At 34.9% G+C, this 72089-nt stretch overlaps 3 protein-coding genes and 1 pseudogene across 8 annotated transcripts; 2 read left to right on the top strand and 2 right to left on the bottom strand.

Moving 5' to 3' along the window:
- Window positions 1-2275: 2275 nt before the first annotated feature.
- On the bottom strand, window positions 2276-13824 carry LOC122281438 (dolichyl-diphosphooligosaccharide--protein glycosyltransferase subunit DAD1). Its single transcript, XM_043092908.1, has 5 exons — window positions 13610-13824; window positions 13483-13530; window positions 4367-4454; window positions 2805-2848; window positions 2276-2648 (listed from the first exon to the last, which is right to left on the bottom strand). The coding sequence occupies exons 1-5, from the start codon at window positions 13691-13693 to the stop codon at window positions 2565-2567; spliced, it is 348 nt and encodes a 115-aa protein (XP_042948842.1). The 5' UTR covers window positions 13694-13824; the 3' UTR covers window positions 2276-2564.
- A 6652-nt stretch (window positions 13825-20476) lies between these two features.
- On the top strand, window positions 20477-29888 carry LOC122282386 (annotated as a pseudogene).
- A 4486-nt stretch (window positions 29889-34374) lies between these two features.
- On the top strand, window positions 34375-47752 carry LOC122280918 (inactive poly [ADP-ribose] polymerase RCD1-like). 6 transcript variants are annotated; one of them, XM_043092049.1, is made up of 8 exons: window positions 34375-34568; window positions 36594-36709; window positions 37803-39061; window positions 40815-41056; window positions 41451-41551; window positions 43938-44123; window positions 44249-44344; window positions 47374-47752. In XM_043092049.1, exons 3-8 carry the CDS (start codon window positions 37920-37922, stop codon window positions 47422-47424), a joined length of 1818 nt encoding a protein of 605 aa, XP_042947983.1. In that variant the 5' UTR covers window positions 34375-34568; window positions 36594-36709; window positions 37803-37919; the 3' UTR covers window positions 47425-47752. The 6 variants fall into 6 exon arrangements, with proteins under 6 accessions (XP_042947983.1, XP_042947985.1, XP_042947979.1 ...); XM_043092051.1 differs by having other exon boundaries at window positions 37790-39061; XM_043092045.1 differs by having other exon boundaries at window positions 34375-34572.
- A 14989-nt stretch (window positions 47753-62741) lies between these two features.
- On the bottom strand, window positions 62742-69991 carry LOC122282690 (probable inactive shikimate kinase like 2, chloroplastic). The gene is made up of 8 exons (XM_043094670.1): window positions 69689-69991; window positions 67839-68029; window positions 67544-67738; window positions 66995-67056; window positions 65797-65863; window positions 65578-65696; window positions 63453-63626; window positions 62742-63010 (listed from the first exon to the last, which is right to left on the bottom strand). Exons 1-8 carry the CDS (start codon window positions 69923-69925, stop codon window positions 62901-62903), a joined length of 1155 nt encoding a protein of 384 aa, XP_042950604.1. The 5' UTR covers window positions 69926-69991; the 3' UTR covers window positions 62742-62900.
- Between the last annotated feature and the right edge of the window lie 2098 nt (window positions 69992-72089).

The following is a 72089-nucleotide window of genomic DNA, read 5'->3' as shown; positions in this document are numbered from 1 at the left end:
AGAGCATGGAATGGTCATCATAGGAAAAGAAACTCGGTGATAGGGGTCCGGTGGCATGGAGACGACGTACGATAGCGTTATGATGGAGAATTTGTGGAGAACTATTTGAAAGTGAGTCTTGTGGGGAGATGGGGAGAAGGGGGCTGCCCGGGAAGGGGGGTGGGAGCCCATGGGATGGTCGTCGGCTTGAGATGGGGTTGACGCAGGTGACGGCGCTGCAAGTGGCAGTGCGCAGTGACTAGACTACTTGAGGGAGGAGATTAAATGAGTTGAGGGGACACGCGACACACTGATAATGTGTCATATCAATATGTAGGATCCTTTTTTTAATATTATTATTATTTTAAAATTTGAAAAAATTGAATTATTTTATTATATTTTGTATAAAAGTTTAAAAAAGTTATAATGATTATATGAGATAAAATGAGATAATTTTGTGACCAAACTAGCTCAAAAAATTTAGGATATCTGAATAAAATTTTAAGAAAAAATCAAAAGTTTACATTTATTTCCTTCATTATTAAATTATTATAAGAGTTATCATCTAATTGGCCAAAATCCATAAGGTATACATATACAACAAATGTATCGATTTTTCCTCTCTCATTTGGTTACACAATTTAGATTATATAAGAAGAGATATTTTGTTAAAAATTAAATAAAATATTATTATAATATAATTTTTTAATATTACTTGTATTTTAAAATTTAAAAAAGTTAAATTGTTTATTATATTTTATGTGATAATTTATGAAATTTACAATGATTATATAAGATGAGATTAGATAGTTTGTTTAGATTTGAGTATCCAAACCAACCCTAAAATAAATAAATTTTAGATAATATTTATTATTTACATAACTTTTTAAATAATAATAAATGATTAATAAATATGGTATTAAACACTGAAGGTGATGAGTAGTTCAAGACATCATTTCAAATCATGTGATCGATTAAAAGAGAAGATCAATGTTATATACAGTCATAAAATATATAAACGCTGTAGAATCTTTTTGAAAAAAGTAGAATCTATTATTAAAAAAATTAATTTTTTTCATATAAATAATATATTTATTCATTTTTTTTAAAACGATTATGCAACACTTACATACTCTATAATTGTAAATATAATTTCTCTAAATAAAAAAAGTGATTTACACGATTCCATGAAACAAATCTATCTTATCAATTCAAATACGGTGATACATAATAAAATCTGAAACATGCAAACTAGCTCACATTTCATTATAGGCATAAATATAGTAGATATGGGTCAATTGCAACCATCATACAAGTCCTTGTCCCGTGGAGGGTCCGTGCATTATTAGATTAGTCCAAATACTTGATGCCAATAAAGAAAAACCTATCATACAAGTCTAATTTTTTTAAAAGCAAAATATAAAATGTCTAGTTGGAACCTTTGAATTTTCATCTTCTCCTCACTTCTCTATGAAATTTCTAGATCTCCTACCAAGTTGAAATTTTATCATCCTAGATAAAATACCACAAGGGGAGAGAGAGAGAGAGAAGCTAGATGGAAAGATCAATCAAGTCCAATTTTGCAGAGAGAGAGAGAGAGAGGCTAGATGGGAAGATCAATCAAGTCCAATTTTGCATAGAGAGAGAGAGAGAGAGAGAGAGGAAGAACCGGGGGGGGGGGGGGGATCAATCAAGTCCAATTTTGCATAAGGAATAAAAAGTCTTACATGAATCTATTTGCAAGATCAATCAAATAACTTTATCATCAATGTGCGGCTCCAATTCTTTGCCCTTTCTGATACGAAACATGGATGAAGCGTATTCAGAATATCCTTTCAATATCAATCAAATCACTCAACAGAAAAAACGATTCCTTAACTAATGTTTTATTTTTTTATTTTTTATCAAAATAAGATTTACAAATTATTTTACATACAAACATATTTTGCAAATACTTTTAAACATAAATTTTATGTGAGTTTGAAAATAAATTTTAAACATAAATACAAAGGAAAGAAGGGGTTTTTTCTTTTTTAAAGTAGAAGGAAATACTTAGGCCACTGGTGGCTCCCGCTGGGGCCACCGCTGGCCATTTATTTTTTTTTTTTGCTTTTTCTTAATGATTAAGAAATTTTATTTTAATATTATTATAAATTTTTTATATTTTTTTAAATATTTAAAAGTATTAAAAATGATTTGAAAAAATAAATAAAAATAAAAATAATTTTTTTTACCCATCGTCCAAAGCAGAAAAGGCAAGTGCTACAGAAAAACGGAAGCCCTCGAAATACACAAATTAAGCCTGACAAACCAAGGATGGCACTGACAAAAAGAAACCGAAGATGCACAGTAAGGACAAAATATTGATGTTTGTTTCTAGAGAGATGGGCCTGGGAGGGCCTGCAGAGTTGTCTGTGATAATTTCTTTTCCTTTCTTCTTGTTCTATCTCATAAGTAGTATGCTCCAGAGTCCAGAGTTACAAACCATGGAAAATTTGCTGCCACTGGATGGTAACTGCTTTATGGGTGTGTCCTAGTTAATAAGTTCAAGGAAACAAAATTACAGAACTACCAAAGGTGGCAATTTATCCGAGGAAATTCATAATAACCAAATGGAGCACCAAATTGCAGAGAACAAAATCAGCAAAAGCACGCTCTGGGGCTAAATCCTACAAGTTCAAAAAAGAAAGGTTGCATTAAAAATTACTGTACCAATAACGAAGCACTCTAAATTTAGATTCAAAATTGCTTGCATTCAAGTTTCCTTTCCTGCACATCTAAGAGGTACACAACAGGAAAAACTATCTAGGAGGGAAAAAGTTTACCTTGAATTCCTTGTTTTCCTTGTTCACTTGGATGCGGAGGCAAACTGCATTTGCAGTCAAGGAATTTAATCAGCATTGGAATCGTGCACTTTTGGGGAAGAGAAATTATTTGCAGTTATAAAATGCACAAACATCACACAATTTTTTTTAGAAAAATGAGTAGATACAAAACTTACTACTTTAAAAAAATTAATTTTTTAATAATAAATTCTATTTTTTTAAAAAAAAAATTACACAACATTTTTACACTTCACGATTCTAAATAATATTCCTTGGTAGAAAACTCATGCAGCAGTGAGGGCGGGAATTTCCAGCCACTTGTGAGGTGTTTCTTAAACTGCCATTTGTCCACTACCACTCAAACGTCACATTAGTCAAATTTCTACCATTTTACATTTTTAACTGAAACAGTTCTCTATATTTATTTGAAGTGCGTTGCCCAATTCCTATGACTTCAGTTTCTGAATCTTTATAGTTCTTATTCCAACCATCTCCTTCCACCCATAAATTGCTCTATTTGAATATTTAACCTTGGTGATTAGCAAATTCTAACGAAAACATCAAATTTCTTGCAACCCTTCCAATAATAAAAGATGAGGACTGCAAACCTACATAAAATATCAATTCAGTCTGTTAAAAACCATCCAACAGTCTTTCTCATTTAAATCCTCATTGCCGTGGTTTTTTACAATAAGGAGGACCGTTTATTGAGAAAATCAACGAATTGAGATATTGATCAAACCAATAAAGTTTCAGTTCCTTCATCCAGGCATTTAGTTTTTGTTATTGGCACCGGGTGTCCTAGAACAAAGTCTAGACTAAGTCCGGGAGTGCACAGGCCCTCAATAAAAAGTTTTCCGTGAGTGAACCTCAAGTAATTTAAAGGGAAGTTCCCCAAATCCAATGGCCCATAGAAATTGTTTGCATCCAAGAGGATTAGTTCCATATTTTTTTGCTCTAGACAAGACATCTCTAAAAAGGTTTTTTTATTGGTAAACAAGATTTTATTGATCATTAGAATATGAAAGAGCCCAGTATATGGGACATATACAAGTGCATCGCCTATGCATGGATATCTTAGAAGGTCATTACTTTTTTTTTCTAATCTAGAAGGTCATTACTTATTAGCATTGGCTTAGCCTTTTTCCATAGAGAACTTCGTACCCATGTTCTTAAGAGTGGTTTTTTTTTTTTTTTTTAAAGTAAAATTATGTTTTTAAGAGTGAATTACCAGACCAATTCTTTCTTTATATATAAGTAAAAATTAATTCTAGAACTATTCCTTTTATTGTAAGTATCAAATCAACAAACTATGCAGATTGGATGTCATGAAATATAAATGAGCACAAAAGGGGAGCAGGCTTGGGAAAAAGTAAAGTTGAAATATTTCAATGACACTAATTCACACTACTTAAAATTATATGGGGGCATGGCAGTTTCAAAAGAAGATGAATCATGGTTCACCAGGGAGGTCTAGATGCCTGGATTGCAAGAAATTTCTTCCCTCACTTTATGTGATCCACCCCTTACAAAATAAAAAGTAAACTAAATATTGTGCTTACCAGCGAGGACTGCTGTTCCTATGCAAGAAAGTAGGCCGGAAAGAAATGAGTTGAATGGGAATGATCCAACAACAGCCATGTAAACCACCTGGTTAGCAGCAAATAGAGGTAAAATGTCAGAACTGGACCGTGTTAAATTTAGAACCAGTTAAAATCATCTCTGTCCTATCATTCACTCCAGCAGAAAGAATAAGGAGTAAATGGGGAATACAAAACGAATCTCAAATTGGCAACATTCCCAGTTGAGATTGATTTTCAAGGACCAAAACCTTCCACAATCAATGTTAATTTTTGGAGGCAGATTCTTTCTGGTAGACTTTGACTATGAAAAAAAAGGCTTCCCCAGCCACAAGTAACAGCAGTTATAGACAAAGATATTGCTGATCAATAAGAGAGCAGCAAATCTAAAAGACTATAATCTTCCACGACAATATAAAACATTATCTAGTTACTCATAATAATTACTTAAATTATGGCAGTCATATCTCTTTTTCCCAACATCAGGCAAGGCTCAATGGTGGACCTTGTGCAGAATTTTATCTCTTTCCAGCTTCAGCAAGAAAAAACGTTTCTTGAGGAATTGTGGAGGAACTATTTCAAACCCATCTAGAAATGGAATGCCAAACAAATAAGATTTATTTTTAAAACAAAAAAAAAAATAGAAGGAAAAAGTGAAAAGTGGAAACAAAGCTGACTACTATTCTAACATTTATGTTGCTCAGCTGCTGGGTAACAATAAAGAAAGTATTATGAAAACTAAAATCATTGGAAAAACGTTCACTAAGAAGATGTGCCCAAGCCTAAACCTCGAAAGAAGCATCATAACTAAGGTGCTAGTACATGTAAAATAGCAATGCAGACATGGTAGAGGATAGACTGAGTTTATATTGGGTAGAGAGGGAGAATTTAAATTTTAAACTAGGCAAGCAACAAATATTGAAGATTTAGAAACAAGCAAAAAATTCAAAAAAGCTAATTTTCCACAGGAGAAAGATAGCAATTTTCAAAACTAAAAAGGTTTTGTGAAAAAGGAGGTAAGATAATTATCTGAGAATCAATTTCACCTCACCACACAAGAAGATGTCAGGTCGGGTTCAAACACCCTGAATGCAACTAAGATAAGGAGTTTATTGTTAGAAAATTGAACAAGGTTTCTTTGGGTGCACCTCAGGGGTGTGGCGGGCACAGTTTCTGTCAACTGCATATCAAACTTGGCAAGGGCCAGGGCCCACAAGAAAAGCCTATTTCATATCAATATATAGTTATATTGCTTGGTAAGCAAAGATGGAGATTAGTATACATAAGTGTTTGCAGACCATGGAAATCATGTTATTGACTGCTATTATCTTTGATCAATTCAACCTCGTGGTTTTGTTTTCAAGAGTTGCTTCCACACTCTTTAATCTCCTTCCTTCTGGATAATTCCATGACAGCCACCGATCAAAATTAAGTCTTAGGCCTGATTTGAATAGCAAAATCCTCCTAACTCGTCCCATCTCACCTCATCTCAACATCCAAACAACACAAACACAAACACTTTTCAATTTCAAATATTTAGCTTTTTCATCTAATCATTACCTAATTATTATAACTTTCTAACATTTAACATTAACATTTACTCGTGGGGGAAGTGCTTTTCTCTCCGTACACTTTCTCTCCTGTGATGGTTAGTGCTTTTCAGTTTCTTTAGTTGGGGTAGTTAACGACGGTTCTCACGGCGGTGCTTAGTTTAGGTTCTTGCTTTACGTTATGCAGTGGTGTAAGGAGGTTGTGATTGATTCAAAATGCTTTTCTCTCGTAAAGGAGGGGGGCAGGGTGGTTATCACAGAAAAAACTTGGAGGATGGTGGCACAGATAGCTCTGGGTCCATTAGCGGTGCAGTGGTTGGCAAAGGCCATGGCGGTCTGTTCAAAGGAAGAACAAAAGGAATTTTATACCTCAAAAAGGGAAGGCAGCAGTAGTTTCATTGCTCAACGGTGTTCAAATTCGAGAGGTCGTTATCTGGCAGTGGTAGAGTATGGAGTTGGTGGGAGGAGGAACTTCATATTCATACCAGAGGAAGAGAGAAGTGGGTGGATTAAGATGGGGGAGGTGCTGTGGGATTTTGTTGATGAAAGGAGAAAAGTGCAAACTGAGGACAGTAGGAAGAAGACGATAGGCAAGCAGTGGTTGGTGCAGTCACAGCCTTTGTCCTACAAGGAGGCACTGATGGTGGAGCAGCCGAAGGAGCAGCGTACTGAAAATGAAGAAGGTATGGCGTTGGGTCATGTCCCTGACAGAGAGACGTGCCTGGTCCAGGGGCAGAGTAGTAGCAGACAGCTAGGTGGCGTGTCTGATGGGGAAACGTTGAAGTTGTTGTGGGAAGCAAAAACGCAGATTTTAGACTTACATAGGAAAATAGAGTGCTTATTAAAGAAAGAAATGGGGCAGGCTTATTTTGGGCCGGATCTGGGCCTGGAGGGGGAGAAAGCTAGGGCCACGAGGCCTTTTCATCTGGGCAGAAAGGGGCCCACGGGTAAAGGCCCGCTCAGGAAGCCGTATGACCCGGCCTCATCTCACGATCCGATACCTCAAAAAACCTGGAGGATTCGAAACCTGAGACCCGACCCATATACATCGGCAGAACAGAAGTCTACGTCGACCCAAACTCAGGCCGAACAGATAACGACGGCGAAAGTTTTGCCGGCATCACAGACATCGCCGGCGAGAAGGGTGGAGCAGATTTTACCGCATCGTGTGGAGGAAAAAGAGGAGATTCAGCCTCCGACGGTTCTTTTCCCAGATATTTACGCACAGAACTTACCTATAGGTAGTATGGTGGAGTATTTCGCTCAAACGGAGTTGCATGGCTCAGAGGGAGAACACCTGGACCTTCTCGTAGAACACGGATTCGAACGGGATGAAGAGAACTTGGAGGAAATCGAAAAACAGCATATCCCGAGAGCTTTACCACTTGCTGTTGGGGGACAGAACAGTTCGGAGATCCTAAGGGAGGATCCTACGGCTCAAAGTGATGAAATAATAATGGTTCCTGACTCTCAAGAATTAAATCAGCCGATGACCTTAAGGGAGATTCCTAGTATTTCATCTGAAACCACCTCAGAGGGAGTGGAGATAATGAACACAATGGTGGAATGGGAAGGCCATAATCAGTGTGAAGGGCAGGGGGACAAGAGTCCATTTCCTTTAGACTGTCTTCTACCAAATGAGTGTGAGATGTCGGATTGGGTATTCAACAAGGTTAAAGACATTCAACAGATAGTGGGTATGAAGTGTGTAGGCTATGAAGAACAGTTTTTGGCCCTTCTCACGGCCATAGAGGTGGGCCATTCGCATTCTAAAATTAAAGGAGCCAAGAAACGAAGGGAGCTTAAGAGATTGGATTGGTCCTTGAACGAGGGTAGTTCAAGCCGTGATAGGGTCAAAGGGAAGGGTACGTTTGTTTCTTTATGAAGCCAAAAATAGTCTCGTGGAATGTTCGGGGGCTAAATGAGAATAATAAGTGCTCTCGCATAAAAAACTTGCTACGAGAATGGCGGGTGGATATTGTATGTCTACAAGAGACCAAGTTGAAACTGGTAACCAGAAAAATAGTGAGAAGTGTATGGCATTGCCCATACGTGGACTGGGTTTATTTGGCTTCGAATGGGGCTTCGGGGGGTATTCTTGTGATGTGGGACAAAAGGGTGATGATGAAGAGGAGTTCATAGGGGAATATACGGTGGCCGTCTCTCTTAAGATGGTGGAAGATAACTTTTTGTGGGCTTTTGCAGGAATTTATGGACCGAATGTTGATACCATCAGACATCAACTTTGGGAAGAAATTGCGGGGGTACACAGCTGGTGGGATCTCCCGTGGTGCATAGGAGGGGACTTTAACATCACAAGGTTCCCAAGTGAAAGATCAGGGGATAGTCGTATACGTCCAGCCATGACAGAGTTTTCTGATTGCATCTTTGAGTTGAATTTGGTGGATTTACCACTTATCGGTGGCCCATTTACTTGGTCCAATAGTCAGACATGGTCACGGTTGGATAGATTCTTAATATCGCCAAAATGGGAATGTCAGTATCCAGAGGTTTGTCAAAGAAGATTGCCGCGTCTATGCTCAGATCACTTTCCAATTCTACTGGATGGCGGAGGCATTCAAAGTGGGCGTAGGTACTTCAAGTTTGAAAACATGTGGCTTAAAAGTGAGGGTTTTGTGGATAGGGTAAGGAGCTGGTGGTCCTTGTATCAGTTTAATGGCACTCCCTCTCATATACTTGCAGGCAAACTAAAGGCTTTAAAGGAAGATCTAAAACTGTGGAATTCCCAATCTTTTGGGGATCTAGGGGAGCAAAAGAAAGTCATGATGGGAGAATTGCAGGTTCTTGATAGGATCAATGAAGGTCGAGCTCTCACCGTAGAGGAAAGATCAAGAAAGGCAGAATTGACTTCAGAGCTGGAAAGGGTATTATCTTGTGAAGAGATCTCTTGGCGACAAAAATCAAGAGCTTTGTGGTTGAAAGAAGGGGATAGAAGTACGAAATTTTTCCATAGAGTGGCAAACTCTCATAGGAGGAATAATACCATTGAGATGCTGAATATAAATGGTAGAGAGGGTACTGAGGCCCCTGTGATACGGGAACACGTGCTGAATTTCTATGAACAATTATTTACAGAAAGGGAGGGATGGAGGCCTAGAGTGGATGGTCTTGTTTTTTATTCCATTGAGCTGCAGACAGCAGCAAGGTTGGAAAGAGCGTTTGAGGAAGAGGAGATATACGAAGTGATCAGACGAATGGGGAAAGACAAAGCGCCAGGACCAGACGGTTTTTCGATGGGGTTCTTCTACACTTGTTGGGAGGTGATAAAAGAGGATTTGTTGAATGTCTTCCAGGAATTATTCTCGTCTGGGAAATTTCAGAAAAGTTTGAATACGACTTTTATTGCATTAATTCCGAAGAAGACCGAGGCTGCGGAAGTGAAGGATTATAGGCCCGTTAGCCTCATTAACGGGGTCTATAAAATTATTTCAAAGGTATTAGCAAACAGGTTGGGAGAGTCCATTGGTAAGATAATCTCAAAGCCACAAAATGCCTTTGTTAGGGGTCGTCAAATTCTGGATTTGGTTTTAATAGCCAATGAATGCTTGGATAGTAGATTAAAATCCGGTATGGCAGGGATTATTTGTAAATTAGACATGGAAAAGGCATATGATCATGTAAATTGGGACTTTCTTATCTATCTATTGAGGAGGTGTGGATTTGGGGAAAAATGGTGTAGGTGGATTAGATGGTGCATTTCAACAGCAAGATTCTCAATTTTGATTAATGGCAGTCCAGAAGGTTTTTTTAACAGCTCGAGAGGTCTAAGACAAGGGGATCCGCTATCCCCACTCCTCTTTGTTATCATCATGGAAGCCCTGAGTAGGATATTAATGGCTCTAGTTAACAATGGTTTGTTGGCTGGTTTTTCTGTGGGTGATCTGAATAGGGGCATTATCTCAATCTCTCATTTACTTTTTGCTGATGATACTTTAATTTTCTGTGAGGCTGATCAAGAACAACTTAGAACTCTGAAAGCGTTGCTGTTATGCTTTGAAGCAGCATCAGGTTTGAGAGTAAATTTTGATAAATTAGAATTAGTACCAGTTGGGAATGTGAGTAGATCTCGACAGTTGGCTAACACGTTGGGGTGTAAGGTAGCCACTCTTCCTATGACATATTTGGGTTTACCGTTGGGGGCGGCTTCACGAGCCATAGCTATATGGGATACAGTTATTGAGAAAATAGAGAGAAGATTGGCTGGATGGAAGAGACTGTACTTGTCGAAAGGAGGCCGGGTGACCTTGATAAAGAGGACTCTTTCTAACTTACCCACTTATTTTCTGTCTTTGTTTACAATTCCAGCTTCGGTGGTGGCAAGGATTGAAAAACTGTATCGCGATTTCCTTTGGAGTGGTTTGGGGGATGAATTCAAGTTTCACCTAATCAAATGGGACACGGTTTGCAGACCAATTTCTTCAGGAGGATTGGGGATAAAGAACTTGAGAAAATTCAATCGGGCTCTTCTAGGGAAATGGTTTTGGAGATATAATATGGAGCCGGAAGCTTTATGGAAAGTAGTAGTTCACAGTAAATATGGCAGCCTATGGGGGGATGGTGTACTAGAGAGGGGAATGGATCGTATGGAGTGGGGATTTGGAAGCAAATAAGAAGGGGATGGAATCTGTTTGCCAACCATACTAAACTTTTGGTGGGGGAAGGCACACGTGTAAGTTTTTGGAGGGACATTTGGTGTGGGGAGGAGGCATTGAAGGACGCTTTTCCTTGTGTATATCAAGTGGCTTGTGACCAAGAAGCTTCGGTCGCGGACCTTTTGGTTCGCTCAGGGGACCATGTTCATTGGAACGTCACTTTTTATAGAGCAGCACATGATTGGGAAGTAAACAGTTTTACAGATTTTTTCAACCTAGTGTACTCTATGAAGCCGAATGGATTGCATGAAGATAAGCTGTGGTGGAAATATACGGGAAAGGGCATTTTCTCGGTTCGCTCTTATTATAAGGCCCTTACAGCTATACCGAATGCTCCGTTTCCATGGAGAAGATTGTGGAGGAATAGAGCACCGCCCAAATCACTGTTCTTCATTTGGACAGCAGCCCTGGGTAAGATTCTGACTACCGATAATCTGTGGAAGCAGCGGGTAATCATTACTGATTGGTGTTGTATGTGTAAGAGAGCTGATGAGTCAGTGAATCATCTCCTGCTACATTGTGAGACAGCTAGAGCCGTGTGGTGTGAAGTATTCCGTCGTGTAGGGTTAAACTGGGTGATGCCGAAGTCAGTAGTTGAATTACTAGCCAGTTGGGCGATGCCGGGGGGAGATCTACATATCAAAGCTGTGTGGAAGATGGTACCTATCTGCATTATGTGGTGCATTTGGCAAGAGCGAAATGAACGAACTTTTGAAGACAAGGAGAGGACAACGGAGGAGCTTTGTATCTTTTTTTTCAGCACTTTATTTCTGTGGTCGCTAGCTATAGACTTTAATGGCCTAAATGTACATGAGTTTCTAGTGACTACTGTAGCTACCTAGATAGGTCTTACCTCTTGTATACCATCTTGTGTACTTGGGCTATGCCTATTATTATTAATACTACTGTTTACTTATCAAAAAAAAAATTATAACCTTCTCAAACTTCCATACAAAACACAAAAAACAATTCAACTTTTTCAAATAAAAAATATATATATATTAAAAAATAATATTTTCATAATGTTTTAACTCTATAATATTTTTATTCAACTTTTTCTCTCTTTTCCAAAAACTCTATAAAAATATTAACTCAAACCATTTTACTACTATTCACAGATAATCTCATCTCATCTCTTCTCACTATCCAAACCAGGCCTTACCCTTATAGTCCTTCATGATATCAAGAGTATATCCAATCCTATACAAAATCCAAGGACAATTGAAGTGAGTGACCCCAACTTCATACTTTTGAAGTAGCATGGTTAGTCTTCAAAGATGGAACCAGAACTTCTTATTCCCTGAGGGGGAGGGAATGGGTTTGAGACATGGAACTCATTATTCATTTCGATTGTAAAAATGAAGTAGGGATAGTGGCTTGGATAAAAATGTTTTGTCTTTTGAGATGAAAGATGTCACGGGAAGGGTTGTTACAAAAGATATGCAATTTTTCTTTACAACTTGCAAAACTTAAACAAAATTAACAGTCACTAAAGTGAACATAAAATATATCTTTGTATAAGCCGATTGAATCCGAACCTCTAAAAATCATAAACAAAATCAACCCACATGTATGGTGTTTCAACATCACTGCATTAAGTAATAATCAGAACAAAACAACTCAACAGAATTGAAATTCACTTGAGAATTTTAAGAGACATAATTGGGAGGACTGTTCCATAGTCTACACTAGACCGATTCTTTTAATTTTTTTATACATATAAAAATAAATATTGTATGTTAAATATGTTGGATTTTTTAGCAATGTATCAACTATATAAAGATGAATTATAATTTTGATAGGGCCAAACTAATTTTTTCAATTATCGATATTTTTATACTTTAAATAAAAACCATAGCCCCCCTGGGTTTCCATCGCTATTAATCATGGTGAAATCCCCATGGTAAATTGTCGGCCTGGCAAGGGTGATGCTCAAAGTGTTGGCTTCTCACCATATTAACCAACCCAACATTGAAGAACTAGGTTAAGATGAGTCCAACATTGTTTGAAGCATCTGGCACATCTTCAAACTCACAATCACAATATAAGCATTTTTGCTTGATAAACCTTGGAAATTTCAATTGAGCTTTAAGCTTCCCAAAAGTGATCTGTAGCCTTGCACAAAGGAGGATTCGAAAGTTGGAGTATTCAAATTAGTACTCTAGTCAATCGAACGAAGGCTTGATAATCTCAACAAAGCGAAGAGAACGAAGGCTTGATAATCTCAACAAAGCGAAGAGAACGAAGGCTTGATAATCTCAACAAAGCGAAGATGAAGGATCAAAAGATGATTAAGAGGCTTCAAGTATCTATAAAAATGCAGTTATGAATAATAAAACATCTTTGTACATTTGTAGGAATGTCCTGATGGAGAAAGTGGTGTAGATTAAAATTATCCACCAATCCATAATCACTACCCGTGCAGATTTTTCCGTACGGAATGATTGTCAGAAAAAATGAGACTACTGCATAGAGCTCAATACAGACAAGGCGGGCCAATACCCACGCCTTCGACAAATCATTCTTTGTACAAGAGTGGAATACCACTGATCTTATTTTAGCCGACCAATTTCTCAAAAAATAATAAAGAACAAAGAAAGATAGATCTTGTCCTGGTTTCGAAAAAGAGAATAATAGGTCATGATCTTGCGACTGATACGTTATCCGATCTCAGATCCAGTAAAATTTTCACTAGCTTAAACAAAATCAAAAATAATAACCATAACGACCAAAACATAAGTCGCAAACTTATGTCCTTTTCCTGAATTTTAACAGGAATGCGTCAAACTCAACAGTTCGCAACTACTGGCGCATTGACCTTGGAGATAGAAAACAATTTCATACACATACATGGATATATTGAATCGTAGAGTACCTGGATCAGAGCAGTGAATACGGCGAAACCCACATAGAGATCGATTATCTGCGGAAGAACACAATCCGGGTTAAAATCTTAACTTTCAGAAAGATAAAGTGAGCGATCGAGCGAGTGAGAGAGAGACTTTGAGATTAGTGGGGGTGGACGCATAAGCAGAACGGAGAGAGTGGAAAAGGGCTTGGGCGTCCTTGCTCGTCGACTTCGCCATCGCAAAACCCTTCTCCTCCCTGTGCTCTACTGCTAAAAATTCGAACAGATGGAAACCAAAACAGTCTGCTGACCCGTTTCAGGGGTCGTCGGTCGTCCAGCAAGTCACGAGGCTAATATGGTCATTCAAAGAATCTGATGAGCCTAGCATATAGTTGTTCAGTGTAAAGAAAATGAATGAAATGGAGATTATTTATCATTTAATTTAAAATTTTATCATTATAATTTTTTTTAATTTTTATATAAAATATAATAAATAATTTTAATTTTTTCAAACCTCAATTTAATTTTTTTAAATTTAAAATAACAATAATATTAAAAAATAATATTTTATTCAATTTTCATATAAAATTATCTCATCTCATCTTTAAATCCAAACAAATCTTTAATGGCTAAGAGTATTGGCATTGGCTTCATCAGAAGCCCAACCAAATGCATAAAAAGATGAATCTATGTAAATTAAAGCTGCATTAGTCTCGGCAAATGAAATAATGGAGAGTTTTGAGTTACAGAATTTTTAAATTTTTCTTCAAATTCGAAAGGCTACTATATACTTATCAGTCGATTATTTTATTATATTTTAATGACCAACTAATGTCCTTTTATTTTTCCTCTCTCATCAGGTGGTGGTATTGCTTCTGTTACTGGTGATTCTTCTACTACGGGCACCGATGCTGCCAAAGCAAACACGTCCGGGGCAGCGAGACTCAGTACAAACAAATTGGAATTGCTATGGTTGCATTCTTTACGAGGAAAGGAACTTGACTGAGAAATATAATTCCTAGCTTGATTTCCATTGGTCGTGTGCTTTCACAGTATTAATTGGCTTCTTTAATCTCCTTGTTCCATGTTTATTCTACTTTTCTTTTTCTTTTTTTAGTTTTTTTCATACCTTTTATGTAATTTGTGTGAATGTTATTGGGCATAATGATGACTTTTTTTTAATTTTTACATATATATTTTGATCTACAATATAATTTTAGAACAAGTACTCCTTTTTCAACGCTTCGAATTAAGAAATATTGGTATAATATAATTGCTGGATGAACAAATTGTATATGTGTTTGTTGGTTCCTTAAATTATTATATATTTGATTGTTAGGTAGAATAAGGGTTAGCAAAATGTGTTTGTTGGTAATTAGGTTGAGAAAAAAAATTAATTGGAAATCAATAATTTAAATATCAAATTAAATTATTAATATACATATGAGTAATTCTACTCTTAAGCCGGTCTGATCACATACACCACACACTGATGATGTGGTAGACCCGATCTATTAAAAAAAATGGTTTAGCCTAAGTTGAGTTGTGCTTTCCCTCCTCCCCTCTCCTTCTTCCATTCTTCTAGAGATTTTCTTCTCCCTTTGCCGAAGATCATGTTCCCTCAGCGCTAACCCCTCCCTCTGCCGAATCCGTCTCCCCCTTCCCAAAACCGAATCCCTCTATACCGTCAATACCCCTCATGAAAAGTCCTAAGAGGACTAAAAAATCCCCCTTGAAATCCCTCCCTCCATCCCTCTGCCGAATCCCTCTCCCTGTCGACAGCCCTCAAGAAAATCTCTTAGAGATCTAAGAAAATCTCCAAGCTTTTATTTCGAACATCTATAAATCATGAAAAAAACTATCTCTTGATCTGTGACTTGAGAACTTAAAATAAGAGAATGGGACTGCATAGGACCCTCATCTTATTTTTTGTTTTTGTTGGTTAAGGAATTTGAGAGTCATAATCTAACTCCAGAGTTGTTCTCTGTGGAGATCAGAGAAAATCAACGAAAGCGTTTCAGTTGAAATGGGTCTGGAGTTCATCGTTGGCATCTTTGGAGTCCTGATTCTCGCTCATGTTGCTTATTCGATAGATGACATCCTATGCAAAATTTCTTTTTCAGTTTCCTTTAAAGTGGAAGATGACATCCTGATGGAATCGTAGGATTTTGTTTTTTGAGAAATCTTTTTACTGAAATTTTTTAGAGAGAGAGATTGCCATAGAGAGAATCATAGTGTAAAAAGATGATCTGAAACATGACAACAGAAGAATGTTTTTTGAGAAATCTTTTTACTGAAAATTTTTAGAGAGAGAGATTGCCATATAGAGAGAATCATAGTGTAAAAAGATGATTTGAAACACAGGAGTAGGAGAACGAAGTTGTTGGCGGTGAAAGGCTATGGCAGACGATGGTAGGAGAACGTCTTTTTCTCATAAATTTGAATAGGAAACTTGATCTGGAGAAAGAGCAATTTAGAGAGTAAGATGCAGTAAAGTATAAGAAAAAAAAACAAATCCACATCATCGATGTGTGGTGTGTGGGTGAAACAAGGGGCTTATGAGTAGACTTACTCTATACATATAGTTAGTTTAATTGCAAAATATGAAAAAAAAAATATTATTATTAAAAAAATAATATTATATTATTAGTTTGATGAATCTAATGGCTAATTCAATATGAGATTATGGATAGGAGGATTTTAGATTTATGGAAAACTTGTACTATTCATCAAATTTTGAAGATGGCTTTGATGAAGCCAATATGGATATTCTAAGAGCCTAATAGCCTAATAGCACACAGTTTCTTTCCAAATGGACAACATGGGTTCGAAACCCCCTCCCGCGTTGTATCAAAAAAACAAAAATAAGCCCTTAATGTTTTGAAATAAGGTAATGGAAAGTAAATAGTCTTATTTAGAAGCATATGAAAAAATAAATATAAATGATATTTTGTACCCACGTTACTATTTTGACATCTTTTATATGTATTTAATTTATAAATTCTACTTTATTGATATGAACTTTCAAATATCAAATTCATTAGGGTTAATTGCAAAATCAATATTTGAGTTTTTCTTGCTTTTGCAATTTAAGAATTTGCCCAATTTTTGCAAAATTAATGTTTGACTTTTAAGAAACTCATAATTAGATACTTACGTTAATCTTCTATCATAAAATTAACGGGTGTTTCTCAGTCAAGAGTGTCTATTACCACTGCAAACAGAGGCAAGATTAGAAAAATGGAGAAACTTCAACATAGGGATAGCATAGAGAATTATCAAAGCAAATATGACAAATATAAACTACAAATGATGTCAAAATGCTTTCTAAGAAAGGGGCACTTATAGTGGATACCTCTTCACCTTCTCTTGGGAGTTATGAAGTGGCTTCATGAGACTTGATGGTTGGCCCTTAATGACCAGCCAAATGTTACACTTAGAAGGGTTATGTATAGCCCTTCCCATTTTGAATAAGACACTCTTTTAAGAAATTCATAATTAGATACTTACGTCAATCTTCTATCATAAAATTAGCGGGTGTTTCTCAATCAAGAGTGTCTATTACCAATGCAAACAAAGGCAAGATTAGAAAAATGGAGAAACTTCAACATAGGGATAGCATAGAGAATTATCAAAGCAAATATGGCAAATACAAACTACAAATGATGTCAAAATGCTTTGTAAGAAAGGGGCACCCATAGTGGGTACCTCCTCACATTCTCTTGGGGGTTATGAAGTAGCTTAAAAGCCACTTCATGAGACTTGATGGCTGGCCCTTAATGGCCAGCCGGAGGTTACACTTACAAGGGTTATATATAGCCCTTTCCCATTTTGGATAAGACACTTTTTTGAATCAACAAGGTATCTCTCTCTCAAATGATTCTCTCTAGCCCTGACATCTAGGTTGTGGAATATGTGGGTGTTGTTCTGGTATATTATCACGTAGTATATTTCACAATCGACGAGATGATTTCAAACGATTAACGACGCTGAAAAATCTATGGAACAACCGCATTAGATTAAAGATATTTCCAACGAGATAATATCACATTTGCTATATATTCTGATATAGTTTTTCTAACATTGGTATAAGAGCAAGATCGGTTGTTTCCAATTTAAATTATGCTAGCATTGTTTGTTTGATAAAATCTGTTTAAAATGCACTGCATGTTGAGAATTTTTTTCCCAAGTGCATGAAGTGATTCTAACCATACCATCGTGAGAGGTGGTTCGGACTGGTTCATGGTACAATGCGCACCGATGCCACGCTTCCCAGATGGGCACAGTGGGATCTCACTGCCCATGCCACTCGCTACGAGTAGCACAAGCCACACAAAACGCCGCACGTTGTGCTGCGCGATGAGCACCAAGATCCACGCCATCTAGGTGTAATGTCGAGCACCATTTGGGTGCTACCAGGTGCTGAGTCCACCACCACAACGCTATGCTGTCCAAGTTTCTGCTAGCGTGATGTGCGTTGATGGCTGATGGTCTGTGCAAGCTTGCATGGCTGTCCCAGGCAACCCACATGCAAGAGGTGCAGAGCGCACCAGTGAGAGGCGAAGAGAGGACGCACCGCCATGGTGCTGCGAGCACCCTGTGGTGCAGTCGGTAGCGTGGTGCTGCGCTCACCACCTGCGCACTGCAGTGGTGCTGCACAGCGCACTGGTGCCGCGCCTTGCACTGCGCACACCACCTACGCAGCACAGAGGCGCTACGCGCACCACTGCTCCCCACGGAGAAGCCGCCAAGTTGCTACAGCGCACTTGTTGCGGCTCGCACCAGGTGCTGCGCACACCGGCAGCAGCTACGCCGCGCACATGGTGCAGACGCACCCGGTGCAGCGCACCAGTAAGCGGCTCACCAGGAGCCCTGCTTGAAGGTGCACGCAGCTGCACGGTGCAGCGAGCACCAGTAGTGCCTCGCGCTAGGCCATTTGCAATGCAGTGGTACTCTGGCCGCTACAGTGAGCATGGTGCTCGGGATGGTGAGCTGTAGGGGACCTTGAATGGTGGCAGAAGCAACTGTAAGAAGAAGAAAGAAAAATTTTTTTTGACAGGTTGCTGGAGGAAGAAGATGAAGGTGGCGGAAGATGAAAAAAAAGAAGAAAAAAGAACATTTGAGTTATGCGATGTTGCCTTACGTGTGAGGAAGAAGATAATGTGTTTAAAATTTTGGCTTAGGCCGAATTTTTTTTTCTTTCTTTTTAAATGAGATGGGCTATTCGTTAATTGTAGCCCAGTTTTTTTTAATAATAAAAAAAAGAAAGTCCGCTTGGCTGTTTGGCAGGCACTGGCCTATTCTACAGCTGGGCGCCCAAGAGGGTGCGGCCATGGCTGTTATTATTATTATTATTTTTTAAATGTTTTGGTGGTGATCTGAATCCGAAACCTCACACACAAGGATAATGGGCTCAACAATTGGGCTAGAGGTTAGTGTTGGTAAGTTTGCTGACATTATTTATTTATTTAGCATGTTATTGTGCCATAGAATATTTATTTGAAATATTTTTACATGTTATTATGATTATTGAATACATGCATGCCATGATATTATGAAATGATTTTCGTCACGTTTGTTAGGCATTTTATTTTACATTATAAATTGTATAGATTATTATTATTATTATTATTTTGTGAATAATAATTATTTGGATGAAATGTGATTAATTTATTTTACATGTATTGTGTTTACATGTAATTGCATGAGCTTATTTTATCACATGTATTGTTGGGCTAATTTTAAGAGTTAGTCATTTTTTTAATGTGATAATATAGAAGATTAAATAGCCTGAGTTTTATTAGTACATGCTTATGACTGGCTTAAACTGATTTCTTTGATTTAGGAAGAAATTATTTTTTACATGTGACTAACTCGGTAGATTGTTTATCCTAGTGGGAGTATGGTTGAAATTGATTTGGAATTAATTTCTTATACGATATAAATTTGCGCAAAAAATTAAGTTAGAAATTAATAATTAGACATTGAGGCGCAAGAGATGATTAGGAAGCATATCAAATTTTTGATCTTGCGACGTGTATTAATTATTTTTGTTCTGATTTAGATTAACACGAAAAATTTCTTAAATGTATGTGCAATTAGATGCGCATAGGTTAGTAACTTTGAAATAATCGAGAAGAAAGCCTCGAGATTATGTATGTGACTTAAGTGTCTCATTAATCTCCTCCATAAGTAATAGTTGGAAAGAAATAAGATTATTAACATGGTTAAATAATCTTAGATCATCATTATAGTAAAAATCTCTGAAAGGTCTATAGTAAAATTGGAAGCACGCGTCGTGGGACGCATGCACTACAATTTTTTATAGAAGTTGATGGGATCAACTGTCATATAGAGCTAAACCACTATTTTGCCTTTGAGAATCTTGTGGGTAATAATAGAAGTTGCACATTATTTAGGTAACACAAAAAATAGTTGCTCTTATATTGGAGGTTGAGCATTATAATCTTGAAGCAACTCAAATTAACTCACGGATAAAAACATACTCTCTAAAACTTGCTAGTATGTCTGGCGAGTAAGGACATTAAAATCTAAGTGTGCAAGAGTGTTGAGAACATTCTTGATTGGCACATTCATTTTAAAGGTTTTATCAGTGCACCTCCATGTGGTATTAGCACTGGTAATATTGCTCAAATTTTATTTATCTCTAGTGAGAACAAGTAGGTTATTGCATAAATATGAACTTAGGAGCATCTATTGAGAGTAATACCAAGCACCTTGGAGGTTTGCATGGTAATTGTGGCTGTTTGAATAATTAGGTATGACTTAATTAAGTCTAAAAAATCTCACTCATGGTTGCACTAATTCAAGATAGGTTTTAAGCTTAAGATAATTTCTTGCAAAGTTTTCTTTTCTCTCCTGTAGTGGATTGGAGAATATGAAAAGATATAAAATTATCCCACTATTTGCTACATATTCATAGAAATAAAGTAATAAAAACTGTCAAGTGATTTTTCATCCAGTATTATTTTTGTAATGAAATATTTAAAATCCCGCTACAATAGATGTTGTAGCTGATGTTAAGAATGAAAGGGTATGCAGGACGAATCCCAGTCCGGATATGCATTTGCAAAATTTATGTTTTTGGTACTTATTAATAGATTTCTTTCTCATCAAGATGCTTTTCATAGTAGGTTGTAGTCCTAGACAATGACAGAACTAGCAATTTTTTTAAGGAGAGGCCGACTTTTCTACCGCCTTACACATTTATGTCAATTAAAAAGAAATTAAAAATCACAGAAACATAACTATATATAAAATTATCTCACTATTTGCTACATATTCATAGAAATAAAGTAATAAAAACTATCAAGTGATCTTCATCCAATATTATTTTTGTAATGAAATATTTAAAATTCTGCTACAATAGATGTTGTAACTGATGTTAAAAATGAAAGGGTATGCAGGACGAATCCCAGTCCGGATATACATTTACAAAATTTATGTTTTTGGTACTTATTAAGAGATTTCTTTCTCATCAAGATGCTTTTTATAGTAGGTTGTAATCCTAGACAGTGACAAAACTAGCAATTTTTTTAAGGAGAGGCCGGCTTTTCTACCGCATTACACATTTATGTAAATTAAAAAGAAATTAAAAATCGTAGAAACATAACTATATATAAAATTATCTCAGTATTTGCTACATATTCATAGAAATAAAGTAATAAAAACTATCAAGTGATATTTCATCTAGTATTATTTTTGTAATGAAATATTTAAAATTTATTTTCGTAAAACCTATAAAGTGATTTTTTAGAATGTTATCTTTCATTTTAGTATATTAGTTAGTTTATCAAGTGTCATATAAAATTTAGATATTTTCATGTCACATTAAGCATATAATGTTATAATTGAGACCTTAAATAAATTTCTTCTTACTCAATGAAGTCTATAGGATAAAACTTCTCAACTATTTTTCATATAAATCATCAATTTTAAATGATTTTTCTTATATTTTCATATTAAGAAGTCTAATATTGTTTAACAAAAACTTTTGGGATCTGTATTAATAAGTTTATTATTTATCCTAAACTTATTTTCAATTTAATTTTGATAAGGACACATCCCTAAAAACAGATAGTATCTAGAAATTATACAAAATTTTGGAATTATAGGAAAAAGAATTGGTGAGAGGCATTTTTAAGTATATTGAAATTCTTAGGATTATAAATTTTTTTGGGGGGTCATTTTTATATTTATAAAAGTATAAATAAAAACTAGGGGATATTTTAAATTTTCAAAAAACTTTGGGCCCCCACAAGGTATACCTAGGTCTGCCACTGGTCTTAGGAGGCAACGATTTTGTTGGCTCTACTATATGCAAGATAAATAAATTTACGGGCCTAACTCATATCATAAAATCAGTTCAATAAGAGACGATTTCTCATTTCTTATAAATATGCCTAAGATTTTGTTCGCAGACAATGTGAGATTCTTACTCTATACCTTCCCTCACGTGCAGACCAATATTCTTCTTGGTCCTTGTCACGAGATAAGTAGTGTGGGCTCTTATTCGTCATGTAGTAGGTTCTGATACCATGAAAAAATTCATGAGCCTAACTCATCTCATAAAATTAGTTCAACAAGAGAGAATTGCTTATTCCTTATAAAAGTGCCTAGATTCTTGTCCACAGGCAATGCGAGATAACCTTCTCAACACCCTCTCTTACGTGCATGCCAATATTTTTCCTAGTTATTGTCACGAGGTAAGAAGTGTGGGATCCCGTTTTCCATTTGTCATGTGGTTGACTCTGATACCATAACAAAATTTATGGGCCTAACTCATATCATTAACCAGTTCGACAAGAGAGATTTACTCAAACCTTATAAATATGCTAAAGACCTTGTCCACAGGTAGTGTGTGATTATTTTTCAACACCCTCCCTCACGTGCAGCCAGTAAGAGAGGATTGCTCATTCCTTATAAACATGCCCAAGATCTTATTCACAGGCAATGTTGAATTTATTTCTCAACACCTTCCCTCACATGCAGCCGGTAAGAGATGATTGCTCATTTCTTATAAATATGCCCAAGATCTTGTTCACAGGTAATGTTGGATTTATTCTTCAACACACTCCCTCACGTGCAAGTCAGTATTTTTTTGGTCCTTATCAATGAGTAAGTAATGTGGGCCCTCATTCATCCTGTGGCAATCTCTGATACCATAAAAAATTATGAGTCTAACTCATCCCCTAGAACCGATTCAACAAGAGAATGTTGCTCATTTTTTATAAATATGCACAGATTCTTGTCATCTTCACAGACAATGTGGGATACTCTTCTCAAGACAAGGCTGCAGTAACAAAGGACATAGAGGTCATAAATCTAAGTAGGTAAATGGGAAAAAATGTTGTAATCCATTTTTCTTTCCCATCATGTATAGAAGTAAGACACTCTGGTCAAATAAAGTTATTTGCTTTGGTCGACCTCTTCTGCCCAACTTATCTTCTTGCCAAATAAAATCTTTATCAATTAGACAAGTCGGGTTATCCTACTTATCCAAGTTCATGGGTAGATCAAGTAAATTGGATAGCAGGTACATGAAATTCTTTATGCCTGCAGTCCCATGGTATGAGCAGTTGTGACATGACATAATCCAGTTTTTGGTCGTTGAATTGTTTTGGTTTTGGGATTTATTTTAGTACTTGTATAAGACAATCACTACCAATGGAATAAAATATGGCAATTTGGAATAGAACATCAGAGAACAATTTTTTTTTTTTTTATTGACACCGGGTGTCCGGGAACAATGTTCCGACTAATCCCAGGGGTGTGCAAGTCCTTGGCAATGAGTTTTCTATAAGTGCACATTGGGTAATTCAAAGGAAAAATCTTCCAGTCCGATAACATCTAGAGATTATTTGTATTTAAGAGGATTTGAACCTTAGATCTAGAGGGACCATATCCCAACCCCAAGACCTTTACCATATCCCAAACTTGATGTTTACTTCAAAAAAGAGTGTACCATTTTGTAATTAAATAATGCTACTCATCATCCAAAATTTCATTATCCTCTCATCATTCCATGACGTGGCATTAGATGATTGGAGACTATTAATTATATTTTAATTATGAACCTATCATTTAATGACATATCATGAGATGGTGAGATGATGATAAAAATTGGGATGGTAAGAGGATGATAAAAATTGACGTGATGAATAGATTTTTTCTTTGTAATTTCAGTCAAATAATAGTCTCAAATATGGCATATATGTAAGGGTTCTTTCATTGTCAATGGTTTTTTTTTTTTTAAATGGTTATTGTTTTTTACATTTAATTTTTCTTCTAAATTAATTTGAGAAGGGAATTTAATAACCCTGTGTAGCCTATTGCTTTCTTGAGTCTTTTTTGTGCAAATTCCCTATCCCTTCTTTGGTATTCTTTGGTAGTGGAGGATTTTTAGTTACTTATTTTCAGGTACAATATGAAGAACCTTACTACAGGACTATAATTACATATAGTCTTATATTTTACTCTAATTTAGGCTTGGCTATTATATGCTTACTTTTACATGATAGCGGGTTTTTCAAATGATCTTCATGCTATGCAGGAGATGTTTTCTATGTGAACTGGGATGAAGTGCTGGTTGGGGCTCCTGCAGTGGTTTCAACCCTTGGAGGTTTTGGTAGTGAGGAACAGATGAAAATGATTAATGGTGAGGCTAATGTTGTTGCTGTGAATGCTGCAAAGGATTATGGTAAGGAGATGTCCATTATGATTGGTTTCAATGAACTGTAATTAAGGACCTCAATGTTTCATTGTTGTTATTATTATTGTTGTATTCTTAATAAGCCTTTTTGTACTTTATATATGAGTACTATAGTTGTTTTTCCTCTTTTTCACATCTAGGAGGCAATAACTAATAAGAAATGATGTTTCATAGGACAGACTTTGTTGACATTGCAAGTCCCTATAGGAGAAGCCTAAAGCTGAAATAAATAAGTAGAACTCAATGCCCTATGCTTCAAAGAATCTTATGTTGATCCCCCACACTGATCAATGTCACCTGTCTTTTCCTAATATACGTACGCACCTTTAAAGGGTCTGCTAGGTCGTAGTTGCCGTAGATGGCATCCGTAATATGGTATGCTGTTTGTTAGATCAAAATTAACTTTGAATGAGAATGGACACCCCTCAAAGAATTAGAGAGAAATTTTGGTAGAAGTCCTGAAGACTCAGCTTCGGAACATCTTGCACCACCCAGAACAGGAAAGGGAGCAGTGGATGTCATATTCTTGGTGATCATGTGTAACAGCCCGTTAGAAATTCAATTATGAAATTTCTATTAACTTTAGGAACCTCGTGAAAACCCCATAAGTTTTCACGAATCCATTAATCGTATAGGTTTTTGTCTAACTACATAGTTAGTGTTATTATTTACTATGGTATTAGAAGTGTGTTTTTGATTATTGGAGATAGTTAGAAGTGTCAAAATGTATTATGGTTTGTGCCATTAGACTCGGAGGGTTATTTAAAGTCTTATGGCGCAATAATATTTTTTCATATTTTCGGACAAAACTTCTGTTCAAAACTGTAGATATTATTGGATAAAAAGAAATATTTTGAGGTAATTTTCATGAATATTATTGGGTAAAAATATTTTGAGTTGATTTTTATAGATATTATTAGATAAAAATATCTTAAGTTGATTTTTTGTAGATACTATTGGATAGAATATTATGAGATAATCTTTTATAAATATTTTGGGTAGGAGAAAACTACACTCAACTCTCAACTCCAGCCTCATATCTTCCATATCTCATCCATAAGTATCTCCAGCCACCTCTCCCCACAAAATTATCTTCATTTACACTTTCCATTGAAAGAATATCAAACACTCTCTCTCGGACAGCTTTTATGAGGTCTTTTGCACACCCATTTCGAAGTTTTTGTAAGTGTTTTATCATAAAGTCTCCTTCATATAAGTTGTTCCTTTTTTAGTCTAGTTTACATGGATATCTTATTTGCCCCATTTGAAAATTATTTGGTCAGTAAAATATTGTGTAAACTATAGAAAGGTCATTCTGGGAGATAAACTGGAGAATATGTTATAGTTTGGAGTTTTTGACCAAGCTAATGGATAGATATTGGTCCGAAATTTTTATGGAGTATTTTTAACATGTATATGTGACTATTGGTTGAGGAGTTTTGCATGATTAAAGGTTTTGATGAAATATTTTCTTAGATTTAGAAACTTAGAAACTGGAAGAAGAAAAACAGTTTCTGTTTTGAGAAAGTTTAACTCTTTGGTGGTCTAAACCTATTCTAATGACTTTAATAATTTTATTGGAGGATCCTAAGTATCTTATATACATGTTATATTATTATTTTGAAGATATTTGATGTTAGTTTCAAAGATATGAAATTTTATGCAAAGAGATATTCAAATAAGCCAAAGTGTGGATATTCTTGGATAAATTTATGTTTTGGTTAATTTCTAACCATGTGATCTTGAATTAGAAGCTTATATATGTTTTAGGACATCTTTTTAAACCATGTGATGGTTTGGTTTGAAGATCATATATTTATAAGTCATAGATCAAGAGATTTATCAAAACTAGTTGAGGAAAAAGTTTTTGTTTTTGGATTAAGTGTAAAACCAAAAACTCCAAATGTTATTTTGTGATTTTGGTGACTTTAGTTTGATGATTTAAAGCATGGTTGATATTAGAATGATATTATGAATATGTTAGAAGTAAGATTTGATTTTTGAAATTCTTGGAGATGTTTTGATTTAAGGTCAAAACTTGTGATTCAAGTGCTTGGATCTTTTTACAAAAAAGTTTGGTGTTGATTATTAGCTTTTTCTAAATGGATGTTTTAAGTATGGTTTTGAACTTAGGATTGGAAGATGTTTGTTGTAAAATTTTGGTTTAAGCATGAGTTTTGAAGTTGGAAAGAATTGCAACAAAAATCAAGGGAAATGGCCTATGGATGTTTCGGCCATAGTGTGTTCTTCATAGTTGTGTTTTGTTTTAAATTTTTCTGAGTTGATATTTAAGTTTAGGACAAAATTTACATGAGGAATGTAAATTTTAGAAACTTTTGGAGTTAGTATGCAAAATCCTTAAGTTATGGGTAAAACGGTCATTTTCCCACATGTAGAGAGTAAAATGAAAATTTTACTCTTTAAGTTAGTATTTTCCATATTTCAAATATTTAGTGATTTAGTTCTAACTTTTAGAATCACTAATTACAGTTCCTCGTGGTCGCACTTAAAGTTTTATAAGAAACGCGGAGATCGAGGTAAGTTAACTTTTAACTTACTAGCAGTCTACTGTGTATGTGTGCTAAGTAAAGGAACTACAGTGTATATATGTGTGTTATCATATATGTCATGCCATGTCAAGTTATCATGTAATTGTCTATTATACAGAATTTATTCTGTCATCAATTTTTATCTGTTACATAATATATTCTGTCATGTATTACTGTACCTTACAAGTACGTCATGCTAAGTATGCCATATATTACATATATGTCAAGTCATGTAATATTCACTGTTGCAAGTATGTCATGTTAAATATGTTGTCTATTATATGTTATGCCATGTTACGAAATATTTTTATCTCAAGTTGGTCATGTATTTCAAGTTATATTCAAGTCACGTTATGTTACGTCAGGGCTTCAGTCCTTTCGTATTCCAGTCACATTTCATCTTGATTACTTATGTATGGGGTCACAGCAATTATAGCGCATACACTACGTGAGACACAGCAATTGTAACACGTAGAATACATGGAGCCACAACAACTGTGGAGTATGTATTTAAGCAGTTAAAGAATAAGTTTCCGTAGAATACATGGGGCCACAACAACTGTGGAGTATGTAATTACACGTAGAATACATGAGGCCACAACAACTGTGGAGTATGTATTTTTCATGTTAAGTCAAGTTTGTGTAGAATACATGGGGCCACAACAACTGTGGAGTATGTATTTACACGTAGAATACATGGGGCCACAACAACTGTGGAGTATGTATTTTTCATGTTAAGTCAAGTTTGTGTAGAATACATGGGGCCACAACAACTGTGGAGTATGTATTTTTCATGTTAAGTCAAGTTTCAGATCAAGTTCATGTCAAGTCAAGTTCAGTTCATGTTTCAATTTAAGTTATGTCAATTATGCTATGTTGTACGCCAAGTTATACTTTAATTACTTATGAATTTGATTATGCATTTATGCTTTTACTGTCATGCATGCATCATTAGCTTGTGTGGAAGTTTTTTTGTTAACTTACTGAGATTTGTAATCAAATCTCACTTTGGTAGTCCCAACTACCATTCCCCCCGAATAGTAGATCTTGTTACAGGACCTGAAGGAGAATCAGGAGCTGATCAACTAGACACAGTTGACTAAGCGACGGTGCGACGTCAATGTTAATATAGTAGTTAACGTAAATTACTACTTGTACAATAGAGTTGCATCTTTAGTATTTTTTGGATCATAACCATTTTGGACTAGTGTTGTGATCTATTCAATAGGTCTTTATGTATGAAGTATGTTTTAAGCATTTGGGATATTTTCAATTTGGTGCATAGTATTGCTAAAGAAAAAAATTATCCGCTGCGAATATTGCATAATGTTAGATGCATGTTAGGAACATTGCATCTTATATGTCATGAACGGGGGCATGTAACCTTGTGTTGCATGTCTCGACGCTTCAAATGTCCGTCCGATCCCAAACGGAATTTGGGGGCGTCACATCATGCATGCGGTTTTAGTTTCAATGGGAAAATGATATGAAAGTCAAAAGTGTTGATTAATAATTTAAATACAAGCAATGACCTTTTGCTTACAAACCACAAAATATTTGGGTTTTAAGTTAAATGCATACGATTTTTTTCTTTTGCAGTATCCTTGGCTGAGTTTATCTGAAAACTCTGCTAAATCTTTTTTTCCCTTGAAAGTACAATCTTGTAAAGCTTTTAGTTCCTACGTATGAGTGTTGGTGATGTGCAAGGCACCTCAAAGAAATCATGTCTTCATCTCATGATGTCAAGGGAGTACTGCTAAGTAGCCTAACAACTTGATTATATTAAAAAAACACTAGTCTAAAAACTTATAACCATGTTTGGCAATAATGAGATAACCATGGATATCGGCTAAAAAGAGGATTGAAGTAAATCATGAGCCTAGGCCCCGATTACCCTCGAGCTTACTCGCTCATGCTTTAGCGAGGAAAGAAGACTGGAAAGAATTTTGCTCAGAATTGTTGAATGCTCAGTGCAAGGGTTATGCAAGGGTTATTTTCTGCAATACCCAGATGCCATTACAGCACCAAAAGAAACACACCTCTCTCTCTCTCTCTCTCAGTATGTGTGGTTCCCGTGCATTATGATAGTCAAGTGGCTTGGGCATAAGTTCAGAGAAATTTCTTTGACTGTATGACAAAAATCCTGATGCAGGCTACAAAAGGAGCATCTTGATGTCAGTTAATATCTTGCTTAGAGGGTTATCAAGTCATGTTTTCTCCACTCTTTCCTTGCAGGGATTCCTAAGTTTGTCTTGATCTCAGTGCATGATTACAATTTACCATCATTTTTACTTTCATCTGGATACTTCACTGGAAAGAGGAAAGCAGAGTCAGAGGTTCTTTCCAAATATACCACTTCTGGTAATCATATCGTGCCTCTCTCTCATCCCAAAGCAGAAACTTGTTAGGCAAATATTTCTGACTGATTTGCACACACAATCAACCATCCGTTTAGGATGATCAACATCTCTCAAATGAACTTCAACGTGTTCAGTGAGAAGGTTGAGTTTGGTAGATGTTGCCAATCAACAAACTTGCTTACTGATCTATATAATTCGATGGTGATCAACTAATGGTAAAGAGTCTATCCAATTTTTCTGTAGATAGAGATCAGTCCCACACTCACCATCTCCCAGAAGAAAAATATTTAAAATCCTCAGGTGTTGTAATTTTGTTAAGTTATTATGGAATTTGAACTTCAGGAGTTGTATTGAGACTGGGCTTCATTTATGGGTAAAGGAAGGTGGATGGCATCGAGATTCCTCTGGATTTGATCGGGGAACCAATGGAGAGAATTCTGCGTGCTGCCGAAAACTTAACTAAACCTTTGAGTTCTTTTCCAGCGTCTGATTTGCTCTTGGCTCCACGTATTAGCGTTGATGATGTTGCACTTGTAGTTATCAATGCAATCTCAGATGATGACTTCTTTGGCATTTTTACAATTGAACAAATCAAGGAAGCTGCAGAAAAAGTGAGGGTGTGACTTTTCTACATGGAACCAAAGGTGGTAGAAATCTTCAAATCTGTGAGATCTTGTAGTTCTTTTTTTTACTTCTTTTCTCTTTCTTTTCTTCTACATGTACAGAGAGTTTTGTTCTTGTGTGTTTTGTAAGTATTAGTTAGATAATCAATTAAAACAAAGTTTGAAAGCATGGCATATGGAATGACAAGTGGGAGTTAGATTTGATTCACTTCTTATCATGGGGGCCAGAATCATTATATATTATTTACAGCAACTGAGATTCTCAAGAAGCAGATATTTTCCTTTAATCTTCAGTTATATGAGAATCAACAGAAAATTTTGATGGAACACTGGCCTGCAAACATATGAGCAGGGGTATAGGACGTTCTTGATAACTTGTGAAAGATTATTAGTTTTCCCCACGTCTATTGCACCATTATTGTAAGATCGATTATCGGATTCGTAGCACCTCCTTCTTGCTATCAGACTTTTGTTATAATTGAGGAACAATAATCTATGAGTTAGTAAGGTTAAGAATGTTTGGAAAACGATGACTAAAAAAACAAAAGTAAACAAGAAAATAAACAAATAATAAATCGCATGATATAAATTTACGTAGTTCAGCACCGTGCCTACATCTAAGGAGCTGTAGAGGATTTTATTATGTTGAGAAATTACAAAATACATTGTTCAGTTGGCTACATTGTTCATAATAAGTATATTTATAGGATCAAGCGGGTGAAAATCTTAATTTTATATTTTTGTAATATTTACTTGAGCGGAGTGTCGAGCGCACTTAGAGCGAACTTTTTGTTTGATATTCACTTAAAGAGAACTTAGTAAAAAACAATGCAAAAAATTTTGATTTCATTGAAAATTCACCCAAAAACTGTAACGAGTCATTATCGAGTTAGGTAATCAAGTCAGGCTGCTACAACAATAAATCAGAATTCACAAACCTAATAGGGAGTAATAGTCCTAAAACAATATAGTTTTATGTTAGGGTTTTTCCAACATATAAAATACTTGATAATCTCAAAATTGGCGGGGACTAGAAAAATCGAAGATAATATCAATAACGACATATAATGCCACGCTCTTGTTGCCAACTCGTGCGTACTTGTGTTTGCACTACCGGAATTAACTATTTTTTATTTTTTTTAATCCCTAACATGTCTGTCTTTACTCTCAAGATGCATTCTCCCATCAGCATGTCTTATACACTATCTCCCCCCTTTCACAATGAAAAAGAACCACCAACCCTTTCTTTCATAATCAATATGTAATATTGTGCGTTTCATTACTTATACTTGCTTAAAAAAAATTATCAACAGTCAATCTTTAATCTCCATATTGTGAAAATGATGATAGAAAAATAAAAATAAACAAGAATTTTATTATGTTAAAAAATACAATTTGGGATAAAATTTCACTATTTAGTCTGTCACACCGTTTATAATAAGCATATTTATATGGTTATATGAGTCTTAATTTTCATTTTTTTTTTTCGATATTTGCTCAAGCAATCTGTTGAGCAAGTCTCGAGTAAACTCTTTACATGAGTTTCATTCGAAATTATATGTCGCGCGAATGTCGAGCAAACTTTCTGTATATAACTTCTTAAATAAAAAATAATTACAAAATTTTTTTCCTGAACCGTATCTGTACGTGTTTATCATTTGAGTAATTTTATTATATTTGTTAACGGAAATTTGTTTATTTTAAGATATGAAACCCAAAGACTCAAAAAAAAAAAAAAAAAAAAACAGAAGTTTAAGGTTAAATTTTCATCTCGTCTCTAAACTTAAGAATTAATCAACTCTATCAAAGAAAATAGGAGGAGATTTTTAATACAAGTTACATTTGGTGGGGGGTAAATCATCAGAATGGTTGGGCACCAGACTTGGAGTGCATCTCAAGAGTGCCCCTTATGTCTGTCACTGTTGATCCATCTTTAGCCCCCACACCCACTCTAGCTAGGCAAAGCTCGCAAGTCTGCCATCATACATTACTAGAATAGAAAAATTCGCTCAATTGTGGCCACTCACCACCCATTTTGACATCACTTTGAAAACTCTACTTCTTCTTTATAGAGCAAATGAGAGCGTGGAAAGTTTCGCCAATGTTACGAAACAATTAAGTTTGGTAGAAAAGTAATACTAATACAATTTTAGAATATTTAATTTTCATGCACTCCATTTTAAAAAAAGTATTGTTTATTATTAAAATATAATTTTTTCATACGAATACTATATTTATCTATTTTTTTAAAAATAATGTGTAAAACTTGTACGTCATAAAATTATGTATATCATTTCTCTTACTAGAAATAACCTTTCATTGCTTTTAACCATTCCTCCTTTTATATTTTTCTTTAATTTAATAAAATGTTACTCTCATGGTTACTCTCTCTCTCTCACAATTCATTGAAATTACTAGACATTATCTAAGCAAATATTGTGTATTTCTCATTCATTGGTTTGTTAGCATATTACTCGTTTTACAAGCCACAACCAAACACACAACTCTTGCACAGACATGAGAGGCACATGTTTTATGCTCGTCCGTTTATGAATTTATTTTTATAAAATATCTTTATAATTGAAACATTTCTCTAAATCTTACTACCTAAGTCTCTACCTTGCCGATTTCGCACTCTATTTCCCAGTCATAACCCCTCTATTCACACTTCTCAAATTCTATTCAAATTGCCGCCCTGGTGATGTTTCAGAAGCTGGAATCATTTCTCATTTATTTTTTCTTGGCATGAATTATTTTGGGTCAATTGCATAAGGTCATCGTTATTGGGCGTATTCATATGGCGTGATTTGTTATAAAAAGAAGGGATCCTTTCAATTATTTTCCACGCCTTTGTTTGTTTATTAACGACTGGGGGGGGCCGCTCACAGTGGAAATTGGAAAAGCCCCCTCTCTGCTTCCCTTCAATTGGCCCTAGCGCCTTTAATGATTCCAAACAGTCCCTTTCATTTTTTTTTTCTTTATTCCCCTCGATTTCTCTGAATTGCTGTGCAAGAAAAGACCGTCACCTATTTTTAAATGGAAAAATTTTGTTGTTATTCTCATACTTCATATATTATATTTATTTTAATTTTTTTTATAATAAATATATAGTGTGTGGATGATAAATAAAATAATTTAATTAATTTAATAAGAATAAAATAAAATAAAAAATAAAAAATAATATTTTAATATATAAAATGTGAAGTGTGGGATGATGTGTAGCATTTCTCTCTTCAAATAGCCTTCTTTGAATTTTTTAACAATGTTAGATACAAGGAGCGAAAACTTTATTATAAAGAGAAGGACTATCTCCTAAAGGGATTTCTTAAAAATAAGATCTAGTTTGGATATTAAATATTAAATTATTTTATCTTATTATTATAATTTTTTTAAATTTTCACATAAATTTTTATTAAATAATTTATTTTTTTAAAAATTTAAAACAAAATTAATATAAAAAAAATTATATTATAATAATATTTTATTTAAATTTTAATAAAATATCTCATCTCATTTCATCAGAACTATATAATCCAATGAAGTCTAAATCTATAAACTGATATAATTTCACATGATAAATTAAATTTACTGTATGACATAATTTTATATGATACGTTAGATTTACTTTATATTAATTGTCGTGTGACTCATTTTTTTTTTATAGTATTGGGCATTTGAGAATAAAATTTTGACTAATTTTAAGGTTGCACAACCTTTCAATAAGGAATTATCTACTCATGCACTTGGAATTATTTAATTTGTCGCGTGGAATAAAGTGACTCTACTAATGTATAGTTTTATATTTCTTCGAATATATATAAAAAGTCAAATATATCAAAGTCTGCAAATAAATACATAAACGTACGAACTAAATTATTGAAGATTTCTATTCAACACATGACAATGAAAGAGAGAAGGAAATTTCCTCTACTCTTGAAGATAAATTATACGACGTGGGCCCCCATGTCCTAACTCATCCCTAAAATTAAATAATTACACAGATTTTTTTAATGGTATATGAGCCATTCCTCGCTCCCATCCACTCATCTCCAACCAATTAAATGCCACCGTTTCGTTGGATCACCCGTCAGTCAACCAATTCCTACTTACCAATCAATTTCAGCCACGATAGCACATCTTCTCAACCCGCGGGTGACAATTAAAAGTAGGTGTTAAGCAAAACTACTTTATATTATTATTATCATTATTATTAGTATAAAGTAGTTGAGGTGAAATATATTAGAATATTATTTTTTAATCTTATTATATTTTAAAAAATTTAATTTTTTATTTTATTTTATATTAAAATTAAAAAAATTATAATAATTATATAAAATGAGATGAAATATTTTTTATATTCAATTCTAATGTAGAATGATAACATTTTTAAAAAAAAATCTATAGTCATATTATTTTTGTGAGTAATACATATAATTTTCACTTAATTTCTTTAAAAAAATTAAAATTCATCCTTAAAAAGTAATTTTTGAACTTATATTTTAAATATAATTTATTATTTTCAATAATTTTGATAAATTTATGAAATAACGTGATTTAAGGTAAAACGTGAGGTCTGCTTTGAAAGAAAAATTACCTACCTAAAATCTAATACAATATTATCTGAATCTTCGTGAGTGGGCGAGAGATTGCGTTTCGGCCAAGCAAAAGCGAAAGCGATAGGGAGCGGCCAAAAACATCTTCTTTTTAAAGGCCGGGAGTCAGTGCCTTTTCTACTATACGGTGTCGTATCAATCCGATCGCCTTCCGTTTCCTTGAGTTAGGGTTTTCATTCTCCGCCTCCGAACCCTTCTCCTGAAAAAATCAAACCCTGACTAACTTTTCATCTATCGTAGGTAATTTCTTTCTTTGTTTTTGTTTTCTCTGCCGTTATCGTTATTTATAGGTGTTTTAAAATCTGTTGAACCACTTTTGTTTCCGATGTGAAGGATCTGGCTCTGTTCTTCATGTTTGATCTGTTTGCTCTTTGTTTCCGGAGTCTAATTTTGGGCTCAAATCGGACAGATCGGAGCTGGCTCTGGCTGATTCGAAGCTTTATGCTCAAATTTTTTATTTTTTATTTTAAATTTGTGTCGGTTCAGAACTGCTCGGTGAAATCTTGGTTATTCTTTTAAAAGTTTTGTGTTTGTGTTTTTGGCACAAAAATTCTGATTTAAAAACTAGGGCGTTTCATTTAAGCATATGCATGTTTGTAGATCAAGTCAGTCTTTGATCTTTATACATGAATTTTCGTTTGTCGTATTAATTTAAATGAGTTTTTTTTTTTTTTTGAAGTAAAACAAATGAGAATTTTTTATGAAGCAAAGGGAATACAAATTTTGAAATTTTAATCGGTAAATTCTTGTTGTGAAACTTAATGAAAGGTAAGCGAGTTGAATTTTACATCTTGCAGTCCTCTGCTCTAGCCTCTTGTAGCTTAAAGCTAGATAAAGCTTAGGAGGTACAAGCTCTCTGCAAGTCTTTGAAAAAAAGTAGATCTCATCGGGAAAAAATTGGTTTTTTATGGTGGATCCCACTTTTTTAAAGATGTCCATTTTCTTAAGGGACTATACGAGGCTTGCATGCTGCTCGTTGAGTTCTGCGCGCTGGTCCCTGTTTTGGGAAATAATCAACATTTTTGCTTCTAAATTCTTGTTTTCTATTTGAAGTGAAAATTGGTTTTGTATAAATTTTGTAGTTTCATGTTTTTCATTTAATTTTTGAGAAATGAATTTATTGTTTTAGCAAAATTATGATGACAACGCTCTGCCCTTTTGTTTTTGACTTTAGGAACTGAGTTTTCAATTTAGAAAAGTTAAGACCTGAGTTTTATCACATCTGAAGTTTAAAATCTCTCCGTGTTGACGTGGCCGACATGTAAATATTTTTCACGGCAAAAATGATACAAAATAAAATTTTATAAGTCTATAAAATAGAAAAAGAAGGAAAGTCCTCCACTGCTACCAGCCCCACACGAATAGCTCCCATGGCTGCGTGCAGTCTTGGGGGACTTCCTCTCCACTGGGTGCGAGTAGGGATCTTGGGGAATTTCCTTCCCCTTCACTGCCCCGTGAGTGGGAACCCCCCATGTGCGCAATGGATGATGAATGGGAATCCCATCCCCCACCCATTTGGTATTTTTTTTGGGGGGGGGGGGGGGGGGGATTGCCCTCTTTTAATTTATTTTTTATATGTTTTAATGTTATTTTTAAAATTTTACTTTTTTTCTTTTGTTTTTTGTACAACATGCCACTATAGCTCACATAGGCTGTTTTTGTTGAGAAATTGACGGAAAATAAGACAGTGGTATTCAATTTCGCGGTGTCTCTTTTTCTATATTTATTTAGGTGTTCCTCTTGTATACTTTTAAGGGCTAGTTTGGGTGGTGAGAATTCTTCACTATTATTCATTATTTTATCATTATTTTTTTCCTTCTTTTTACTATTTTGTATTACTATTCATTATTATTCAATACTTTTTCATTACTTTTTTATTACTATTCACAGAATATCTAAGATCATCTTGCTACCCAAACACGACCTTAGTGTACTTGGGCTGCTCCGGCTTAGCTTTGCGCTATTCAATAAAAATTTCGATTACCTATTAAAAAGTGTACTTGGGCTATATGCCTTTTTCATATTTTAATAAAATTTTCAATTTGGTGTCAAAAAAATATTTAAATGTGGGAAAACTTGAGTCTTAAATTATTTGAAATTTAAAAACCTTGGGTCTTAATATAAAAAAAAGCACATCATGAATGCCATCAATCATCATAATTTTCTTTTGTTTCATATTATAATCTCTAGTCCCTTAAATTGTTCATATGCATTGGGATTTAGGTTTTTGATACTTGTTATTGGATGGATACTTTTCTTAGGAGCAGAGCTGGTTCAAGCTTTAGAGTAAGTAGGAAAGGGGCTTTTCTTCGTTGAGTTTCGTTGAGGTATTGGAGAAGAGGAACATGTACATCATGAATGCTAACACAAGCGCTAGGTATGGGTTGTTCCTGCGGCCAATATTAAAGTTGTGCATGATCTCTATATAAGAGCTTGTTGTTCAAGCTATCGTAATTTTTCCATCTTCATACCATTCTTAGTTGTGGTTGGTAATCACTTGGGTTTATATTTACTTTCTATATTACTTAAAAAAAGAAATTATCATAAAAATACTACAAAAATTTTTACTTTTCATACTGGCTTGGAAAATTACATGTAGCCTGGACCATATTACTCAAGCAAGAATATGCTATATATGTAATGTGAAGAAACCTTTAATGAGACCACACATTCCATAGTTCTAGTGCATTGGAATAAGACGCCTTTTCATAATCTGAACATAATTTATGGCTGGAGGAATGTGCTATGCATGTGTCTTGCTGTTTATAAATTTTTCCCTCTCTTCTTAAGATGGGAGGTTTTGCTGGGAAAAATGCAGTCTTCAGTTGATTGGACTTGGCACCAATGTTGTGGGAAGTTCTTTACTTCTATATGGTTGTTTGTGGCATAGTATTTATCTCAAAATACAACCATGCAAAGAAAAACTTTTGTGGCTTGAAGAGTAGTTGTTGATAAATTGAATTTTGAATCACATTGCACTAGTAGTGGAGCAAATTGGGCTTGCTTCAAACTTGTTCAAGATGACTGCATTTTGCAGTTTTTGATGAACAACTAATCTGTAACTTGCAAATGGTTTTAGTTGTTATTTAAAAAATCTACAACCAGAAAGTTGCTCAATGCTCACACTTCGTACTTCTGCCACCTCCAGATCACTGCACTTACCATAACACTCCAACACCCCCTCCCCCCCACACAAACACACACATAACAATGCTTCCCCTGTTGATTTAGCACCATTAATTCAGAGCCACTGTACCACGGCCACTCTGTGAGCACACACTTGTCTTGTATCTTTTGATTTCAGGTGTATTTGTTTGAAGTGCCATTGATTTACAGATCCTCTTGTATTCTCTTGGTGATTTAATCCATGTAGTTGGTTTATGTTGGCATTCATTTGTATGTCGTCTTTTTTTTTTTTTTTAAAATTTTAAAAACATGATTCTATATGTGATCACAGTTCTACTTTCCAGGGTTTGCCATAATGGTGCTGTTTTTGCAAGACTAGATAGAGCTAGAGTTGTACTTTTCTTGTATAGTTGAGCTTTTAGAGTTAGAATTGTGGATAGATATTGGTCTAGTAGATAAAAATGGAAGCAAAGTCCGTAAAGGCATCGGATAAAATTCAGAAAGTTTTGCCTGACTCAAAAAGAAAGCGGGCAAGCCAGTTTACTTCACATTTGAATGGAGTTAACCAACAAATGTTTCCCCAGTTGCCCACTTTGCATTGGTTGCAAGATAAGCCTGGCAAGCGAAGGAAATTGGACGGTTGCAAAAGCAAGCACATGAGTTATGGGTCTAAATTTGGCAGATCTTTACTCAAATATTATTCAAATTATGTGAAAACTGAGACACCAAAGCGTCTAATGTTATATCAGAATGGCGAATGGATTGATTTTCCCCAGGGTATTGTTGATATGGTTAGGGAAGATTTCCAGGTAAAGAAGGCTACTGTGGAGATTGAGTTAAATGGCCATCTTTTTGTCCTTGATTTTTTGCATATGTTTCAAATGGACTTGAAAACAGGTTTACAGAAACCAATTGCTTGGATTGATGAAGCAGGTAGCTGCTTCTTTCCAGAAGTTTTTGCAGATGATGATGAACTATTTGATTTCCATCAACCTAAAAGTGGGAAATATCAAAATCCTGGGGCTGAGGAGCCTTCTGGGTCTCATGAGATCAAGCTGCTGCTGGAAATTGAAATAAATGGAGTGGAGGAATATGCATTGAAGGAATGTAGTGGGGAGTCAAATTCCCAAGCTAAGCAGATTCAAATAAATCATAAACCTGCAAGCAATCACCTTAATGTACATGCCGAAAATAGTTGCAATTTTGAACCTGATGCAAAACATGATGAAGCTGCTCAGGAAAATAAACAGATGAATATAGATTTGGTCTCCATGCCTGAATCTGAAAATGCAGAATATGATTGTAATGCTGTTCAGAAGATGTTCGTTAAGGGTATTAGTGCTCTTGGTGGTGCTGAAATTGTTGAGATAAGCCATTGCTCAAGTGCTTTGACGCAAGCTCGCTTTGAGCTTTTCCAGACACAGGTGGAACTAACCAGAAAGTGTCGTGGGGATGCGAATGTTCGATATGCTTGGATTGCTTCTTCTAAGGCAGAGTTTCCTACAGTAATGACATATGGGCTTGGTCATTGTGGACCTTCCACAATTAAGTCCATGTATGGCATTGGTGTTCATCTCTCAGCTGCCAACAGCTCTCACATCAGGTTGGGATTTTTTTTTTTTTTTTTCATTCTAGTAATTAAAATATACAATTGAAATGTTGGGTTTTGTATTGTCTGCAAAAAATGGGGGGAACTTTGTTCCATAGAAGGAGAATTTGAGGATTTTCTGCGACCTATAGGATTGTTATCCCTTTTCTTTTTCATGTACAACTGACCACCTCTTTTTCTGGCAGTGCTCTTACTCTTATCTTTTAAAAATAAAGAAATAAATAAATTTCGCGTTCCTTCATGTTACTTTGATTTTTCTTTGACTAATGAGTCAATTGCCACTCTAGGACTTTGACCTGGTTGTGGGATACCCACTGACTATCAGTAGCAAGGTGCTATAATAACTCTTATGTTTGTTGGACTATTCATTTTTTTGTGTGCTCCTTTTTCCTGTGGCTTAACTCTGTTGCTTTGAGGATAAAAAAATTCATCTCATGACTCTCGTTATCTTCCATCATTTATCGTAGCTATCATTATTCTTTACATTCCTTAGCTGATGAAAGATTATGAAAGAAGCATTTTGTTAAAGGGGAAAAAACTCTTTTAAAGTACATTTGGGGCATGAATCATTTCGCTAGGGGTAAAAACCGACGTCGTCGGTGCAGTTTCGGTCCAAAACTTACGCCGCACTGACGTGTTTTATAGATGTTTAGGACTGGCAGAATTGGCAGAAGGGGTGAGCAAACCGGCAACCCTGGTATCGGTGCGATTTTGGTTCGGTTCTTTGGTTTCCTGTCGGTGGCACTGTGAAAGAGGAGGGGAGTGGAGGGTTGTGGTGCTGCGTGTGAGAGAGGAATTTTGAAGAAAGAAGAAGAGGGGGGAAGAAGAAGAGGGAGGGGAGGGGGCGGGGCCAAAATGACGCCGTTTCACTCATTTAAGTGAAACAATGTTGTTTTCTATACGTATAATATAAAATATATATATAATCGGCTGGTTCAGCGGTTTGAACCAGGTTCAAATCGGGACCGAACTGGCTGGCGTCGGTTTTCTTATTTTCTTGCCGGTGGCCAATTGGTTTCCTGCCGGTTTCGGATTCTGGCAGCTGGTTCGTGTCGGTGATGGACGGTGTGGTCAGTTTTTGTACAACTCGACATTTCACTACTATTCACAAAATCTTGAAAATACTCCACTAATATTCATTATTTTATCATTATTTTTCACATACTTTTCATTACTTTTTACTATTATTGAATATTTTATCATTACTTTTTCACTACTATTCACAGAATATCTGAGATCACTTAACTATTCAAATGCAACAGCCTCCAAACATGCCCTTAGATGACCTCAGAAGCAAGCAGGATGAATTTTGAAAAAAAAAAAACAATTTGATAAAGGAGGGTCCAAATTAAAATGTCATATGGGAAGTTAAAAGGATAAATGCATTAGTTTTTTAAAAAAACTGTCAAAAAAAAAAAACTTTCATCCATCTTGGGACTGCAAAAAATCATCTAGTGTCTTTGCAAAGTGAATAAACTATATGATTTTCCTAAAGAAATGTTTGGGATGCATCATTGTGGGTGGTTATTATTTTGTCTTATTGTCCTGTGTACTTGAGCTATGCCTATCTATATTATTAATAAAATTGTGTTTACTGATTAAAAAAAAAATTATTTTGTCTTATTAGTTCCAAACAATGAAAAATACTTCTCTGCGGTCATTGGTCATTGTCCACATTATCATGTTACAGTTTACATTTGAGTTTATTAGTCTTTAGACAAGGATTGAACATTTTATTTAATTACAGTGCAAGTCATTGTGATGTTGACGAAAATGGGGAACGACACATGTTTTTTTGTCGAGTGATAATGGGAAATATGGAGGCTGTTTGTCCTGGCACTAAACAATACCGTCCCAGTTGCAAGAACTATGACAGTGGAGTGGATGATCTTGAAAATCCGCGATTTTATATAATCTGGACTATGAATATGAACACTCACATCTACCCAGAATTTGTTGTCCGTTTCAAGATCTCTTCCAAAGCTGAAGGTGAAATATCACTTCTTTCGGGCGCTCTTTTGTTTCATGGTTATCTCATTTTTCCATGAAATTGCATTCAAACTTGTGTTCTCACATTTTACAATTTGATATTCATGCTAGTTCATTTATCAGAAATAAACTAGTGATCAATTGCCCCGTTTCTGTTTCAAACTTGTATGGAGAATGTTTAGAAGTATTTTAAGAAACAGGATTCAGCCATGGATCATAGATATCTTCTCTTGGTTGGGTTTTGATACATTCAAGAGATGATTCATCACTGCAACTACTGTCCAGTGAGATGGCCAGCTATGTCTTCCGCGGATGCTGTATGGATTGCATGGATTTTTTTTTCTAGGATTTTTTTGAAAACTTGAGCATTTGGTACCATATGTTGTTCCTACAGGGATTTTGGTTGGAAATGAGACTAAGCACGATGTTTCAGGGATTACTACATCTTTTCAGATGCCTCAGGGCCAACGTTTAGAGTCTTCTCCTGTTGATATAGTAAGCATCTTAAATTATTATATGGTGCTTGAATTCATGTATTCTTGATTTCCATTTTCTTTTTATTAATGTTGTTAGATGCAATTTTCAAGAATTTGCAATACGGATTTATAAAAATTCCAAGGCCAACATTAGTTTTTCCCCATTAATTTTTAAGGTTTGATTTTTCTTTCAAACTTTTTTAAGTGTTCTTTTTAAAATTTGCTGATTTTCAAATTATATTTATTTTAATTATAGTTTTATTTTTAACAGTTATTTTCTAGTTTTGAGGATTTTTTGGACATGACAATCAAAGCATTTTTTAAAGGCTTCTTCCATAGTTTTTTTTGACATGTCCTTGTGCGTCTAGTGTTCATGTGGCGAGTGCCATGTCAACATTTCCTTTCAATAAGTTAGCAAGAAGTTAGGTGGGATCCCCTCCAGATATGGTACATGCATACGGATTTTTTCCTTTAAAATTGTACCCTATGGACCAATGCAAATGGATGAAATTACCAAAAAAAAAAAAAAAGAGAGAGAGAGAGAGAAAAGAAGAATCATACTCATTTATTTGCAATGTTGGATATTTGCACATATGGCCCTAGGGCTGCTACCTTCCCCATTATAATGGGGCAGGTATCTACCCTCCCTGTACCTGAACCCCATCCCCACCTAGGTAGGGTGGCAATATGCCCCCTGCCCATAGTTTTGAATTTTGTTCTGTGGCCAGGATTTTCTGTTTTGGTGTAGTATTTGGTATACTATATATCCTCATTCCGTTCCATTCCAAATTTCGGTCCGTTCTGGTTAATTCCGGACTACATTCCATTCCGAACCATTTAGCCCCGTTTGAATTTGGAAACATCTTATCTTATTTTATCATTACAATTTTTCCAAATTTTTACATAAAATATAATTAATAATTCAACCTTTTCAAATCCCAAAACAATAATAATATTAAAAATTAATATTTTAAGAATATTTTATTCAACTTTCATCTATCATCTCATCTCATCTCTGAATCCAAACCAAAGTAATTTTTTTTGAGTTTGGATGTCGTTTTTGTAAATTTTTAATCTAGATGGTATTCATGTAATTTTAAAATCTAAAAATCATTTATATAATTTTTATTTTTATTAACTTTAAATATGTCCAATCACTCTTTCTTTTTAAATCTCATAACTTCTAATAATTTTTTGGCTCTTTTCTTTTTCTTCTTTGTTCTTTTTTGTCTCAACTCAAGTTTATGATTTTATAGATTACCAATTCTTCCATCTCTATTTATGGACACAACACAATTACATACATGATACACACTTATATATATGTCTTTATTTTATTAATTGTCAGTTTATATGTTTAAATATATATATAAATATATATAGCTAATTCCGAAGCGGTACCCTGGAACACAATGATATCAAAATATTCCGTTCAAGTGTTTGAACTAGAATGATCACTGGAACGGAATTTAAAATATTGCCCCTACCACCCATATCCCAGCCCCTGCCCGCCTGTATCTGTTGAATGGGTGGGCTGATTTTTCTTCATTACCACCCATAAATCTGCCCAACATGAAATATGCAAGAAAAAAATTCAAAGAAACCTACAGATTCGCATATATCAAAAGATCTGCAACAAATTACATTTAGATTTAAAAAAAACCTCCAGTAGAAGAAAGGAGAAGGAAAGGAAAGTAGTAGGGTTTTCTTTGTTTACATAAGGGTATGCAAGGCAGGTGGGTGGGTCTGCTGCCCATTAAATTTTTAAAACCCAGCCCGCCTACCCAGCCTGGGATAATGAGTGCATGCCGGCACATTGTCATACGGGCCAGGCAGGATTGGCATGCTGGCCATGTAGCTGGCCTCTGCTACTCAGCCGTAATTATGGGCATGTATTTTTTTCCTTAAATATACAGGCCTGTTCATTGCTAGCTGTTCTCGCTTCTTGGCTGATTATAAAGTATACGTTTCTTTAATTATTACTTTCGACTATTCATTTATTTTCGGTTGAGGTTTTCAGATTCCTGCAGTTGTTTGATTAAAAGGTGTGTTGTACTATTGGAGTCCCTTTGATTATAGTTCCTTCCAGAACTTATTTTGATTTCTTCATTGTGATGGCTGTCATATATATTGGAGGCCAGATGTGTTTTCTTTTTATTCTAGTATGCTAATAATTGTAGCATGCACTTACTTTTAATATTATATATATTTATATATATTTGGAGCATGCACTTTTGATTAAATTGGAGAGTGCATGCATTCTGATTCTTTCAACCATTATTAGAGAACCCAATCATCTTTGCTTGCATTCACAAACTTCATGATGGAGTTTTTTTCTTGGTGGCTATGATTGTTTGCACAGATGTCAGGAACTGTTTTAAACATTTAAATTTGTTCTCTTTTAGGAGAGCATAAGTCATCCAATTTCAGATTCTGGGAAATCCGAGGGGAAAGCTGCTAGTCTAGGTTCAAGCAGCACTAGAGCTCCTAAATCTGCTTGGATGCCTTTTCCCATGTTATTTGATGCTATCTCAAATAAAGTTTCTCCCAAGGCTATGGAAGAAGTTAATATGCATTATCACTTGTTCAGGGTATGTTTCGTATTTTCTGTTTCGCTTAACAACTCCTGCCCAACCCTTTTCCTCCCAAGATTTTGTTCTTGATTGAAGTGTTTTTTATTCTTCCTATATAATTTTCTTTTTTGGGCATTTATCAGGCAAAAAATATAGAACGCGATGAATTTATCAGAAGGTTGAGATTGACAGTAGGAGATACTTTGTTAAGGTCTACAATCACAAATCTTCAATGCAAGGTATGATTCATTGTTCTGAAGATTAGTTGGTGTGTAAAGTTCTTTGTGCTCTTGGGCTGTCGGTGGTAACTTATTGCAAGGAGTAATTTCATTACATGCATCGAAAGTGCGCCCTGCTATGAAGTGGAGTGTAGAAATGTTTACATTTACACAGTTTTCAACAGTGCAAATGTTTTAATCATTTATTCAGTGGCAAATTTATTTGTTTGATTTTTATTGTCATGCTAGGTCAGCAGCTAGTACTTTTCGGTGGTGGTTGTAGGTTCATTTTGGTTTTGAGAATGGTTGTACCCATTGTTGGTGAAAGCGCTAGGTTTGAATTAAGAGTTTATCTCAACCCATCTTAACTCGTCTCATCTCATTATTACAACTTTCTTAAATTTTCATATAAAATATAATAACAATTCAACTTTTTCAAATATTAAAACAATAATAATATTCTAATAATATTTTATTTAACTTTTAACTTTCATATAAAATTATCTCATCACATCTCACTATCCAAACCTCAAGTGCAAACACAATTTATAGCCTAGTCGCAGAGAACAAATGCGCTTGATTGAGTAAAACACATAATTTTAAAATTGATGTACGATAACAAAAAATCTACAAAATACAATAAAAAGGTTTAAAAATCAGGATTGTGTTATATTTAGCCAATTCGCTCAATTTGTTAGTAGTATGCAACATTCAAATTAAATAGGAAAATGATACTTAGCCTCATGGATTTGCTCCCTCAAAGAAAATGAAAAAAAAAAAATTGCAATTTGTACTGGTGGTAATTTTGAAGGGGCAAATTCGTGGGGCTTAGTAGCAGCACCCAATTAATAATAATATATATATAATTAGGAGAATTTTTTTATGGGGTACTTGGGTTTCGGTCTTGTATTTTTTTTTTAGAAATAAGCACCTGTTGTATTGTGACACTCAATTCTGATAAGTGATGGATGTAGACGCTGTATGGGATCTTACATTGTTTGAGAATGAGAAGTTCTTGCTATTTGTAATGCCCTAATAGAAGACTCAAGTTACATGACCTATACTCCAAAATGACTTGTCGATACAATTAGAGTTCCATTGAAATATTATAAAGAGCAAGAAATTGGAATGTTACGATTATGAGAGGCTTGGGATTGTGATACTACATTTTGATAAGCGATAAATGTATGTGGGGTATGAAATCTCACATTGCTTAAACCCTGAGGGGTAGCTCAATTGGTCAGGCCTTGGGTTTGCTTCCGAATGGTCACTAGTTCGTTCGAGTCCCCTCAGGGTCACTGGAGGTTTACTTGACCGTTAACTTCAGGGTCCTATGGGATTAGTTGAGGTGTGCGCAAGTTGGCCCAGACACCCAAGGACATAAAAAAAAAAAATAAATAAAAAATCTCACATTGTTTAGAAATGAGAAGTTCTTGCTTTTTATAATGTTTTATTGGAGCTCTAATTGTATTATTGACTAGTCGTTTTAGAGTGTAGGTTATGTGGCTTGGGCCATTTATTGTGGCATTACAAGTATGAGTTATTTAGAAAGAGGACTCTGTTAGTATTTTTGGAATTTTGTCCATCCATGTTAATCGAAAGAATGAGAGTTTCTTAGATTGCAACGAGTCAAATTAATTTTGTAAAATAATAATAATAAATAAAACATATTTTATGCTTAAAAATATCAAAGTTAAAAAAAAGGGCGATCACCATGGGGTGGCTAAGACTATGCTTCCCATGTGGTGGCTGACTTTACTTGAACCATATTCTATAAAATTCTCTTGTACTTAGTATATACATATATGACACTTGATAGCCACTCATAAAAAGACATTGAATAGCCATAATTGAATTAAAGTACATAATTGAAACAAAATATAACAAAAATGGCCATGACCAAAAAAGCTCAAGATTTGTAGGTATTGATTTCTATGCTAACATAAGCCATCAAATATCAATCAATCTAGAAAGCCAACCTTGACTTTTATATCAGAGTTCTAAGCTTATATATCACATATGACATGTGGTTCCATGGTACGGAAATGATCATTAATATCAAGTAAATACTTAAGAATATTTGTGTACATCGTTTTCTAGGTCTTGAAATGTTAAATTAATAAATTGTTTTAAAAAAATTACATAAAGCGTGTACTTTTGCTCATTAAGCTCACAAAAAACAGGCTTAAAGCATGCTTTTGTGAATGCACTTCACTTTTGGTAAGCAAAGTCCTTGGCACTTTGCACTTTACGCTTAAGCTTGCTTTTACCAACACTGATTGTACCAGAATTTATATTTAATAGGGTGTTAATAAATGTAGTCTCAATTTAGTCGTGAATATGGGGTTTGACTAAGTCTAGCCATTCTTGAATTTATGGAGTTAATTTTTCATATATTGAAAATAGACAAAAGGTGACTTCAGGGATATGATAGCAAATGTCGCTATTCTGGCTTTCAGTTGAAGTATGAGGGGAATATGTAACCCAAGGATGGGATTTATGGCAACAATGTATCCGATTAAAAATCTTTTAGCAATGACGGTAAAGGAATTACATCTTGTAAGTTGAACTCGATTTGTTTATGTGGTGAATTTGTATAGACTTATTAGAAGTGTTATAAAATGATTTTAAGTAGAATGCTTAGCAAAATATAATCCTATTCTAAAGTGAGAACGTTAGAAACTGACTGGCTGTAGGAGGCCACACAATAAGTGTTGCCCCTTATAAAATTCCATTTGCCCAGGAAGTACATTGAACTTGTTTCAACTTGTCCTAGGATCATCTTTTATAGATGTGCTCCTTGTATGTTCTACGTGATTGAATTGAACCTGCATCAACGTCGTTGAAATGTTTTCTTGTCAGTATAGTAGCAAAGCACGACTATATTTACAGGATAAGTATGTTTGGTATTTAAGGTGTCGGGTCATTTTGGCACTTTCTTCGTGTGTCAAATGCTGCTGCCTTTGAGTTACAGTTCAAGGTACATGAATCTAAATTAATCTACTGCATGAGAGTGATTCCAATTTAATATATCTTACTGGTTGAAGCAGGTACCAGAGAAATCTAAATTTGATCCGGAAGTGCCGAAGCCTAACATATAAAAAGGTTCGAGATGCCGTTTAATCAACTGTGGCACATTTCAGCGTTTGAATATGGTGGTGTGCTTAAGGAGTTAAGATCTTGGACTTTGCATGCTGTATAAATGCGTCGACTTCAAAGTTGTGAATATAAGTAGAACTGCTAGTAGTTTTACTATATATATTTTTTTAATTCGTGATCTAGCTTTATGAAGTGGAAGTTGGAACATGGGACTTCCTCCGTACTTGTGGGTTTTAATTTATCCTTGTCTGTTGACTTTGCTAGACTTCGATGCTTGTGTTTGAACGAGCAATATTAAATCTTATTTCAGTGGGTTCTTATTTTCTTTCATTTGTCGACCTGTAAGACAAAGCTCACGATATTTTATTGGTGAGACTCTACGGGTGTTAAATCTTAAGTTGAAGGGTCTAGAAACTTGGATCCACTATTTTTAACCATTTGGAGCTGGAGTTTCCTTCATTTTACCTTGCTACAGATGTGAAAAATGAAAATAATGTTGAAACTAAAGACAAGCGGACCAAAAAAAAAAAAAAAAAAGAAACATATCCGATTGTCATTACTTTTGGGAAATGCGATTTTCTTGGGATTAGAGGCCATAGCACCTTGATTTTAATAAAACATTGCTTTGCTGTTGTATTTTGACATGTAACAATTTTATGTCTTCTTATGTGTGGATTAAACGTGGTTTTCCATGTTTAAGAGCAACTTTCTACGGATGGGTTGTGCCCTCACGAGGAAAATTCGAGTGTGGAGACTCTTGCTTTCCTTCCTTGTTGCTGGTCTACATGGAATCAGGAGAAATTAATCTTGATTCTCTGGTAGATATCCTTTTCTTGGACTGCTGGCCGCGACAACCGAAATGGATTGAGTTCATGTGCCTCGTAAGTCGTAAGTGCTTTGCGAACCATATATGATATACTATCCTCATCTTATTTTCAATTTAGTGTGTAAACGTAGCACTTAGTCACGATTACGACGTCAGGTGCCATGATTCGAGCCTTCGCTGAGAGAACTTTCTTCGATGCAATATCTCTATTTGGATTGCACGGACAGCGCCCCTCCATTTTTCTGTGTCTCCCTCGCCCACCGCAAGGACTGCCATGGCATCCGGGTATGATTCTTTGTCTGATTTCATCGATTTCCTCTGGTTTAAATCTATTTTGGCCTCTGAGGTTCCGTTCATTGTTGGAAAATTTCACGATGCCTTATTTGGTTTCCGTATTTTTTTAATGATTCTTTCTCAAAGTTCTATTTTTATCTTTTTTCTAACTCCACGATTACCCTGTTTCATATATATATATATATATATATAAATATATGTTTTATGGGACATTTACCTTTGCAACCACTCGATCCTTTTCCTTTCTTGAACAACGCTTTACTTTCAAGAAAAAAGAAGAGAAGATTATTTCATTCTCCAAGGTTTTGTTTTGGTTATGAGAACGAGGGTCATAGAAAAAGATCAAAAAAAAAAAAACTTAGTTTTTTTTGCTTGCTAAGTTGGTTGTGTTGGAAATTTAGACCTTCCAAATTCATCCCTTGGAATCTACCATTTGCAGGAGTATAAAAAAAAATAGAGAAACAATAATAACATAAGATTTTACATGTAGAACTTTCAAAACAAGAGAAAAACCATCAAACTTAGAGAAGAAAATCTACTATGTGAAAATTTGTTATAATCATACAATTTTTCTTCTCACTTCAAATACACTTACAAAACTTTTCCCACTAGCAAATTTTAACTTACATCTCTTTTTCATTTTACAAAAAAGGATAATTGAGGAATTTTACTAAAGTCACAAATTACTAGCTAATCATATAATTGGTGCACTTAACCAAGGAGGCTAAACTTCCTTTTACAGGCCTTGAGCCATAAATAATATATATCCACACTACCACACCAAAGGTACACCCACCAAAAGAATCTCTCTGATACCACTTATTGAAAATTTGGATATCTCAAATTTATCCCTTGAGATCTACTATTTGCAGGAATATCAAGAAAAATAAAGAAATAATAACAATACAAGATTTTACGTGGAAATTTCCAAAATAAGAGAAAAACCACTAGACCTAGAGAAGAAAATCTAATATGTGAAAAATTGTTACAATCATACAATTTTTATTCTTACCCTAAATATACCCACAAAGTTCTTTTTACTAGCAAAATTTTAATTCACACCATTTTTTATTTTATAAAAATGGACAACAAATGAATTTTACTAAAGTCACAAGTTACTAGTTAAGTATATAACTGGTACACTTAATCAATGAGGCTAAACTTCTCTTTATAGGTCTTGGACTTTGCTCCTTCATTTCTTGAGACTAAAGTCAAATGAGCAAAAACCCAACAGGTCAACAATGAAACTCTAATTAACAAATATTGCTTCTCCTTTTATATGGGAAAGATACATTTTTTATTTTATTTTTTTAACGGAGATTGAGAAGTCCTTACTTTTTGAAGGTTTTGTGTTGTTTATCCCACTAATTTCAAATTATGTAGGTTTACAGATCGTGTCATATATTATCATCATTATCAAAACCTTACCATGCCTTGAATTGAACTTGCCTTCCAATATAAACCAATTAGTTATTTATTAAAACAAAAAAAAAAATATCTATTTGCAAGGTGTACAACTAGTCTTTTACTCTGCTGACGTGTTAGATTGGAAAAGCGGGAATGACTTATTTTCAAAAGCTCTATTGATTTTCTCCAAAATATCCTCTTTGCTCTACCCCTTCGTTCTTCTCTAAAAGAAGGGCGTGATTTTCTCCTCTTTCTACCTAAAGAAAGATGTAACTCTTTAAAAGCATTCACATTGGGATGATCAAATATTTTGTCAAATTTTAATAAAAAAATCATCTTTTCAAAACCTCTTCCATCAAACTCTATTTTGCTTTTTTATTTTATTAAAATAATATTTTACTATTATTTTATTATTATTATTTTTTAATTATTTTCCTTTTACAGTTTAAATAATCATTTTTCCTTATGTTTGGAATTATTAATCTCTGATTCTCTAGCGAATATTTTAAACAAGAAATTCAAATTTTTTTTTCTCGAGTATGATAATATTTTCAGAAGTGATCCACTTTTAAGAATAATATTTTTTTTTTCTAAATTTGTCTTAAGATCTCATTGAAAATCAAGGTCATCTCAACGGGAATATGTTTGAATGATTTCAACGGTCATATTTTAAAATTTTATCATTGTCTTCTAATGGTTAGATTTTCAACGGTAATAATTATTGTCCTTGAATCCTATTAGATGTAAACAATCTTTAGGGGTTATCGGACTTTAGGATTTTTCCATTGAATTATCCGGGATTAGTCGGAATGTTGTTCTTGGACACTTGGTGCCAATAAACAATTAGATAAATTTTTTGAATGATTTCAACGATATGATAATTTTTTTTTTTCAAAATTTGTCTTTTCCAAATTGAGAAGATCTCATTGAAAATCAAGGTCATCTCAGCAAGTATATTTTTGAACGATTTCAACGGTCATATTTTAAAATTTTATCAGTCTTCTAATAGTTAGATTTTCAATGGTAATAATTGTTGTTCTTGAATTCTCTTGGATGCAAATAATCTTTAGGGGCTATTGGACATTGGCCTTTTTTTTTTTTTCCTATTGAATTATTCGGGATTAGTCGTGCCAATAAAGAGTGGGATTAAGACGTTTATTAATAATGTCTTGATGAGTTAATCCGTTTTGACCTTAAATCATTTATATCAAATTCACCCCGCTAATTTTTTGTAGTGTGCATTCACAGGTCATGTAAAATGTTATTATCCCTACTGACCGAGACCTTACTACACCTTGAATCGCACTTGCCTCTTCCAACTTAAACCAATTTGTTATTTATTAAAATCAAGAAAAATCTGTTTGCTGGCTTTACAAGTATAGGTGTAATTGGTCTGATTTGGTTTGGTTTTGGATAAAATTTGGGATTGAACCGGTATGAACCGGTTTTGCATTTTCAAAAACCGCTTCTACACTGGTTAACTCCCCTAAACTGGTTCTTCGCGTTTTACCATTTCAGTCCGGTTCGGTCTGATTTTCTGGTTTTAATATACTATACTATATTATATAATACTATAGTAATAATATATTGTAGTATATTATAATATATATTGTAGTATATTGTAATTATTAGTATAATTATTAATATGCACTATATAATATTAATATAATTATTAAAACAATAAACTATAGTGATATAAGATTTTAAAATTTAAAATTATATTAATTAATAATTTATCATATAATACAAAACTATTTTATATATATTTATATATTATATATATAAATTATATAAAATATAAAAAATTAAAAAATATACATATGAATCGGTTCGGTCTGGTTTTAGAAAAAGAAAAATCAGAACATGACTGATTTTGACCGGTTTTTAAACAAAAATAAAATCGGTATTGGACTCGATGCCGGACCAAATCCACTGATTCAATCTGGTTTACCAGTCCACTGGTTTTTTTTTGTTTTATTATTTTTAATTATTTTTATATTTTTCACACCCTTTTGTACAACTACTCTTTTACGTTGCTGACATGATTGAAAAAGTGGGAATGACTCGTATTTTCAAAGGTTCTATTCATTCTCTACAAAATAGTCTTTTTGCTATGCCCTCATTCTCTAAGAAGCGCTTCACGCCCCCTCTTTTCTTCTTTTTTTTAGCCCCCTCTTTTCTTCTATTTTTAGCCCCCTCTTTTCTTCTATTTTTCTATAAATAAAGGTGTAACTCCTTATAGCATTTGCATTGGGATGACGAAATATTTTTGCCAAGTTTTACTCAAATTTTCCATATTTTAAATATCCATCTTTTTCTCTCTCTATTCTATTAAAACATTCTTATACTATTCTTTCTTTTTATTTTTTAATTCATTTCCCTTTAGAATTTAACTACTCAATTTTTTTTTTCCCTTCTGTTTTGAATAATTGATATCTAACTAATATTTTAAACAAAAACTTTAATTATCTTTTTTTGGGTACGATAATATTGTCAAAAGTCATGTTTTAAGAATAATATTTTTTTTTTTCAAAATTTGTGTTTTCCAAATTGATAAGATCTCATTGAAATTGATAATCTCAATGGAGATATTTTGAATGATTTCGACGGTCATATTTTAAAATTTTGTCATTGTATTCTAACAGTTAGATTTTCAACAGTAATAATTGTTGTCCTCGAAACCTCTTGGATGCAAAATCTTTAGGGACTATCAGATTTTGGGATTTTTCTTTTGAAATATCATAATTAGTTGGGACGTTGTTTTTGGACACTCGGTGCTATTAAATTCATTTTCCTAATTCTTATATTTTTAAATGGTAATATTTTAGTGTATAAATAAGAGCACTTGCTCTTTGATTGACATTTACAACAACCTAAGTTTCATTTGAGATTAGGAGAATTTTCATTCTGGGCTCATCCTTCACTTTATTCTTTCTATGGCACATTTTTTCTTTCATAAATTGCTTTTTCACTCATATGCTTAAGAGGAGTTGGAGATAGTTCTAAACGAAGATGAAGGATCAATATCTACTCGTGGTGGTCGTAAGTTCATTAGGCATGATTATATAAAGGGTGTTAAAAAAATAATACAAATTATTAAATCTACAATTTTCTATTAGGTTAAACTTTTAGGACAAATGATTTTATACAAGGGTGCGAATGGTTTTTTCGTGACTATTTTGTAGAATTACTAGTATATCCCTCCAATATATTTTGAAGAAGATTGCATATGGGTCGTCTTTTTTTTCAATATTTAATATGAAGTTGAGGTTTACGTCTTGCTTCATTCAAATAAGAGATAATGGTGGAAGACTCGGTTTATCTTTATTGTAAAAGATAACCGCTGCACTTTATATGCTGGTGTATGGAGTAACTGTTGATTTCATGGATGAATACATACATATTGGAGAATTACTGCAATGGAGAGCTTGAGAAAATTTGTGAAAGCGGTCGTTTATATTTTTTCTAATGAATATTTAAAGTCTCTAAATGCCAATGATATTACTCGATTGCTTTTTGTTGGTGAACAACTTGGATTCTCAAGTATGCTAAGGAGTATAGATTGCACGCATTGAAAATGAAAAAAATGTTTGTCTGCGTGGAAAGTTATGTAATTTGGTCACAGTTGTGAACCAACTATTATCTTAGAATCGGTGGCATCATACGACATATATTTTTTGGATTGGTTCTCATAATGATCTCAATTGTTATTAAGAATCATATCAAATGGTGTTTTAGGTATTGTTGGTTGAACGATGATTAAAATCATATCTCATTCGGGCGACCCACTTCCCTTTAAATACTCTTGGACCTAGAGTGTCCAAACGCCATCATTTGAAAGCCCCCCCCCCCCCCTCTTCTGTCCACGACGATTGGATAAATTTCAAAGAGAAAAATCATTCCCACCAAGCACAAAGGCAACGGTTTTTATTTTTATTTTTTAACTCTTGAATGTTTAAATAAACAGCCTCTCATCATGATTGTCTCTAGTTATTCTTTATAAATCTGGGCTTTATTCAAACCCCAGACGCTTTCTGTCGAGTCATATAGGAATGCTTTCTATTCAAACCCATGCTAAAGAGTCACTAGGATGCCTAAGAGTACTAGAATCGTCCACTGGATTCTTTGAATACCAAGTCATATGAGATGTTGTCCGAGATATTATAAATGGCCTTTGGAGTCTCGGTGTTAGTGGGAAGTAGCACAATTCCTTGTGAGGAGTTTTCTTCTTAATTGTGTCAGGGTTCCACCTTGATACACCACATGTCAGGCAAGTTTACTGATAGACATTTTCTTTCCAATATAATATACAATCATTTGGACAAGTATGTATTTTTGTAAAACTAAATCCAAGACGGTGTTCAAGTTTCCTTCAACAACTGAAGAATCATATCAAATAATTTTATAGCCTAACCATTAATACTTTTGATATGGAGCATCTTAAGAGTAAATGATAACTTGAAAAATTTGCACAACCTAGATATAGTGGACGTCTTGCATCTTTAAGCAATTGCTCAAAGAATGTTAGCTCGGATGGAGTACTTGTGGGTCATTAATATCCATCGGTATCAGCTTCACTCGTGTCAACAAATCTACCAAAAAGGACGTCATCTAACATGTCTTTCATGTCATTAACGTGATCTCCTTGCTAATCGCGTTGATGACATGTTCATGCATGTCATAAACATAATAAACATAAGGTTTCTATAAAACAGTTTATGTTAGAGAAAATTTAAATCATGACATTTCATAATTATGCTTATGATATGCATGACTTTTTTCGAATTATCCGATTTATCTGACTGACCAACACACTTAATATGCATTAACGTGATCTTTAACTATAAAATGCATGATTTATGTTCATGCATGTTGTAAACGTAATAAACGTAAGGTTTCTATAAAACAGTTTATGCTAGAGAAAATTTAAATCATGACATTTCACAATTATGCTTATGATATGCATGACTTGTTTCGAATAATCCGATTTATTTGACTGGCCAACGCACTTAACCATGTATGTAAGATTGTGCATCGGCTCCATATCCCGTGACCACAAGGATAACCGCTGATAGTATTCTAGCATATTATGGTAGACCACACTTAAGTCTGTGGCTTGCACATTTATCCATTAATCATATTAGTACCATGCATATGAATGTCAATCTTATTAGACTGATCTTATTTTACACTTGATCATAAGAAGCTTATGTGTCTTATGCTATATGAGATGCATAACATACATAATAACATAAATAACTATAAAATATGAAATTTGAACATGATGTGGAATTAACATAATTGTATGATGAATGATATTCTTGCATATATCATGACATGGGTGATACATAAAAATTGACTATCAAAGAACTAACTTTAACAATAATATATCTAAACTAACTAGGAAAAAGCCTATTTGCCGTCTGGGGTTGAACGCCCAGTTTGGCCGTTGGGCAAAATATTTTTTTTTAACTTATTAAGAAAGTGATTTTAAGTGTATTGGTGTATTTTTTTTTTACTTAATGATTAAGAAAGTGATTAAAAAAATGTGAAATGAAAAATGAAAAAAAAAAAAAACGCTGGGAGGTATGCCCATCGGTATGAATGGGGCGGCATAGTAGCCGGACCCAACTAACTAACGAGTGTTAGTTCTAATTTATGATCAAACTACTTACCTCGTAGTGCTAATTCCAAAATCTTGTCTCGTAGTTCGTTACCTATACGAAGTGCCATATGTCACTAATTTTCTAGAAAAACATATCATAATAATATTCTACTTAACTAATTACATACTATGGAGAATAATTTGATAATTATTTTGTTTTATACAAAACTAATAAATACTAATAACATATCACACTTTCAAATGATAACTTAGTAGGAAATTATATTAAAATCTATCAAAGTAAACAACAGAAATTTGTTTAATAAAATAATTTGATTTAAAGTGTTCAAATAAAATTAATTATTATTTACTATTAAAATTTAGTTATAAAAATTAATACTTAATAACATAATTTAAAACCCTAAATATTTTCTATCGGGAAAAATAAACTTTGTGAACTAATATTTTATTCAAGTAAAACTGAACCCCACTTAAAAAATAAAATAATGCTTTTTGTAATAAAATTAAGCCCGAATCAAACCCAAGTAAAAATAATAGTCCAAAAACCATTCTGCCATTGCTTATATGCTAAGGGGAATATATGTAATAATACAAAAAGGAAATATTCAATATGCTATACACGAAGAGCTATGTCAAGGGTTTTAAAGGAGTTTATGTAAAAAAATATAAATCTGTAGGCACACTGGAGAAGGCCAAAAGTCAATTAAACAGTAGTTGACCCTAGTTTTAGAGAAGAAACTCCCTAGAAAGCACCACTAATCAAAATCTGTGCAAAGGAAGCTCCTCCCTCCTCCCTCTCCTCTCTAGTTTTCTTCTTTCTTTCTTTCTTTCTTTTTTTTTTTTTTTTTTTGTTTGTGTGGTTGTTTTTTCAGGGCTAAGTATGGTAGAATGTTGATCTGCTGCTCTCTGGCGTCTGGCGACCACCATGCGCCCTACTGTAGGTTTCCAAAGGCATTGATCCTTCAGATGGGCAAACAATTTCTCCGAATGGTGCTGCGTGTGAGCCACACGCAAAGTCGAAAGTGGTCTCGTGAAATCCATGCACTACTGCTAAGGGTGCTCTTTTGCTGCCACGCTTGGCCTTTCTGAGTCCAGGGCCACTGGTTACTTCAGACTTGATTGACCGCTATACTCCCAAGGTGGCGCGTGGCTCTCACACGCCATCATAGTCACTTTGTTTGTAATTTTTTTCCTCCAAGATTGAAAATGGGGATCTATGTCTTTCCAAAATGTAATTCATTTTTTTTTTCCATGTATCTTTAATTTTTGTTTTGTCTTTTATTTTAGGGAAAAAAAAACACAGTCTCTTCCACTTTTGTCCATAGAGTGTGTCCCTTACTCTGCCTCTACTCCATCTTAGACAAAGTATGGGTTTGTTAACTCCATCTTGGATAGAGTTGTATTGTCTCTCATACGGTAGTTTGTAGAAGTTTGCAGCATAGACTAGATTATGTCAGTCACAGTTGTGTACTGGGGAGCTATTAAAATTGTAGTTGGCTTGTAATGTATATTTCAAGTCAAAGTTATAATATCTGTTATTAATGAATAAAATATGTTTTATAAAATAAAATAAAAACAATTAGATAATTGCTTATGAAACAACAATGTGTTCATGTGAGAGGAAAGTCATGTGATAAGAAAGAATTTATGAAAGTGTTTTGGTTTAACTCACCAAAAAAGTCGGATTGTATATGATTCATATAAACAATTCCGTTACAAGTATGAGCTGTACATATATTTAAATTATTGAGGATCACATCTGATATATATTTGAATTTAAACCAAACTATCCTATAGAATCCGTCTTTAGTTGTGAGGGATCTTCGGATGTAGTTGAAGTGGAGACTTCACTAACAGCCCCTTGCAAGCTGAGTGGGGGTGTAATAATATGAAGCTTGGAACGAGGAGAGATAAACTGAGAGGTTGTAAGACCTTTAGTAAAAACATCAGCTAGCTTATTAGTATTGGAGATATATTTGATGAAAATATCTTTATCGAGAACCCTTTCAAATATGAAATGGTAATCAATTTCAATGTGCTTTGTACACGCATGAAAAACTAGATTAGAAGCTAATGAAAGAGCACCTATATTATCACATCAAAGCGTAGGAGGAACATGTAGAAGAATGTGTAGGTCTTGAAGAAGCATTCTCAACCAATAGACCTTAGCAGTAGCAATAGATAAAGCTCTATATTCAGCTTTAGTGTTGGATCGAGCTACGACAGATTGCTTCTTATCACTTTAGGTAATAAGATACTGACCAAGAAAAACATAAAAGCCTATAGTTGAGTGCCTATTATCAAGATCATTAGCCCAGTTGGAGTCAAAACACACTTCTAGTTGTATAGAGCCCTTATGGTAAAACAAAGCATGATTTACACTATCCTTTAGGAAACGTAAAACTTGTTTAAGGGCAGTCCAGTGAGAGGATATGGGTTGATGAATAAATTGGCATAAATGGTTCGTATAAAAGGCCAAGTTAAGGCGGGTAATTGTACAGTACTGATGAGCACCCACCAATTGGAGATAGGTGTTGGTTTCTGCCTCAAAAAGTAGAGTGCCGTCGAAAGTTAAGAGTTTAGAGCCACTAACACATGGAGTTACATAAGGTCTACAACCAATCATTTTAGCACGATGCAACAAGTCGTGTACATACTTGGAATGTTGAAGATGAAGACCAATTGAACCGTGATGAGCTTGCATGCTAAGAAAATAACCAAGATCACCAACATTCTTTATAACAAATGCAGACCTGAGTTGAGTAGTGAATGAAAAAATAGTGGCCGATTGGTTCCTCATAATCAAAATGTTGTCAACGTAGATCAAAATATATATAGAAATTGAACCCGAAATATAGATGAAAAGAGATGTATCCACATCTGATATTCAGAAGCCAAGATTAGTGAGAGCATGAGACAATCCTTGTTGCCAAGCCCTTGGGGCTTGTTTAAGGCCATAAAAAACTTTACAGAGAAGACACACATGGTCAAGATGAGTGGTGTCAACAAAACCACTGGTTGTTCCATATACACAGTTTCATCCAAGTAGCCAGTAAGAAATGCGTTAGAAACATCCAATTGTCTAATGCACTAATCAAAGTTAACAACTAAACCAAGTGTAAGTTTATTAGAAGATGATTTAATTACGGAACTAAAAGTCAGCAAAATCAATGCCATCTTTTGATCAAAACCCTTGGCAACTAAGCAAGCTTTAAATCGCTCTAAAGAACCATTAGGTTTTCTTTTCAATTTATACACCATTTTGTTGTGAACAATGTTTTGATGTAGCAGGCAAGGACACAAAGCCCAAGTGCCATTGGCAATTAATGCATCAAACTCTGCCCCATAGCAGCACGCCAATCAGATGAGACATAATGATCATTTTGAGAAGAAGACAAAGAAGAGGTAGACACATTTGTAGTAGAGGTAGGAGAATTGGATGGTGGAAGAGAGTCTAAAGTTGGAGTGGAGATTGTAGGTAATAAATGAAATAAAACTGACTGGGAAGGAGGACTAGAAGAGGAAGTTGAAGATTTTCCTGGAAAGTTATGTTCATCAAATCCTAAGTGATGAGTGACATACACCTTGTTAATTAGAGGGTCAAAGCATTAGTATCATTTTTGTTGGATTATTTCAAATATTCCATCCAATGTGATTTTTTGTTAGTCCTACATTGAAAAGACAAGCAAACTTTTAGTGGTTTGTAAGTGAATAAATTTCACAATATAGAAAATAGAATATGAGGGTAGACACATAATAATAGTGTCACCCAATGCAAAGCATTGACCATACGCACGCACACGCTCGCGTATCGCATAGACACTTTATATGGATTTATTTTAATTCAAACGAAGCAATTTGTTTCTTCAGTTGAAATGTTGCATCTGCTACCATTACATCTGTTTGTTCTAAGATTAGTGTTCAAAATTTGCAATCTACACATTATATAAACATTGTTGTATCTTGAAGACATAATTGTCAAATTCTCTTTTACAGAACTCAATTCGAGTGGGAGGCAATATTTGTCTAAAAGACAAATTAACACTCACCTCTTTGTTTGCAATTTACAATCTCTATTTGCTATTCTTTTTCTAACAATTCTTAGACAAATATTATGACTTCTTCTTCTTCTTCAAATTATGTGATCGCTTCTTTGAGTATTGTTCCATGAGATCTTTCAAAGTTGGATCAGTTTGATGGAAAAAAAATACAATTGTAGGAAGAAGAAAGTTGAATTCTTACTCAATACTTTGAAAGTTCGGTATGTGTTGGATACTCCTTGTCCAGTTCTTCCAACAACTCAAGATTTGTAGGAAGATAAAATTGTAGCGAAGAAAAAATGGGATGATGACAACTACATATGCCGTGAGAATATTCTCAACACTCTCACTGATCCATTGTTTGATATGCACGCACCAAAGAAAAATGCAAAGGACATATGGGAGGTTCTAGAAAATAAGTACAAAACTGAGGATTCTGGTAACAAAAGCTATTTTGTTAGTAATTCTTTCTACTTTAAAATGGTAGATAATAAGCCTATACTTGATCAAGTACATGATTTACAACTTATTGTCCAACAAATTATTTCTCATGGTATTCCTATTGATGAGAAACTTCAAGTGGGTGCTATTATTGCCAAATTACCTCCAACTTGAAAGGATTACTGTAAGTCTTTGAAGAGAAAGGGAGATGATTTTACTTGAAGGTCTTCAAAGACAACCCCAAACTGAAGAGGAGCCAAGGTTCAGAGATAAAATTAAACAGAGTGCTGAAATGACTAAGTCTGTTCATATTGTTGAAACAGACAATAAGAAAGGAAAGAAGTCTAGAAGTGATACTCATGTTTTTAACAAACAGAGTAAGAGTAATTTCCAAAATAAAGGGACTTGTCATTTTTGCAAAAAGAAAGGGCACTACATCAAAGAATGTAGACTTTGAAAGAAGCAAGAGCAAGCAAACAATGTTAAAGAGAATCTCATTAATGTAGTGTCTGAAGTCAACATGGTATTCAATACTTCTAGTTGGTGGGTTGATACTGGTGCAACTCGTCATATTTGTGGAGACAAAAATCTCTTCAAGAAATATGAGAAGATTGGTGATGAGATAGAACTGTACATGGGAAATTCTTCTACCACCAAAATGGCTAGAAAAGGCAGCATCGAGTTAAAAGTTTCTGGCAAAGGAAAAATCTAGTTATAAGCACAACTATATACTAATATGTGCACTAATCTAATGTAATTGGTCAAAAAGTAGATTTTGTTGAAAACAGTGCTAATTTAAATTTTGAATATGAATAAATCAGTATTGGTACACAGATTAGTAAGCAACTTTATTTGTACGTAGTAAAACTCTTCTTATTTATAAAGAGAGAGTTTCATCAAAATTGTATCAAAATAACTCTATAGTTAAGTCTAACCCTCTCTCTCTCTCTCTCTCTCTCTCTTCTTGGAGATTTTTCTTTGTTCATTGTGTCGGTATAACCCTCCCATCTCTGGCCAAAGAGGAGGTGGAGCTTCGACTCCACCTACCCTCCCCCTGTCTGGTTGACATCGGACCTGTCCATTGATTTTTTATTATTTTTTAATTTTCCGTCTATAGCACCAAGATGTGCCGATCTGCTACCTACTGACCTCCTATGACTGCCACGTGCTCCACCACCAAATTCTCCATCCACCGATCTATGGGACGATAGGAAAAAATTGACGAAAAGAGCGGTGCGTACATCTCACGCGCTGCTCACATTGCACGTGAACCCCATGCACTGTTGTGTCATGGGGAGTTTGCTGCCACCACGCGTGGCACCATCGGGGTCAGTAGCTTTAGATCTCTTAAATCTGACTTTTATTTTCTTTCCTAGAGTGGCACGTGAGCTACACGCGCCTTCACAACTATTGACAATCATTTGTCGGTGAATCGTGGATGCTACTTTCCTATGTTCCCACATTCACTAACCAAGAATTAAGATAAAGTGGTTGTAAAAATCTCATTCAGGTAGTTTAGACCAGCAAAATGCAGCACACAACAATCCACTGCAACTTGTAATCGTAGTTTTATAGTCTATTTATCAGATTATGTAAAAGCCACTTCAAGTGGCTTCCCCTTTGTGGGAAATGGGTGAAAGCCAAATTTTTGGCTTATTTCTCGTGTTATATTTGTTTGTTTTTTGATGATTGTTGGGAGCTCCTACCTCATTGAATCTTGTATCTTGTAATCGCTTAGTTTATATATGAAATGCTTGCTTTAAAAAAAAAAAAAATTGTATCAAAATCTTTGGCTCCAGATTCCTCTGTTTTATTTCTCGTGTTGTATTTGTTTGTTTTGAGATAATTGTTGGGGGCTTTTACCCTATTAAATCTTGTATCTTGTAACTGCTTAGTTTATCTATTAAATGCTTGCTTTATTGGTAAAACAAATTTGCATCAAAATTTCTTTCAGTTTTACTCAACACTTTGTACAATTCTCCACGATGTCTTAATAACAGTTTTTTGTACCTTTGATTTTGGGAGGTTCGTGACATAACCTTCAAGGTGAATGATTGTAATGAAGATATTCTTCCACCACAAATAAAGTTTATTAATAAAATTGAGGGATGCGTCCCTTTAGAAAATAAAAGAAAAAGTGTTTCTACCTCCTCTTGATACCTTTTAAATAATGGGGAGTCTAGATCTTGTCTTGACCAACACAGAGTCGGAGTAGAGATCTTCAGTGGCTCCAGTTCAATCAAGCTTAGCATACTTTTTTATGCTAGGGTATCTATCGACAGAAATGAAGCCAAGAGCATTTTTTCTTATGACTGAAATAAGATGTTGGTTGTCAATAAGGTCATCGTTTCCTGGTTCTAGTATGTTAGTTATCGCTTCCTATTCCTACTGTGTTAGTATTTTAGTTGCAATATTGATGTTCATTTAAGGATCTGAAATGTAAGTTTGGAAGCACTTTTGATGATTTAATGAAATTACATATTGGATCCTGAGATGTGAGCAATCTAGTGAGACACTAGACGTGTGCAAGTTCTATTTTATTTATATTGTGTGGAGGTCTTGCGTCAAGTTGTCCTATATTTGTACGATGTGGCTAATTCTGGAGTAATTTGAATGCATTTTCACTTCAACGCCATGAGTGTTCTTAACTGCTTCAAATTATATTAATCATCAACTTGGAAAGAATTAAAAATAAAAATATATATAGAGAATATTAACAACAATGTTCTCGTTACTTGTGGAAAATCAGCATAAGGTTATAATATTACAGGGCTTGATAACAGAAAAAAATTGGAGAAACAAAATTTCAACCGTCGTTTATACCTGCAATGTGGACTTTCCACATTATAGTGCACGTTGAGGGAGATCATCCCCAGCTGATGGATCCCAACCAGGAGGCTTGATGTTTGGCCAATCACCACGACATCCCAGCCTTATATAGAGGCTCTTCTTCCCTTCAAAACAAAAACAGCCGTCAATTAGGGACTGCTAAATTTCACCAGTCCACCTCAATGGCTCTGGGGGCTGGGTTATCCATTCATAATATCAGAGTTCCACAATGATCAGTAATTGGAATTGAGTATTTCACTAGTCTGTTTACTCTATATATACACAATAAACGTACAAGTTAGTGTATTATTCTTATATTTTCTTTGACTACTTGTGGATTAAACATGTTAGACTGCACTCTGCATTTAAGGCATCAAAATTGAGTAACAGCAATAAATAGGTGAGTATCAGTGACTGCCAACATTGCCATCTTTTGAGTTCTCATCATATTCTCATCCAAAAGGAGAAAAAAAAGAGTTCTCATAGTATGTACGCAGGTAATGGGAAGGCGAGGCTATCTTTGTTGTGGTGACACGTACAGAGCAAAGATGGAATATAAACGAGTACCTGGAAGTTTTTTGTCAGAGAGAACCAACTGTTTAAGCGCACTCAAGGATGCCTGGGCCACACTTTTGGTAAGGTCAGCGTCCCAACCCTGAAGTTTGACAACCACTTCCGCCTTTGAGTAAGCTAGTGCATCTAGAAATTGTCTCCTTGCCTCCTCCTTTGCTGAATCTTCATCTGCATTGAATAATTTCAACCAATGCGATTGATGAGTGCAAAACATGATATAAAAATGTTAACTACCAAGAGTGAGGGTTGTTAACATATGGGCCTCCAATGTGAAATTTAGGCTGACCATCACAGCTGTATGGCAGAAAAATTCATAGTGGGCCACTATCAGTCAAAAGAAGGGACCAATTAATATAGATTTGAAGGCAAAAATCAGTGGAGGGTAAGATTTGCCAATCTTTGAGGTGGCCATCCTTATCACTAGATATGGTTTCTTAATAACAATGGGAATGGCTCTCCAGGGGCTCATGGTACAATAAGCTGTCATGAAAAGCATCTTGTTTAGCATGGAGGGATAACACACTCACAGTTTTCTCTCTTTTGGGTGGGGACAAGAGAGAATGGGCACCATCTAAGAACATTAGGATTCCGACTTGTACACTTAACCCAGCCCGTCCTCCCATTTGCACTTGAACCAAGACCAATGATATAGTAACAACTCAACAGTAATGTTCTCTACAAAGTACATACTATTTGTTTATGATAAATCCCAACATCCAACAAAACCCTTGGACAGAAAAGGAAAACAAAGAAAACAACTTTAACGTAAAGAATCCTAATCAGAAGTTCTGTTGCCATTTATTACAAATAGAACTTCAAGAGGACTTTTTCTAAGAAAGATAAGCTTTATTAAATGAGAAAAAACACCATCCAAGTGCACAAAGTGTATACATCAGGTTAATCCAAATTGATGAAGTAAAAAGATTAAGAAACCTGAACCAAAAAATAAAAAGTGGGCAGCAATCCAATAATAAAGAGCATTAAAGAAGAAAAGAGTTGAAATCATTGTCCTTGTGCTGTCTTCAAAGCTCCGATCATTTTTTTATTCCACATGCACCACATTAAACAGAACGAAATCATTTTCCAACAGATTTTGCTGTGATAACTCTCAAAACGTCCTTTCCGGCATGCTAATAGATCTACCACCCGACTAGGCATAACATAGTCTAGTCTGAAGTGATAAAAAACATCTTGCTACTAAGGAGTAAGAGATGATCCGCGATTTACCCATCCCTTCATCACTCTTACATATGCAGGAACTTGTTAGAAATCTTCCCTGGTACAGACTCCCAAATTAAGAATGGATCTCAAGGGGCCTTACTCATCCAGATAGACGTCCATTGAAAGGTGATGCTATCATGAGGGACCAATGCATTATAGAACAATTTATCTTCAAATACCCATTTTGGATATGGCCCAAAACATTTTGTTTTCTCCACCTTGTCTCAAACAAGCAGACAACAACCAAACATGGAATGAGTTAAAAGTGGTCCATCTCCCAGTCTTGTGCTTCTTTGATAACATCCACTTCCTATTGAGAGAGACCACTTGAAAGTTGTAAACTGTTCACTACCGATGCATCCTTAACCCAAGAAATCCAGAATAGATCCGGAAAAGCCCCTCTAAGAGACCACACCACACATCATCCCAAAACTTTAATGTGGGTCTACCTCTCACTTCACTAACTAAGAGTCACAATGCATAAACATATGGGACTTCAATTATCAACTAAATAAATACAAGTAGCATAAACTTAGGATTCAGCATCATTTTTTTATAGGTAAAGAATCATGAAAACATCATGCATTGAGGAAGTCATGTCCGCAGCCTGCAAACTTAGAGAATTGCACATTGTTTGGTGAACAGAACATACTACTCAAAAGCTGAAAGAACTGAGTATGTTTTTCTTTAGCAAGTATATCTGCCCATTTAAAGCCGATTGTTTCTTAAATGATTTCCGAGTTCAATATATACAAAATAATGTTGAGATCATGTAAATTCAGCCAACTGAAGTTTTCCATTCAACTAAAACTTTTACTTTGCATCATAGTCACATGACTGAATAATAGGAGTCGTTTCTCCAACAAAAGGCAACAAATAAAAGAGCAAACATGATTACCAGTTGCTTCCGTGGTGGACAGCCACACAGTAAATCCAGCATAAAGATGCTGCCATTTATCAGCCCTTCTAGCAGCTCCCTGCTGCCCTCCTAACGTTGCAACTACAGCTCGAACATGACTGCAAGACCAACCAAGTACAGAAAAGAATGCTCTCTTTCTAACCAAAATTGGAAATGAAAAAAAGAAGAAGAAGAGAGGATTCTAGCCATAGACTGTACCTACTTAAACTCTCCAATATAGAACTTTCTGCTTCTGCTACAGAGTCAGAGCCCTCAGTGAGCACCCCTGGAATTGAGTAGACTTGTTAATACACTGCGAGATTGGATAAACAACTCATTTCAAGCAATAAGTAGGATGTCACCTTGTGAGTCTTATTAGATCCTATCAAACAGCATAGTTACACATAGCAGGTAGATCCTTTTTGCTTTATGATGTAGAATATTGGGCTAAAAGAAATAACAAAAAAGAAAATATTGAAAAATAGATTGTACAGAGGAGATGTTAAAATTACAAAAGAAAAGGATGGAAGGTGTGACTTTGGATTAGAGGCAAAAGAAGGCATTTAAGGAGGGAAGCTGGCAACAGCATGGATAAAATTAAGAATATGTACGACAGCTGATGTTTCCAAGTGAAGACATGCTCATTGACAGGAGGAAAACAATTACTTTTCTGTAAATATTAATATTATTTTAAGCTGTCAAGTCATGATGTCAGAATGATGTTCCGTACCTTTAAAAGAAATCAACCGCATACTAGAAATCAAAGTCTACAGGGCCGTTCATTACGCAACCTAGGAATTAACCAACATCTATGATTTATTACGTATAATTGAGACTTGCAACCTCTAGGGGTTCGTTCAAGTGGTAAGAGCCTTGGTCATGGTGGTATGCTCCCTCCAGGTCTAAGATTCAAACCCTTGGGTGCAAACAACTTCTACGGGCCCTTCCCATCGATGAAAAGATGATGATTTATATTATTTGTGAGATGGGGATACATTACACAGGTCAAGGGTTTAACCGGGTAAAAGACATATTGTTGCACAATCTCTAGGATTCCCGTCATCACAAAAGAATTGAGACTTGTGGTGTAATTTGTTGACACAACTGGATTAAAGCATTCTGCCTTTCATTAGCTTCATTGATCACCACTACCACTACCATCCTCATAACCCTTATTATCATACTTGGATAAATTTCAGTCAAGAGCAGTCTTATGCAGTCAATTTCTAATGGAAAACAAACTAGCAATATCTTTAAGAAAGAAAATATAAATAAACATATTACGGGTTCATTTGTTGCACATCCAAGAAATCATCCACAAGTATTATGTGTCTAGGTGATGAGCTCCTAGACAAAGACAAAAAAAGGCAAAGAGCTAGCTTTAATGGCCAATAGCCGGTGTTCGCAATAGACTCACATGAATCAATGCTTTGCTTGGAATATGTTTCCAGCAACTCTTTTGTACTAAGTGGTGTGTACCTGAAAACCGTATGAACAAAATGGAACTATTAGGATAGAGGACATACATAAAAACCAAAGAGATGTGCACATCAACTGATCAGTGCCTTGAGAGTCATGCTACGGCACTGATCAAATCAGTAAATGGGTCTGGTCTGGATTTGGTCTCCAACAGACCGTGATGCAAGAGCATGAAGCCAACATGAATATGGGTGAAGGTGTTGAGGGGCTTTAATGGTATGGTGGGCAAAAGGTTTACATTGAAAACAAATCAGAACTTCCAGGATCAAATTGATCAGCAACCAAATTGACAACGAATTCAAAAACTTCAGGGGCATCGAAACATATTTTTGCCACAACCAATTATTGAGGTGATAAGTGGTTTCAATTAAAAACTAATAGACTATCACTAACTATAAGAAAATAAAGACATTAAAAAAAATAGTGTACTGGATCTGTTGTTCGTGGCAGCCATCTATTATTGACCAAAATGAAGATAAATCAGTACCCAAGACCAACTGCGAGTTCTTGAGCCACTTTCTGGTTAATTTCAGTTGAATCCCCAATGATGTAGATTGACGTTCCTTGCAGAAGTTGCATTGAACCCACAGTCAAGGACTCCCAGGACTCCACAATGTCAGGCCACTTCAAATCCGGATCTTGCTTCTTCAAGTTTATAACCAGTTGATCTTCATCAATGTACCTGTTTAAAGCATGAATCCTATGTTTAAATATGTGAAGACATATATAATGGTTATAGAAGTTTTTTTTTTTTTAAAAAAAAAGAAAATCACCCCACAAACCATATTGTTTCTGCAGGCTTTATATTTTCAAATAGTTGATTAGTTTCTATAAGTGTGACAGGAGAGCCATGGTGCTGTACTCTAATCGTCAAAGAGGTACCATTTGCATCCACAAATATATCTCTGGGACTTTGAATGTCATAGGCCCCAAGTTGTAATCTCAGTTCGACCTCAGAAGAAGCATCAGAAAACTGTATTTTGTTTCACAAAATTAAATAGGTTAACATTGAACTGAAGCGGAAAAAGAATCAAAAGATTTTGTACTTATTCATAAGTGAGTTTAAATAATATACACGCATTGCTTTATGTTCCCTTACTATGAAATTTGGGCCAAGTATTTTTATGCACTACAATTAAGGAAACTTGAATCTTAGACAGTTCTTTGGAATTCAATCTGTTTGTGGAGTAGAAAATGCATTGTCATGCTTTACAAAGAAAGTGTTGCTGTCTATGCTTGTGATTATTATATAAATGCACCAATCATGTTGCAACAAAACATTCCTCACCACACGCTGCAGTAATTATTATATAAATGAATGATGCAGTTAAGATGGCATTAGAAGGGAAACTTAAAGAAGATGATGGATCAAATTTTCAATAAAAATAAAATCAGTTCCAGCATCAAAAACTTTTTTCCTTCATAAAGGTTGCCAGAAGACATCCAACTTATTTCCAATAAGATTCTGTCCCGACCACCAGCTCTGCATCACCAACCTGAAAAATGCTTGCTTCAGGGGAATACAACTAGGGGTGGGCGGTGGGGGCCCCTCCACCCGTCGGCCCACCCCAGCTGCACCTGGAAACAAATACAGGGTCAGGGCCCAAGCCTGCCTGTTTTGGGCCCCGTCCGTCCACATATATATAAATATACATAGAGGTAAATTAAACCAAAAAAAAAAAAAAAACTATTTCTTCAATACAACGACGTCGTTTTAATATTGGGTTTCGAATCAAATTCGAAATCTCCAGCTGCCCAGCCATTCTCTTCCCCCCTCTCACCCCCCTCCCCCCCCCCCCCCCCCCCCCCCCCCCCCCGCCCCATTCCCTCTCTCAGTGCCTCTGTTTTACTATTTTATGGTGTCACCGTCACCCCCAGCCAATTGCTGTCATGATATCTCTCTCCCTCTCACTGTCACCCCCAGCTGGTATCTCTCTCTCTCTCTCTCTCTCTCTCTGGTTGGTGGTTCACTGGTTGGTATTTGGTAACTTGGAAAGGTGGTTCACTGGTGGTTTTGGTTTTTTCGGCCATGGGTGGGCGGTGGGCTGAGGGCTCTCTGTATTTTAACCAGTGTGGGTGGATGGACCAGGGACCCCTGGCAGCCAGACGGGGGCGGGGCCAGAGGCCGGAGGCCCAAACCTACCTGGAGGAGGGGGGAAGGACAGGGGCACCCCCCGTTCGGCTGCGGGTAGCACCCCTAAATAGAACTGAATGATTAATTATTCGCCACTTTCAGGTGAGTTTTCTTCAATTTTTATATTATTATGATTAAAAAGTTTCTGGCAGCAATATGAACAGCGAGATTGAAATATAATCCATTATGTATAACAACGTCCAAATTTTCATCACCGATAAGATTAAGAAGATTACTAATCATGAGGAGAAAATCACGCTCAGTTTGGTTGTCGAAAAATGCTCAAACAGAAAAATTAAAAAAGAAAGAACTAAAAATCAATTATGAATCTTACATTATCTGAATATGGAAGAACAAAGAAGAATCAATCAATAGCACATAATTCTACTCAGCCATGCCCAATAAGAAACAAAGACAAAACAAAAGAAATTCTTTATCTCTTCCTAGGTCTTCTAGGCAACCAAACAGACGATAAATTGGGTGATTTGAAGCAAGCACCTCGTAGTTCTTGGTGCTGACGGGAAAAGTAGAGGCGCTGTTGCAGGAGATGTGATTAGAACTGTGGCGAGGGACCACCTTGCTCGATAGGAAGCGAGGAAATGAGGGAGAGAAATTCGTGATGGAATGGACACTGGGTTTGGGAATGGTGAGTGGGAGCTTTGGGAGTGAAAAATGCAGGGTTTTGGCGGGGTTTTGAGAGAGAAAGCAGAGAGTCGTGAAAGCAGCAGCAGCCATTTGTGAGATTAGGTGTCAAAGCGAATACCTGGATAAGAAGATCCAAGCTAAAATTTTAGGCAAATTTCCAATAAAATGTGATCTTTTGCTTTTGTATATTCATAATAATTTTATATTTCGCGTTCAATTGGCCATACCACTGACTATAATAAATAAATAAATATAAAAAATAAAAATCTTATTTTTAAAATTTTTTATATTTTTTATTTTTAATAAATCACATAGTACTACGTAATGGTACCACGTCAAGAGAGTCATCTAAATTATAAGTTTAAGATAACTAAATAACAATACTCTTTTTTTAAAATTAATTTATTAATATTTATAAATAAATTCTTATAAGCAATCTGTGCACTCTCAAATTAATTAATCCAAACTTTATTCTCGAACATACTATTTTTCCTCGCAAAAATCATTAACTAAACCGTGAATCTTATGGTTGAAAATAAAAATAAAAAGTTTCAACTTAATGTTCACTTTGTACTATTCATATACTTTTATGAAATTTTGTTGTGATTGAAACATTTCTTTTTTAGAGTACACAAATTTCTTTCATTCTAATTATTTTCTATGAGAAATTATGGAGAAATTATGTTATGTATCTTAAAACTTGTCATTCTCAATTACATTTTAATTCGTTATTCATTTAAATAGTTGAGTTATAAAATTATTTAAAATACGGCACATTGTTGTAAATAAGAATGACAAAATTAAAGATGAAAGTTGCATTAATCTCACTAATATATGTCTCTATATACAAACATCTACAAAATGTGAAGAAACAATTTGAAAGAAAACTTGATTAAATAATGTAATTTAAAAGTTATTGTTATTGTTGATGTCATGTTTCTTACGGCTATGGGCCATGCTTTTAGAAGTCTGGGTCTTTAGTTTGAAGGCCTACTAACACAAAGAGGAGATGGCCCTTGGGTGGCTTGGGGAGTCTCTGATATCTAAATCAATAATGTCCTTAGAAATGAAGCGGGAAAGTATGAATCAAGCTTAGAAAGTTTTGTGAGTACATAGTCCATCCCCCTCTTTGATACCTAGGGGTTCCTTTTATACCTTACCTCAAGGGACATGCAATCATGCCCTGTGGCTAGAGGATGGGTGTTCTCCTGGGGTCCCTTTTATCACGCATCATTTAGTGCGACATGATCTTTTAAGTGATACATTTAGTGCGGCATGGCCTTCTGAGTTATGCATTTAATGCGATATGATCTTCTTGTGAGCGTATTTAATGTGGCGTGATTGTTAACGTATACAATTTAGGAATTTATATAATTTAGGACTTTTCTATTAATACTAGCGGTATAGATATATTACCATGTATATATGCTAAATAATAGGGATCAGTTAGATGCTCCCCATGTATATCATTTGACCTACTTTCCTTGTATAGAGACTTTTTACGTTGATAACAAAAGTGGCTAAATACACAGAGCCAGTTTTTCTGAAAATGTTCTTTTGATATTCTTGGTTTTTGAATGATTAATATGGTATTAAGAGCAAGGTTCATAGTTTTGAGTTTTTTTTTTTTACCTTTCTTGCACAATCAGCGTTTTCTGAGTTTTCATCTGGGGTTTCTTGTGATTTTCAATGCCATCTGAGTGGATTTGGAGATTGTCGGTGCCACCTGAGTGATTCTTGGAGATTATCGGTGCCTTCTACAGTGGATTTTGTGAGAGTATTGGCTCTATTTTGTGCGAGTTCTTGGCTTCGTGAGATTCTCAGTGTTGTCTGGGGTTTCTTGGCTATGTTTTGTGCAAGTTCTTGGATTTGTTCCATGTGACTTCTTGGTTATGTCTGCTTTTCTTGAGTTTCTATTAGATATTTTGGAGCCGACTACAATTTTCGACACTTTCTGTTCTTGTTGGTTTTCGGTACTTCGGGTTGGATATTTTATTTTTGGTTTCATCATGTCATTAGATAAGTTAGACTCGTTCCCTATTCGTTTCACGAGTAAAAACTACTCTGCCTAGGAATTTCAATTTTGTTTATTTGTTATAGGAAAAGAGTTATGGGGTCATATAGATGGGAGTGATCCTGCACCTCGAAATGCCAAGGCTTTGTCAAAGTGGAAAATCAAGGATGCTAGGGTCATAACCTAGATCCTTTGCTCCATTGAGCCTCACTTTGTTCTCAATCTGAGGCCTTATAAAAC

The sequence above is a fragment of the Carya illinoinensis genome, chromosome 11, assembly GCF_018687715.1.
Source record: "Carya illinoinensis cultivar Pawnee chromosome 11, C.illinoinensisPawnee_v1, whole genome shotgun sequence".
Taxonomy (NCBI): Eukaryota; Viridiplantae; Streptophyta; class Magnoliopsida; order Fagales; family Juglandaceae; genus Carya; species Carya illinoinensis.
This window is presented reverse-complemented; position numbering and strand designations above follow the sequence as displayed.

Coding starts and splice junctions, on each gene's coding strand:
- LOC122280918 (XM_043092049.1), top strand. CDS start 37,920: ATGGAAGCAAAGTCCGTAAAGGCATCGGATAAAATTCAGAAAGTTTTG. Junction 41,057..41,450: donor GATCTCTTCCAAAGCTGAAG/GTGAAATATCAC, acceptor TTGTTCCTACAG/GGATTTTGGTTGGAAATGAG. Junction 44,345..47,373: donor TCACAAATCTTCAATGCAAG/GTATGATTCATT, acceptor TGGTTGAAGCAG/GTACCAGAGAAATCTAAATT.
- LOC122281438 (XM_043092908.1), bottom strand. CDS start 13,693: ATGGCGAAGTCGACGAGCAAGGACGCCCAAGCCCTTTTCCACTCTCTC. Junction 13,531..13,609: donor CCACCCCCACTAATCTCAAA/GTCTCTCTCTCA, acceptor GTTCTTCCGCAG/ATAATCGATCTCTATGTGGG. Junction 2,649..2,804: donor AGGAAAACAAGGAATTCAAG/GTAAACTTTTTC, acceptor TTGAACTTGTAG/GATTTAGCCCCAGAGCGTGC.
- LOC122282690 (XM_043094670.1), bottom strand. CDS start 69,925: ATGGCTGCTGCTGCTTTCACGACTCTCTGCTTTCTCTCTCAAAACCCC. Junction 65,864..66,994: donor CAAGCAAAGCATTGATTCAT/GTGAGTCTATTG, acceptor ACTCAATTCCAG/GGGTGCTCACTGAGGGCTCT. Junction 63,627..65,577: donor GTCCACCACGGAAGCAACTG/GTAATCATGTTT, acceptor TATTCAATGCAG/ATGAAGATTCAGCAAAGGAG.